The sequence below is a fragment of the Coregonus lavaretus genome (assembly GCF_964263955.1).
Source record: "Coregonus lavaretus genome assembly, chromosome: 38".
Taxonomy (NCBI): Eukaryota; Metazoa; Chordata; class Actinopteri; order Salmoniformes; family Salmonidae; genus Coregonus; species Coregonus lavaretus.
Window position 1 is genome coordinate 18,833,109 of NC_140025.1, and position 72,089 is coordinate 18,905,197.

General features: G+C 42.7%; 2 protein-coding genes across 2 annotated transcripts; one reads left to right on the plus strand and one right to left on the minus strand.

Moving 5' to 3' along the window:
- Nucleotides 1-14,955: 14,955 nt before the first annotated feature.
- Nucleotides 14,956-51,511, plus strand: LOC311112299 (integrin alpha-4-like). Its single transcript, XM_084155352.1, has 28 exons — nt 14,956-15,225; nt 15,371-15,486; nt 16,792-16,895; nt 16,969-17,098; nt 17,304-17,371; nt 17,487-17,613; nt 18,474-18,559; nt 19,104-19,166; nt 19,637-19,774; nt 20,016-20,124; nt 20,275-20,369; nt 20,907-20,997; nt 21,481-21,526; nt 21,743-21,897; nt 21,986-22,146; nt 23,233-23,385; nt 24,137-24,213; nt 26,257-26,407; nt 26,685-26,783; nt 27,852-27,928; nt 30,318-30,407; nt 30,520-30,601; nt 30,785-30,892; nt 46,520-46,852; nt 47,099-47,224; nt 47,316-47,411; nt 48,559-48,678; nt 49,042-51,511. The coding sequence occupies exons 1-28, from the start codon at nt 15,050-15,052 to the stop codon at nt 49,108-49,110; spliced, it is 3,246 nt and encodes a 1,081-aa protein (XP_084011478.1). The 5' UTR covers nt 14,956-15,049; the 3' UTR covers nt 49,111-51,511.
- A 13,912-nt stretch (nt 51,512-65,423) lies between these two features.
- On the minus strand, nt 65,424-66,422 carry LOC311112196 (neurogenic differentiation factor 1-like; the record flags this gene model as incomplete). The annotated part of the gene is made up of 1 exon (XM_084155221.1): nt 65,424-66,422. One exon carries the CDS (start codon nt 66,420-66,422, stop codon nt 65,424-65,426), a length of 999 nt encoding a protein of 332 aa, XP_084011347.1.
- Between the last annotated feature and the right edge of the window lie 5,667 nt (nt 66,423-72,089).

Here is a 72,089-nt window from a genome sequence, read left to right on the forward strand (position 1 = left end):
CATTCATTTTCCATTGAAAATGTTAATCTGCTGCTGATGGAGCTCATAAACTGGGCCTCCGAGCTGGTCCCACTAATTAATTTGTCCTTTTTGCAGATTAAAAGTGTTAAAGCTGGTAATGTATCAATATTTATCTTAGAAAATTAGCTATGACATAGCCAATGAATACAGTGAGGGAAAAAAGTATTTGATCCCCTGCTGATTTTGTACGTTTGCCCACGGACAAAGACATGATCAGTCTATAATTTTAATGGTAGGTTTATTTGAACAGTGAGAGACAGAATAACAACAAAAACGCATGTCAAAAACTCCAAGTCATTAAGGTTTCGAGGCTGACGTTTGGCATCTCGAACCTTCAGCTCCCTCCACAGATTTTCTATGGGATTAAGGTCTGGAGACTGGCTAGGCCACTCCAGGACCTTAATGTGCTTCTTCTTGAGCCACTCCTTTGTTGCCTTGGCCGTGTGTTTTGGGTCATTGTCATGCTGGAATACCCACCCACAACCCATTTTCAATGCCCTGGCTGAGGGAGGGAGGTTCTCACCCAAGATTTAACAATACATGGCCCCGTCCATCGGCCCTTTGATGCAGTGAAGTTGTCCTGTCCCCTTAGCAGAAAAACACCCCCAAAGCATAATGTTTCCACCTCCATGTTTGACGGTGGGGATGGTGTTCTTGGGGTCATAGGCAGCATTCTTCATCCTCCAAACACGGCGAGTTGAGTTGATGGCAAAGAGCTCGATTTTGGTCTCATCTGACCACAATACTTTCACCCAGTTCTCCTCTGAATCATTCAGATGTTCATTGGCAAACTTCAGACGGCCCTGTATATGTGCTTTCTTGAGCAGGTGGACCTTGCGGGCGCTGCAGGATTTCAGTCCTTCACGGCGTAGTGTGTTACCAATTGTTTTCTTGGTGACTATGGTCCCAGCTGCTTTGAGATCATTGACAAGATCCTAGTTCTGGGCTGATTCATCACCATTCTCATGATCATTGCCACTCCACGAGGTGAGATCTTGCATGGAGTCCCAGGCCGAGGGAGATTGACAGTTCTTTTGTGTTTCTTCCATTTGCGAATAATCGCACCAACTGTTGTCACCTTCTCACCAAGCTGCTTGGCGATGGTCTTGTAGCCCATTCCAGCCTTGTGTAGGTCTACAATCTTGTCCCTGACATCCTTGGAGAGCTCTTTGGTCTTAGCCATGGTGGAGAGTTTGGAATCTGATTGATGGATTGCTTCTGTGGACAGGTGTCTTTTATACAGGTAACAAACTAAGATTAGGAGCACTCCCTTTAAGAGTGTACTCCTAATCTCGTTACCTGTATAAAAGACACCTGGGAGCCAGAAATCTTTCTGATTGAGAGGGGGTCAAATACTTATTTCCCTCATTAAAATGCAAATCAATTTATAACATTTTTGACATGCGTTTTTCTGGATTTTTTTGTTCTTATTCTGTCTCCCACTGTTCAAATAAACTACCATTGAAATTATATACTGATCATGTCTTTGTCAGTGGGCAAACGTACAAAATCAGCAGGGGATCAAATACTTTTTTCCCTCACTGTTTATTGGTGAACCCCATTTTCTTGGTGACATGTAATGCAGTAATTACTTAAAACGATGCAAAACGTTTAGATTTGCAATTATAGTAGTAAGTAAATAATTGTGCCTTGTTTTCCTGGATGTTTTAAGCTGATGTTATACTGTATGTTTTGCTGTATTATATACCGGAAGTGGTTTCTACCCTTTTGTGGTGTTCAAAATAGCCACTAATACTGTGTCATGAAGAAAGTATGAAATACTTTGATAACAACACAACTGTAAAAACGTTGACAGGGAAATACAATCATCATCCTATTAGAATATGATATTGAATCATGGGATCTTACTTGGTCAAATATTGAATTTGGACTAACTCAGGTGGAGTTGCATACAGCCATGAAGGCCTGAAGGCCTGATTCACACAGTCCCCTCTGAACAGTTGATGTTGAGATGTGTCTGTTACTTGAACTCTGTGAAGCATTTAATTGGGCTGCAATTTCTGCGGCTGGTAACTCTAATGAACTTATCCTCTGCAGCAGAGGTAACTCTGGGTCTTCCATTCCTGTGGCGGTCCTCATGAGAGCTAGTTTCATCTTAGCGCTTGATAGGTTTTGCGACTGCACTTGAAGAAACTTTGCCTCCTGAGCCCATTGGGGAGTTGCAGCGATGAGACAAGATAGAAATTGGGGAGAAAAAATTGGTAAAATAATGAATAAATAAATCATAAGAAACAAGGTTTTGAAGAAACTTGAAATTTTCCGTATTGACTGATCTTCATGTCTTAAAGTAATGATGGACTGTCGTTTCTCTTTGCTTATTTGAGCTGTTCTTGCCATAATATGGACTTGATATTTTACCAAATAGGGCTGTCTTCTGTAAACCCCCCACCCCTACCTTGTCACAACACAACTGATTGGCTCAAACGCATTAAGAAGGAAAGAAATTCCACAAATTAACTTTTAACAAGGCACACCTGTTAATTGAAATGCATTCCAGGTGACTACCTCATGAAGCTGGTTGAGAGAATGCCAAGAGTGTGCAAAGCTGTCATCAAGGCAAAGGGTGGCTGCTTTGAAGAATCTAAAATATATATTTTTAATACACTTTTTTGGTTACTACATGATTCCATATGTGTTATTTCATAGTTTTGATGTCTTCACTATTATTCTACCATGTAGAAAATAGTAAAAATAAAGAAAAACCCTTGAATGAGTAGGTGTGTCCAAACTTTTGACTGGTACTGGATATATTCTACACATACTGTATTTAACCTCTTTTTTGGGGTAGGCACAAAACTACCTTCATACTTCCATTCAATTTTTGGAGAAAACCATCGTGTTCTTGAGAATCTCCCCTTTCCACAGTGGGGTCTTATTAGTTTGTAGCCCAAACGGTTCGGACGCTACCAAACAGAAGTTGGCACGTCGACGGTACCACCTTCAGTAAAACGGAGAACAACATCGTGTTTGTGAGAGTCTCCCCTTTCCATAGAGCAGGCATAATAGTTTGTAGATTGAACCGTGCGGATGCTGCACACGTTTTCGTGAGAAGACCGATTTTCAGGATGTCTCATAGTCTGACAAACACCGCTCTAGCTCTGCCACCTTTCACCGCAGACACTGGCGGATGCAGTGGATTGAAACGCATCCAATGCAAAATATCCCAGATATCTCTACCATTAACTGGGAAATTTTCATGGGCATTTTTTTGTTATGTAACTTAGATTAGGTGTGTTAATCGACTAACTCTAGGGGGATAAAACACAGTCCACTGTACAAAATAAGAAATTCTCAAGTGAGGGACATCTCAAGGAGATTAACATTCATAAGCTTGTTCAGTACATGAGGGCAAATTTAGTCAAAGTTTTTTTTATACCTAGGAGAGGCGTTGATAGGTTTTTGTTCCAGCCCTTCTCTAACACCGAATTCAACTAATTGTGGTTTAAATTGAAGACTTGAACACAGTGCAATCCCCTGGAACTGAAATCACATCTACAGTGGGGAAAAAAAGTATTTAGTCAGCCACCAATTGTGCAAGTTCTCCCACTTAAAAAGATGAGAGAGGCCTGTCATTTTCATCATAGGTACACGTCAACTATGACAGACAAATTGAGAAAAAAAATTCCAGAAAATCACATTGTAGGATTGGTAATGAATTTATTTGCAAATTATGGTGGAAAATAAGTATTTGGTCACCTACAAACAATTAAGATTTCTGGCTCTCACAGACCTGTAACTTCTTCTTTAAGAGGCTCCTCTGTCCTCCACTCGTTACCTGTATTAATGGCACCTGTTTGAACTTGTTATCAGTATAAAAGACACCTGTCCACAACCTCAAACAGTCACACTCCAAACTCCACTATGGCCAAGACCAAAGAGCTGTCAAAGGACACCAGAAACAAAATTGTAGACCTGCACCAGGCTGGGAAGACTGAATCTGCAATAGGTAAGCAGCTTGGTTTGAAGAAATCAACAGTGGGAGCAATTATTAGGAAATGGAAGACATACAAGACCACTGATAATCTCCCTCGATCTGGGGCTCCACGCAAGATCTCACCCCGTGGGGTCAAAATGATCACAAGTGAACGGTGAGCAAAAATCCCAGAACCACACGGGGGGACCTAGTGAATGACCTGCAGAGAGCTGGGACCAAAGTAACAAAGCCTACCATCAGTAACACACTACGCCGCCAGGGACTCAAATCCTGCAGTGCAGACGTGTCCCCCTGCTTAAGCCAGTACATGTCCAGGCCTGTCTGAAGTTTGCTATAGTGCATTTGGATGATCCAGAAGAGGATTGGGAGAATGTCATATGGTCAGATGAAACCAAAATATAACTTTTTGGTAAAAACTCAACTCGTCGTGTTTGGAGGACAAAGAATGCTGAGTTGCATCCAAAGAACACCATACTAACTGTGAAGCATGGGGGTGGAAACATCATGCTTTGGGGCTATTTTTCTGCAAAGGGACCAGGACGACTGATCCGTGTAAAGGAAAGAATGAATGGGGCCATGTATCGTGAGATTTTGAGTGAAAACCTCCTTCCATCAGCAAGGGCATTGAAGATGAAACGTGGCTGGGTCTTTCAGCATGACAATGATCCCAAACACACCGCCCGGGCAACGAAGGAGTGGCTTCGTAAGAAGCATTTCAAGGTCCTGGAGTGGCCTAGCCAGTCTCCAGATCTCAACCCCATAGAAAATCTTTGGAGGGAGTTGAAAGTCTGTGTTGCCCAGCGCCAGCCCCAAAACATCACTGCTCTAGAGGAGATCTGCATGGAGGTATGGGCCAAGATACCAGCAACAGTGTGTGAAAACCTTGTGAAGACTTACAGAAAACGTTTGACCTGTGTCATTGCCAACAAAGGGTATATAACAAAGTATTGAGAAACTTTTGTTATTGACCAAATACTTATTTTCCACTATAATTTGCAAATAAATTCATTAAAAATCCTACAATGTGATTTTCTGGATTCTTTTTTCTCATTTTGTCTGTCATAGTTGACGTGTACCTATGATGAAAATTACAGGCCTCTCTCATCTTTGTAAGTGGGAGAACTTGCACAATTGGTGGCTGACTAAATACTTTTTTTCCCCACTGTATATTTTAGAATGAGCTTCATAAGTTACAATGTCCTGGCAAATCTTCATGATAAACAATAACATAGGTTAATCTATTTCTGTATAACATTGTGATGTTGCACACACTCCTGAGTAATATCCTGGGATATGAGGATTATCCTGGTGGCTGGGAGGTTCTTTACATCTGCAAGGTGTCAGGGTGGGATGTCCTTCAACCGGGAACAAGCAGAGAAATTAACCTCACAACTCAAATTGCATTGCTGGTTCAAGTTGCTGAAGCCACAACTACCTTTATTAATGTGCAATTATGTTGTTAATAACAGTTTTGCATACTTTTAGACTTGGTCAAGTTGTGTACAATAATCAAATCAATAGTGTGGTTAGTATTATTGTTGCATTTTTTTATTAACCCATCCACCATACATACAATATATACATACATTAGATTTTACTCTGGTATACATTATATTATATGTAGTGTTTTCTATAATACCATTACTGATCATGAGCTCTTTAATCCCACCCCTCAGCTACTCTCAGCTCATCCCACCTATCACCCTTGACCACCCTGTGCCACATTTTTCAACTGTTCTGTGATGTTTTACATGAATTTTGTACCTTTCTAATCGCATAGTATCCAGAGATTGTGAGCTAAAGATGAAAACCTTTCCTACAAGAATTATTATATTGTTGATTGATTGACTATGGCTTTCCAAATCACCCAACACTGCTATTTGTAGGGTTAATTTTATATGAATGTTGTGATTTTTTTTGCCATTCCTGAACCTGTGACCAGAAACAAGCTACATATGGGCAATACCAGAAAAATGATCTAATGATTCTGTCTCTTCGCAGGCAAAATCTGCAGAGCTGAGATTGATGTATGCCCCATGTATATAGCATTCTGTTGGTGGCAGAATTAAGTGTTGTTTTTTTGTATCAGTTCATATACCATGTGCCGTGGAATTAGTACATCTACGATTGGTTAGTTTAGTTGTTCATCTCTAAACAGGCGATAAGCAGGATGAGATCGCCTCCTAGCTAGCTATCGCATCTGATGTGTTATCTAGCTGGCTAGCTAGCTTAGCAACAGGCTGATAAACACCAGTTAGTTACTCAACATTTGAATTCACAATTCATATGAAAGTCATTTGTCATTTTAACATAATTTGGTGAATAAATTAACTTTATGCTTACATTTCGTGAAGTTATTCGTTATTCTTCTGGAAAATGTTATCCCAAGCGGGGACTTCTGTCTGCCATTAATTCAGAAATTGTTAGTTTTCACTGCGCTGCAAGGTGTGATAGCCTCCCCGGTGAAGGATACATGGGATTGTAACATGCCAATTTTGACAACCTGCCTAGAAATTCTGCCTCAAAAGGCAGTATCCTTATTATCGTCAGCTGATGTGTCGTTAAACCACCAATACGAGCTAAATTCACCCGCACAGCTGATCTCAATTGTAACCATTATTGGTCACCTCATTACTGCTCCCTAAAAGATGCTTGCAACCAAAGTATTTCAAGATATGATAGTCATTTTTTAACAGACGAAAGGCGATTTATCTAATTGACAAGTATTCCGTACAATATAAATAAAGTATTTCCTTGTTTACCACGGCAAACCTACTATGGCAATTTACCCGACACTTTGTATGAATGGAAACTAATGTTGGTGTAGCCCAGTGCTTCTCAATTATTTTCTGTTACGCCTCCCTAGGAAGAAGTAAACATTTCGCGCCCCCCAACTCTCCGCCGCGACTGTAAATAGTATAATTTGTCTATAAAATTGTTATAAGTACACCTCTGCATAACATTGTATCCTTATTAACATTAAAGAAAACAAAAAAAGAAAAAAGAAAGTAATATAGATCAACTTACAACAAAGATTAACTTTATTAACATTGTTTTTAGTCTGTAACAGAAAATACTTAAAGTTCATCAATTTGCCTGAAATAAAATAAAAAATTCAAACCTTATTTAAACTGTAAACATTTTTTGACCATTTGATACTGTAAAATAAAGTATAATAAATAAATAATAATACATTCAAATTGATCAGCCACATTAACTCAGGAGCACAATATATGAAACACTTTGACCTATAAAACAAAAATGAATAAAACAATTTGTGCAGATTTTTTTATAAAAATGAGGAAGTCAGGATTAATGGCTACAATGAGCACGTTTTGCAGTGCACAGCTTTTCGAAGCGGGGTTTGAAGCATGATACTGCAACTCTCCGCTCCTGCTCAATGTTTAGCTGGGACTTGTACTTGGTCTTCAGTGCAGCAACAGCAGAGAAGCCAGTCTCACAAAGATAAGATGTTGCAAAAGGAAGAAGAATGCCCTTGGCCCTCTGCCCTAAGAGTGGATACTGCCTCTCTACACCCAGAATTCACTCAGTGTCTTTGATGTGAACCTCAGTCTCAATGTGGAGTCAGACGTCATATCAATGAACTGGTCCTCCTCTGCAGAGCTGAAACCAGTTGGAGCTGGTGCATTGAAAGGATCTCTGACCCAGTCATATTGGGAACTGTTTTCAGGGAAGTACTTTTTAAAGAATCCCATCAGTGATGAAATATGCTCCTTAATATATGGAATCACTGAGGTGGCATCATAGTCAGTAGTGTCAACAAATTCATGCAGGTTCTTGAATGAATCAGTATTTCCTTCATCAAGTCGCCTGTCCCACATTGCAAGTGTTCGAGTGAAAGAGCTGATCTTGTCTGCGACCTGAGGTGTTTATCTTTCCCTTGAAGCTGTAGATTTAGTTCATTTAGCTTTCCAAATATGTCACTCAGGGAGGCCAGTTTTGCCAGGAAGTTCTCATCACTAAATTTTTCTGCGAGGTCATACTTGTGCTCCTGCTCCGAAAACATTCTTATCTGCTCTCTGAGCTCAAAAACTTGGGACAAGACTTTTCCTTGTGACAGCCACCTTGCTTCACTGTGAAACAGCACAGCTTGATGTTCAGCTCCCATCTCCTCACAGATAGCAGAGAAGACTCTTGTTTTTAGTGGTCTGGTGATTGGGGTGTAATGTCTTTAAGTGACGCCTTAATTTATTTGGCTTCATGCTGTCCGCTGCCAACATTTTTAGACACAGTAAACATACCGGTCTTTCCTCGTCTCCCACCGTAGTTGCAGTGAAGCCAAGCGCTACATACGCTTCGTCATATTTCCTTGTCTTAGCTTTCGGGAGACTTACGTTTGTCTCATCTCTGTCTCTCTCCGCCTTTCATCCCTGTTAAATATTTTTCCATGGTGTCTCTTAAGGGTTTGTTATCTGCACTTCATATCTCCTGCTCTGTGCTGTGTGCTCTTGTTCGGTGCAAAAAAATCCTACTCCCTGCGGCAAAAAAAGCGCCCCCCTGGCATCGCTCTGAGCCCCCCCAGGGGGGCGCGCCCCACTATTTGAGAAGGACTGGTGTAGCCTAATGACTGTTATTTTATTTGTTTCCGATTTATTTGTTTCTTATTTATTTGTTTCCTATTTATTTCCTAAGATCGGAATAAAATAATAAACCTGGACTGTCCATATTTGAAATGTGTAACTACATCAAGTCAATTCGGGTTTTGAGTTATTCGTGCCAGAATCGAACCCACACCAACAAGATAGGCATATGTGCGGGCTGAAGGCAGCAGCACTAACCGCTAGACCACCCCAGGCCACGAATATATATATATATATATTTTTTACCTATCTTGTGTTATTAAGCTATTTAAAATGACAGTTGTTGATGTGTACGGCTGCATTTCAGGCCTAGCGTTTGAGCAAGCGAGAGAGAATATCATTTTGATAGCAAGCCCTGATCCCAATGACTCGACTGCCCCCTCATGGCGAGAAAGAGAACTGCTCATTTTCAGCCATTCACAAGGCTCATTTGAATTACCTGATGCATAAGGAAAATTCTCCACGACAAAAGTGTGATCAAGTTAAGATCTGACATACAGTGGGGAGAACAAGTATTTGATACACTGCCGATTTTGCAGGTTTTCCTACTTACAAAGCATGTAGAGGTCTGTAATTTTTTATCATAGGTACACATGAACTGTGAGAGATGGAATCTAAAACAAAAATCCAGAAAATCACATTGTATGATTTTTAAGTAATTCATTTGCATTTTATCGCATGACATAAGTATTTGATACATCAGAAAAGCAGAACTTAATATTTGGTACAGAAACCTTTGTTTGCAATTACAGAGATCATACGTTTCCTGTAGGTCTTGACCAGGTTTGCACACACTGCAGCAGGGATTTTGGCCCACTCCTCCATACAGACCTTCTCCAGATCCTTCAGATTTCGGGGCTGTCGCTGGGCAATACGGACTTTCAGCTCCCTCCAAAGAGTTTCTATTGGGTTCAGGTCTGGAGACTGGCTAGGCCACTCCAGGACCTTGAGATGCTTCTTACGGAGCCACTCTTTAGTTGCCCTGGCTGTGTGTTTCGGGTCGTTGTCATGCTGGAAGACCCAGCCACGACCCATCATCAATGCTCTTACTGAGGGAAGGAGGTTGTTGGCCAAGATCTCGCGATACATGGCCCCATCCATCCTCCCCTCAATACGGTGCAGTCGTCCTGTCCCCTTTGCAGAAAAGCATCCCCAAAGAATGATGTTTACACCTCCATGCTTCACGGTTGGGATGGTGTTCTTGGGGTTGTACTCATCCTTCTTCTTCCTCCAAACACGGCGAGTGGAGTTTAGACCAAAAAGCTCTATTTTTGTCTCATCAGACCACATGACCTTCTCCCATTCCTCCTCTGGATCATCCAGATGGTCATTGGCAAACTTCAGATGGGCCTGGACATGCGCTGGCTTGAGCAGGGGGACCTTGCGTGCGCTGCAGGATTTTAATCCATGACGGCGTAGTGTGTTACTAATGGTTTTCTTTGAGACTGTGGTCCCAGCTCTCTTCAGGTCATTGACCAGGTCCTGCCGTGTAGTTCTGGGCTGATCCCTCACCTTCCTCATGATCATTGGTGCCCCACGAGGTGAGATCTTGCATGGAGCCCCAGACGGAGGGTGATTGACCGTCATCTTGAACTTCTTCCATTTTCTAATAATTGCACCAACAGTTGTTGCCTTCTCACCAAGCTGCTTGCCTATTGTCCTGTAGCCCATCCCACCCTTGTGCAGGTCTACAATTTTATCCCTGATGTCCTTACACAGCTCTCTGGTCTTGCCATTGTGGAGAGGCTGGAGTATGTTTGAGTGTGTGGACAGGTCTTTTATACAGGTAACGAGTTCAAACAGGTGCAGTTAATACAGGTAATGAGTGGAGAACAGGAGGGCTTCTTAAAGAAAAACTAACAGGTCTGTGAGAGCCGGAATTCTTACTGGTTGGTAGATGATCAAATACTTATGTCATGCAATAAAATGCAAATGAATTATTTAAAAGTCATACAATGTGATTTTCTGGATTTTTGTTTTAGATTCCGTCTCTCACAGTTGAAGTGTACCTATGATACAAATTACAGACCTCTACATGCTTTGTAAGTAGGAAAACCTGCAAAATCGGCAGTGTATCAAATACTTGTTCTCCCCACTGTATGTATTGTGGACAATACAGTGGCTTGCGAAAGTATTCACCCCCTTTGGCATTTTACCTATTTTGTTGCCTTACAACCTGGAATTAAAATGGATTTTGGGGGGGGTTGTTCATTTTATTTACACAACACTTTGAAGATGCAAAATATTTTTTTGTGTGAAACAAACAAGAAATAAGACAAAAAAACAGAACTTGAGTGTGCATAACTATTCACCCCCCCCCCAAAGTCAATACTTTGTAGAGCCACCTTTTGCAGCAATTACATCTAAACGTTTCTTGGGGTATGTCTCTATAAGCTTGGCACATCTAGCCACTGGTATTTTTGCCCATTCTTCAAGGCAAAACTGCTCCAGCTCCTTCAAGTTGGATGGATTCCGCTGGTATACAGCAATCTTTAAGTCATACCACAGATTCTCAATTGGATTGAGGTCTGGGCTTTGACTAGGCCATTACAAGACATTTAAATGTTTCCCCTTAAACCACTCGAGTGTTGCTTTAGCAGTATGCTTAGGGTCATTGTCCTGCTGGAAGGTGAACCTCCGTCCCAGTCGCAAATCTCTGGAAGACTGAAACAGGTTTCCCTCAAGAATTTTCCTGCATTTAGCGCCATCCATCATTCCTTCAATTCTGACCAGTTTCCCAGTCCCTGACGATGAAAAACATCCCCATAGCATGATGCTGCCACCACCATGCTTCACTGTGGGGACGGTGTTCTCCGGGTGATGAGAGGTGTTGGGTTTGCGCCAGAAATAGCGTTTTCCTTGATGGCCAAAAAAATCTATTTTACTCTCATCTGAACAGAGTACCTTCTTCCATATGTTTGGGGAGTCTCCCACGTGGCTTCTGGTGAACACCAAATGTGTTTGCTTATTTTTTTCTTTAAGCAATGGCTTTTTTCTGGCCACTCTTCCGTAAAGCCCAGCTCTGTGTAGTGTACGGCTTAAAGTGGTCCTATGGACAGATACTCCAATCTCCGCTGTGGAGCTTTGCAGCACCTTCAAGGTTATCGTTGGTCTCTTTGTTGCCTATCTGATGAATGCCCTCCTTGCCTGGTCCGTGAGTTTTGGTGGGCGGCCCTCTCTTGGCAGGTTTGTTGTGGTGCCATATTCTTTCAATTGTTTAATAATGGATTTAATGGTGCTCCATGGGATGTTCAAATTTCTGATATTTGTTTAAAACCCAACCCTGATCTGTACTTCTCCACAACTTTGTCCCTGACCTGTTTGGAGAGCTCCTTGGTCTTCATGGTGCCGCTTGCTTGGTGGTGCCCCTTGCTTGGTGGTGTTGCAGTGTCTGGGGCCTTTCAGAACAGGTGTGTATATATATACTGAGATCATGTTGAGTTGAGTTTGAGTTTATTTTTACAGGGACAGTGCACATTAATCAACGTTTCAGTAAAAGTGCCGGTTTTAGCCAGCCGGCTAATTTTCAACCGCAGTCCCTGGGCAGGTTATTAAAAACAATTACAATATAGACAATAACAACATAGAACAAGACATAGCATACAGACATAGCAACATAGGACAAGCAAGACGTAGCATACAGACAGAGCAACATAGAACAAAAAGCAGCAAGACAAAATTCATAAAAGCAACAAAGTGTTTCCACACCTCACAAGTTACAGACAACAGACATGGAAAGCGGCAACACACAGCTAGGGACCATGTTCACAAATCTGATTGACCTTTAGCCATGTCTTCAAGCATTTTGTGAAAGTGTGATATGTGGTGCAGTTGTGTGTGTCTGATGGCAGTGTATTCCAGACATGGGAAGCTCTCACAGAAAAAGCAGATTTACTAAAGGTGCTTTTCCTTAGGGGAACTACACAGTCACCTCTCATGGCAGACCTTGTGGATCTGCTGCCATATGTTTGGGTTTTCTGTTTAACAAAAATACTGAGTGGAGGGGGAGCCAAGCCATTTAGGATCTTGAATACAAGACATGCATCGGTGTATTGCACAAGATTTTCCCAACTCAGGAGCTCATGCTTTCTAAGGATGTGACAGTGATGATGGCTATTGGGCTTCCTATCAAGCACTTTGAGAGCCTGTTTGTAGACAGACTGAATAGGTCTTACTGTTGTACAGCAAGCTTGAGCCCAACTAGTCAAGCAGTATGTTAAGTGGGGGAGTATCATAGATTTGAAGTACAGTTTTGCTACCTCTGTAGTCAAACAATTTCGTATAAATCGGAAATTAGCTAGGTTGAATTTGGTTATTTGAATTACCTTTTTCACATGCTTTTTAAAAGAGAGGTTGGAATCAAGTATGATGCCAAGGTACTTAAAATCAGATACCCCCTGGAGCTTCTCCCCTGACACATAGACTTCTGGCTCAGTAGCATCTGTTGCCCTCTTTGTGAAGAACATGCAAACAGTTTTTTTCACATTGAGATGCAAACACGAGTCACTGAGCCACTTTGTAACCTGGACCATTACAGTAGTGAGTTCTTGTGCAGCTTGTTGTTTGCTCTTTGCATGCACATTTATCACTGTATCATCTGCATACATTTGAACTTCAGACCCAGTACAGACAGAAGGCAGATCATTAATGTACAGGCTGAACAGGAGGGGCCCCAGTATTGACCCTTGGGGCACACCCACATCATAGCTAAGAGTGGGCAACAGCTCATTGCTCACTCTGACACACTGAGTTCTGCCTTCAAGGTATGATTTCATCCATCTCAAGGCATCGGGGGAAAAGTTGAACTTGGACAATTTTGTGATGAGAATCTCATGGTTAACAGTATCAAAAGCCTTCCTTAGGTCCAGAAACACAGCCCCAACAACGCCCCCTTTGTCCATCTTGGACTTCACATTTTCCAGAAAAAAGCAGTTGGCCATTTCTGTGGAGTGTTTCGCTCTGAAGCCAAACTGCATGGAATGTAATGTGAAGGGGCTGTTGTTGAGGTGGGCAATCAGTTGTTCTGCTACACACTTTTCAACAACCTTTGACACCACAGGTAGTATACTAATGGGCCTGTAGTTACTCACGTCAGCAGGGTCGCCTGATTTATTATGGCCGACTTCCATACCCTTGGAAACACCCCGAGACCAATAGATGTGTTGGTGACCTTAGTAATGGGGCCAATGAGTTACTCTTTGTAGTTTTTAAGAAAGGTAGAGTCACTTTCTGTGACACTTAGATTGCACACAGGTGGACTTTATTTAACTAATTATGTGACTTCTGAGGGTAATTGGTTGCACCAGATCTTATTTAGGGTCTTCATAGCAAAGGAGGTGAATACATATGCACGCACCACTTTTCCGTTATTTGTTTTTTTCACTCCACCAATTTTGACTATTTTGTGTATGTCCGTTACATGAAATCCAAATAAAAATCATTTAAATTACAGGTTGTAATGCAACAAAATTGGAAAAACGCCAATGGGGATGAATACTTTTGCAAGGCACTGTATCTTTGTTTTTGCCTTTGACCTTTTATAAATAAGGATTTATGTGAGAATAGGCCTGTCCAGACTCCTGATCCTGATGTCATCAAAATTAAATGAATAGCAATTAAATAGGATGCTGGTGTGACAAGTACTGAGTATACGAAGAGGCAGGACGCAGACGCAGGAATTAACAAGGTCAAGGTTTACTTAACAATGAGCAAGATAAATAACAAAGATAGAGTAAACGACACGAAGCTAAACAATCACACACAACATCATCCAAAACAGTCCTCGGCTAAATAGGGGTGGTGATGAGATGAGGAAGTGATTAGGGTGCGGTGGGTTTCGTTGGGTTTCCATTCCGGTGTAGCCGAGGTGGTGCGCTCAGACCGGTGGCTCAGTAGACCGGCGAATCAGAGCAACTGGAGGAGAAATGACAGCTGGTTTCTCAAACATTCAATTGTTTTAGTCACTTTCATAAAATTAATTTTATTAGAGGGAGGTAGAAAGGGAGAAATGACAGAGACATTACAATTCCCAGATTTTAAATGTACCTTCTCATTTCCAAACAAACTCATAAACTCAAACAAAACATACTCATTTCAGTGATAGTATAATTTTGCCTTGTTTCAGGCTAAGCCACAACATGAATTAACATTTTTTACAATTGTTTTGTTTGAAATAAAAAGCAGTGCGTTAATGGAGACTTATAAATCATAGAAGGGCATAGACAGGCTATCATTTTAATGCTCCAGTGCGTCAAGTTAGGGAAATGAGGGTTGCCTCTGTGTTGTAGTGACTCCACCTTACTTTCTGTCAAACACTCTGCCTACTACATTTTGTCAGGACATCCTCCTCATACTGCACTATTACCATGTATCCGAAGATGGAGCAGCAAGCGAGAAAAGCCCCCATGGATGTTTGAGCAAGCTAACATTCAGTTCATCTTTGATCTTTGGAACTCCGCTACACTTATTAAAAATGACTACACACGGGCTAGGTTTATACAGCATAGGGCTATACATGTTGTTTTGCTTTCTCTTACGTCATGCCGATTTGTACAATTTAGACATACCGCACGCTATTCCACTCAGGGGTCCGAATGGATCATTTTTTGGATATTCTGTGTTGCTCCACAAGCATCAGCAACAGACATGGTGCGTGTTAACATTTTAATGCGATTAAAATGTAAATGATTGAGTGTGCAACAGAATGGAATGTTTATTTTAGTTTGGTGAACTTGTTTTTAATCTTCCCATTATGTTCTCCACATTTATGACTGTCAAATTCTGTCTGTTATAGGGTAATAGTTGGTGCACCAGTTGCAAATTCAAAGTTCAACCAGGCTGTCAGGAATCCTGGAGTAATCTACAAGTGCAAAATTACAGACAAGAAGGACTGTGAACAGATTCAACTCGGTTAGTATATTAATCAATGATTAACTGTCGCCATACTTAATCCCATGTTATTGTAGATTTACCGCACCAACAATCTTTAGATACTTTAAGTATAGCTTTTTCATCATTCATCTCACATTTTTGGGACAGCCTGATTGGGATTCAAACCCGGGGACCTTCTTCTGTCAGTCAACCTCTTTATGCGGTCGTTATTGTAGGTGTTGTATTAAGATCTCCACAATATCAATAGTGCTTCAGTGTCCCCCCAGTGTCCTTTTACACCAGGGGTGGGAAACTCATTTAGCCCTGCAGCCTGATTGGGATTCAAACCCGGGGACCTTCTTCTGTCAGTCAACCTCTTTATGCGGTCGTTATTGTAGGTGTTGTATTAAGATCTCCACAATATCAATAGTGCTTCAGTGTCCCCCCAGTGTCCTTTTACACCAGGGGTGTGAAACTCATTTAGCCCTGCATTTCCTCTGTCAAAATTTGCAAAAAATAGTCCTCTATCCATTGTTTTTTTATATTTTCAATGCTCCCTGATTGTCTTGCTTTCGTTTCGGTGATTGTTAGCAAGCTGGACAGAGTGAAGAAACTATATAAATGTAGGTCCATTTAAATTTCTACCCTATTTTTTTATTTGGTTTTAGTCAAATTTGATTTCAATGTAGATTGAGGAAAATAGATTCAGCAAAAATATTGTAGCGACCGTGACCCCACACCTAGCGACCTCATCAAGATGTTCAGACCTCTTGGCGTAAGGTTAAGGTGGTGGCTTGACAGTTGCTGGACCCAGGTTTGAGTCCCAGTCAGGGCTAAGATTGGTGTCAGAAGTGGGATGGCGCCCGTGATGCCATTGGAGAGTTATGTACACGTGAGCATGAGGACATGCTCTCTGGAAGGAAGGGGGTAATGTAGTGACCTTAACCCAACACCTAGTGACCTTGTCAATAGGTTTGGACCTCTTAGCGTAAAGGTTAAGGTGATGATCACAGTTAAGTCTTAGATATAGCCCAACATATTGTAATAAACTACATTTGTAAACTAAATAGCATTTGTTTGTGTTTGTTTTGCTTTTTTCATGCTTTGAGATTCTTTCTGTAATGAAAAGGCTAAGCAAATTAAATGCATTATTATTTATTAGTAACACCCAGACTGCACTAGAAGCAGTCTTCAGATACTTAAATACCCAGGGTTTCCCCTCTAACTACCTCATCTACAGTTGCCAGGAGCTAGTTTGGTGCTGGGTTGATTTCCTGATAAACTCATGCTTGTCCTGGGTTGATGACAAATGTGTTGCTGTTGTTGTTTAATTTCTCCATGTAGGTGTGATGAGTGACATGCCCTGTGGCAGACACTGCTCTGCTGAGGTTGATAACCAGTGGCTTGGTGTGAGCCTCTCCAGGCGGCAGCGGGATGGACTTGTGTTGGTATGTGTAGTGTGGAATGAAATTTAAACCAACATTATTTGTTTATTTGAATGTATTTCATTTCACATTTCAGGCCTGTGGACATCGTTGGAAAAATGTCTTCTTCACCAAAAAAGACCATTCAAATAAGTTGCCACATGGTGTATGCTACAAATTGGAGGCGGACTTGATTCAATCAAGTCCTTTAATTCCATGCTACAGAGGTATGGAAATATTGCATCACTCAACATGACTGTCCAGGAATATTGTCTTGCTGTATGAATGAATGAATGAATGGATGAATGAATTAAAGAACATGTAGGTTTGGTTGATGAGCTGATATACCATCTCTAGTGTTTTTTATCCCCCACTATGAATAGTTTGTATCAACCATTGTTGTCCTTCCACATTTGTTTTGTTTTTTAATAGATCACCAAAAACAGTTTGGCAATGACTACGCATCATGTCAAGCAGGGATTTCAAATGTCCTTATCGGGGTATGCTTGAAATATTTCTGCTCTCAGAGAATTCTAACTTATTGCAAATTCTCATTGTAATATTGCACATTAAATTGAGATTAGTTATATTGGTGTGTACTGTTATGCTTAACAGGACCTCATAGTAATGGGAGCCCCTGGAACCTTGTATTGGACTGGGTCTGTTTTTGCCCACAACATATCCAGCCAGGTCACTGCTGCCTACTTGGATGATAACGTCGTCCTCTATGGAAGTTATTTGGGTAAGTTAATTAGGGAAGTGAACTGACATTACCTTTACACTAGTTATATTCATATCTTGTCTTTCTATCATCTCAAAGTGACTGACATTCAATACATGTACAGTAGGGTGACCATACTGTCCTTTCCCTCTCTCTCTCTCTCTCTCAGTTGTTGTTGAGAAAAAATCATTTGAATGATCAGACACTGAACTATAACAAATCACCCTCATAAATTGAAGAACTCAGAAATCACACATGGCCCTGTTTGAAAACTCTTATAAGGCATTTTACACTTCTCTATTCCTTGAATTAATCACTGATCTGACAACATGTGGTGTATCACATATAGTATGTTCAGGGTGTTAAAAGGTTGATTCAAAACGAGACTAAAACAGGTTCTCCTAAAAGAGGCTTCTGGAGGTCAGTGTGCATGGGAGAGATCATGATACCCAGGTCTTGAACATTCCACAGCTTCCTTCTTGAAAACCAAAACTTAAAAAAGAAACCAGCACAGTGAAACCATGTACATTGAACTTTCACCTGTAGTATGCACATGTCAAATAATATCAATACCATTTCAAATAGAAGGGAAGGCATATTATGCGATGCAAGTTCCAAATACTATGACTCCAGTTTGTATTGTATGCATCTATCTCTCTCTCTCTCTCTCTCTCTCTCTCTCTCTCTCTCTCTCTCTCTCTCTCTCTCTCTCTCTCTCTCTCTCTCTCTCTCTCTCTCTCTCTCTCTCCTAGTCCTAACCCTAAACTCCCCTGCACTTTTCTATCACACAATTATCACACTTATCTCCTGACAGGTTAGATGAATCCATTGTGTATGTATGTAAGCAGTGAAACTGATGCAGTGTCTCTCTCTTGATTTAGGTTACTCAGTCAGCGCTGGCCACTTCCTGCACCCAGACTCCACTGAGGTAGTGGGAGGAGCCCCCCAGTATGGGCAGACTGGTAGAGTAAGAGTTAACACTGCATCCCTTTCCAACCCACTGTCATCTACAGGAAAACAGAGATACACTCAGGTCCTGTTCAAATATTGTTTAAATGCATTCTTCCTTCCTCCCTTCCTTGAAGTAATCACTGACCAGAGATTACTGTATCGGTGTGAGCAAATGTTCTATTTTATTCCTTCTTTAAATTTGTCATGTCAGATCAGTGATTAATTCAAGAAATAGAGAAGTGTAAAATGCCTTATAAGAGTTTTCAAACAGGGCCATGTGTGATTTCTGAGTTCTTCAATTTATGAGGGTGTTTTGTTATAGTTCAGTGTCTGATCATTCAAATGATTTTTTCTCAATAACTTTTCCGCAGGACATCCTCACAAATCATAAATGGGCCTTTTGGCCAAACATTATTGAACCCTGATCTTGAGGGCCACATAACCATTGCTATAAGAATGGACAAAAAACCAATCCCTTTCTTACACATGAGTTTATGCCTCAGCATCAGACAGTGCAGTCTCCAAATGCAAGTGTCCGACCCACTCTGTATCTTCCCCAGGCCTACATCTTTAGCATGGAGTCCAGCACACTGAGCATCATCTCTGAGGTCAAAGGTCAAAAGGTGAGGAAGGGTCATTACCATGTTATGTCTACATAGGGAGATTAGGTTTTGTCATGTTATGGCTACGCTGGATAATGTTTTGTCTATATTTTGGTGATGTTATGTCTTCGTTGAAATGGTACTTCTCAAAGCGTATGATAATTTTCTGAAAGGGAATATGTGCCGTCAATAACAACGCTGACATTATCCAATGGATGCTCTCTGATGTGCAGATCGTATTGAACTACCATTGGGTTACCTTATCCAATCATAAGGCTTTAAATACTTCATATCTCCCATCATTTAAAGGTCTTTGGGTTTGTTACACAAGGGTGCGGTTTCCCAGACACAGATTAGGTCTAGTGCTGGACTAAAAAGCACTGTCAATGGAGTCTTCATTGAGAATGCTTTTTAGTCCAATACAGGCTTCATCTCTTTCTGGGAAACCGACCCAAGTTGTGTTTTTTTTCTCTTTTGCATCCTGTTCACAGCTGGGTTCCTATTTTGGGGCCACTGTGTGTGCGGTGGACCTGAACGCTGATGGCCTGTCTGACCTGCTGGTGGGAGCTCCAATGTTCAGCACCGTGAGGGAGGAGGGCCGTGTGCACATCTACATGAACCAGGGACAGGTGAGCAAATAGTCGTCCCCCAGACAAGTTACTGTATGGTGGAGGGCTGGTCGATCTAGAGGCCTAATTTACATATTTGTACTTTGTTACAGCAGTAGGGTTTCAAAATTCTGGTAACTTTCCCAGGTTTTCCAGATATCCTGGTTGGAGGATTGTGGATTTCCTCCAATTTCCAATTGGTCTCTAGACACAATGCTGTTGAACTTCTATTTAATAAAAGCTATTTTTTCCCCTTCCTCAGGCTAACATGAAGGAGATGGAATTTACATTAGCAGGGAGAGATTCATATGCATCCCGGTTTGGGGAAAGTATCACAAGTCTTGGAGATATCGACGATGATGGCTATCCAGGTAAATGTATATTTGCCATTTGGGTCCAAAATTGATTAACAGCTGCAGAGTGAAACACAAAAGTCCCTTTCTTAAGCTAGTTTGGCCAGTGACAGAATCTCAAAATGTGAGAATAGATTGAAATGAATAGACTGCCTAACTGCTTTGCAGATGTTGCAGTTGGGGCACCACAAGAGGATGACCTACATGGTGCTATTTATATCTACAATGGGAGGAAGACGGGACTTGAACAATACTTTTCTCAAGTATGTCCCCAGCCAGTGTTTGTGTTTGTGCATGGGAATGAGTGTGTGTGCGTTTGTGCATGTGTCTGTCCCCACACTCTTAGAAAAAACTGTGCTATCTGGAACCTAAAACGGTTCTTCGGCTGTCCTCACAGGAGAACCCTTTGAAGAAACCTTTAGGTTCCAGGTAGAACCCTTTTGGGTTCAATGTAAAACCCTTTTCACAGAGGGTTCTACATGGAACCCAAAATACTTCTACCTAAAACCAAAAAGGGTTCTCCTATGGAGACAGCCGAAGAACCCTTTTGGAACCCTTTTTTCTAAGAGTGAGTTTAACTGCTGGAAATATTAGTTCTGACTGAATTCCCTAAAACAGTTTTTTACTCAGCTTGTGTGTTACAGTACTACTGTAAAGCTTGTTGGTTTGTTCAATCACACATCCAGTATGAGTACATCACTATCGGTGACGAGACAATGTATAATGGAAGAAACAATGATAATGGTGCTTCGATCTTTCCAACTCACAAGAAATGTTATTAATTCTCTCCATTTAAACAGAGGATTGCTGGGTCTGCTTTGGGTAGTGCCTTCAAGATGTTTGGCCAGTCTGTTTCTGGGGGCATTGATGTTGATGAAAACGGTTACCCAGGTAAGACACTCCCATCCCCCAACAACCCTTTCCTTCCTTCCTTCCTTCCTTCCTTCCTTCCTTCCTTCCTTCCTTCCTTCCTTCCTTCCTTCCTTCCTTCCTTCCTTCCTTCCTTCCTTCCTTCCTTCCTTCCTTCCTTCCTTCCTTCCTTCCTTCCTTCCTTCCTTCCTTCCTTCCTTCCTTCCTTCCTTCCTTCCTTCCTTCCTCTATCTATCTCTCTTTCTCTCTCTTTCTCTCTCTTTCTCTCTCTTTCTCTCTCTTTCTCTCTCTTTCTCTCTCTATCTCTCTCTACCTATCATTCAATCTATTTCTCAGTTAACCTATTCATTCATATTGATATAGCCTACATTTTCCTTCTGTCAAACAAACCACATTACTTTTTAATTCATATTTAATATTCATATACTGTTAAAGATTACAGTGTAACCTTGTAAGACAAACTGGTAGTAAGGTAACATTTCCTCTCCCAATATCTGTCCACAGATGTGGCCGTGGGAGCCTTTCTGTCCGACTCTGCCGTTGTTCTGAGGTACAGTAAGAGCGCACCTGCATTCACGACAGAAGACACAGCTTAACAATCTGGACTTGAGAGTCTGAAGAATATAATATTTTTTTGAGATTCCCCTTCATTTTGTGTGTGTGTATGTGTGTGTGTATGTTTTGTGGGTGTATGTATTGTCTGTGTGTGCGTGTGTGTGTGCGTGTGTGTGTTTGTGTTACGCGTGTTTCCGTCTCTGGGTGGTAGGACGCGGGCGGTTGTTGTGGTGGAGGCGACGGTACTTCTTCCTCGTAGTGTGAACCGCACCTATGCCCTGTGTACAGAGAACAGCCAGCCTGCCGTTTGCCTCAACACCACTGTGTGCTTCCAGTTGCACGCACGAAATGTCTCTGGGCTCATCGGTGAGACACCACACCCCACTCCACCCTAACACACCACACCACACCACATCACACATATGATTATCCCATAACTGTGTCCCACATGCAGAAATGCTATACAACCTGACGGCTGACGTCAAGCACAAAGAGGGGCTCCAGTCCAGATTCTTCTTCACCACCAACGGCACAGCGTTATCAAATGCCACAGCAGGCAGGATCAAGACCAGGCATGGCCATATGACCTGTGTTACCCACCTGGCCTTTCTGAGGGTGAGTGGACTGGGGGCTGGAGGTGACAAGGGCAGGGAATGGGGGGACAGAGTTTGATGGAGAGGTGTAGTAGTGTGATCTCTGCCCCAGAGAGGTTCTGCTTCAGTAGATGTGTTTGTGTCAAATCAATCAAATATTTCTGATATTGCTATTAATATCAAGAATGTGGATTTTTTTTAAAAGTAGGCCTACATCTGCTAGTCAGAATGTGTGTGCATGTGTGTGTGTGGTGTGTCCGTAGAAGTGGAGGTGATGTTGACAACATGTGGTGTATCACATATAGTATGTTCAGGGTGTTAAAAGGTTGATTCAAAACGAGACTAAAACAGGTTCTCCTAAAAGAGGCTTCTGGAGGTCAGTGTGCATGGGAGAGATCATGATACCCAGGTCTTGAACATACCACAGCTTCCTTCTTGAAAACCAAAACTTGAAAAAGGAACCAGCACAGTGAAACCATGTACATTGAACTTTCACCTGTAGTATGCACATGTCAAATAATATCAATACCATTTCAAATAGAAGGGAAGGCATATTATTCGATGCAAGTTCCAAATACTATGACTCCAGTTTTGTATTGTATGCATCCGTGCATGTCACATTATTACAATGTTAAATTGACTCCCGAGTGGCGCAGTGGTCTAAGGCACTGCATCGCAGTGCTAGCTGTGCCACTAGAGGTCTTGGTTCGAGTCCAGGCTCTGTCGCAGCCGGCCGCGACCGGGAGACCCATGGGCGGCGCACAATTGGTCCAAGGTAGGGGAGGGTTTGGCCGGCAGGGATGTGGGTTCGTTTCCCACGGGGGGCCAGTATAAAAAAAAAAACATGTATGCATTCACTAACTGTAAGTCGCTCTGGATAAGAGCGTCTGCTAAATGACAAAAAAAAAAAAAAAAAAAATTTTTCAAGTTCGTGTTTTTTAGGTATCTGTGCTGTTTTACATGACAAAAATGTTGCTCATAGTATGCCAAAGAGAAGAAACAGCTTACCCATTACTTAATTGCAATCCACCTGAAAACAGTGGTGAATATAGCTACAGTACAGTAGCTTTGACTAAGTCTTGTTCCTTCCCCTTCCTCCCCTTTCCAGAGAGATGTTCGGGACATCTTCACCCCCATCCACTTTGAGCTACGGTATGAGCTGGGGGAGCACAATGTGGTGAGGGGCAACTCCAGGAGCTTTCCCCCTCTCAGGCCTGTGCTCAAGAGGGGAGGGGAGTACAGCAACTTACTGACCAACAAGGTAGGTTAAGGTGGAGTTCAAAGACTAGGGGCCCTGTTCAAATACTTTGAAATAAACCATTCCTTTATTCTATGTTTCCTTAAGATAATCAAAGATCATACGTGATTGGACAGGGGAAAGCAGGATTGTCACCCAATTAACCCATTGTCAAAGATTGTGGTGCATTGAGTGGTTTTCTCCATTGGTTTGAATGGGAGATTGGTCTTCCTGGGAAAATGTTGTCCTGGTTACAACAGTAGCTAAGGAGAGCAGGACTTGACAATGGGTCAATTCAGATATGGACTGTACTTGAAGGATGGGATTTATTTTCAAAATATTCAAACAGGGCCAACCAGTGGTGTGCTATATTATTGTACTGTGTAGTATGTAGTTAATGCATGATTCATCGTTTAGTATCCTGGTTGTTCCAAGTTGGGCATGATATGGCACTGGTATGTGTATAGTATATGTGTCATTTTGTGCGAGGGTGGGTGGGTTTTCAGCCTTCTCTACTGGAAATTTCACACAAGATTAACAAATTCCATTGGCAATTCTAACATGTTCCATGGTATGTGAAATTAGTTTCAAATACATTTTAAATGTATATAGGAACAAAAAATGCACTCCTCACAAAAATGGTGTGATTATTTTATTTTCACCACATTTCTAACATGTACATTTCCGGCACTATTTAGTAGTGATTCTTGCATTGTGCTTTGCACCTGAAGAGGAAGTAGTAAATTAACTCACTAAAGGTAACAGCGTCCCACAGACTGTATTCACCAGGTACTGTGCCTGGGCCAACTGTTCCACCAATCTGCAAGTGTCTGCACAGCTGCTGCTACCGAGGTGAGCTCCTCCTCCCTCAGATCATCTATCTTAATCTTTACTCTTGAATTTACTTGTTTCATTTCACTCTGTGAATTTAATCTGGCGAGCACGGTTAGGAATCATTTCATGCTGTGAATACAGGGAAAATAGGGGCTATCTATTGATAATGAGTGCATGAAAATGGTAGTAGGTTATATATTATATTATGTACAGTGAGGGGAAAAAAGTATTTGATCCCCTGCTGATTTTGTACGTTTACCCACTGACAAAGAAATTATCAGTCTATAATTTTAATGGTAGGTTTATTTGAACAGTGAGAGACAGAATAACAACAAAAAAATCCAGAAAAACGCATGTCAAAATTTTATAAATTGATTTGCATTTTAATGAGGGAAATAAGTATTTGACCCCTCTCAATCAGAAAGATTTCTGGCTCCCAGGTGTCTTTTATACAGGTAACGAGCTGAGATTAGGAGCACACTCTTAAAGGGAGTGCTCCTAATCTCAGCTTGTTACCTGTATAAAAGACACTTGTACACAGAAGCAATCAATCAATCAGATTCCAAACTCTCCACCATGGCCAAGACCAAAGAGCTCTCCAAGGATGTCAGGGACAAGATTGTAGACCTACACAAGGCTGGAATGGGCTACAAGACCATCGCCAAGCAGCTTGGTGAGAAGGTGACAACAGTTGGTGCGATTATTCGCAAATGGAAGAAACACAAAAGAACTGTCAATCTCCCTCAGCCTGGGGCTTCATGCAAGATCTCACCTCGTGGAGTTGCAATGATCATGAGAACGGTGAGGAATCAGCCCAGAACTACACGGGTGGATCTTGTCAATGATCTCAAGGCAGCTGGGACCATAGTCACCAAGAAAACAATTGGTAACACACTACGCCGTGAAGGACTGAAATCCTGCAGTGCCCGCAAGGTCCCCCTGCTCAAGAAAGCACATATACAGGCCCGTCTGAAGTATGCCAATGAACATCTGAATGATTCAGAGGAGAACTGGGTGAAAGTGTGGTCAGATGAGACCAAAATCGAGGTCTTTGGCATCAACTCAACTCGCCGTGTTTGGAGGAGGAGGAATGCTGCCTATGACCCCAAGAACAGCATCCCCACCATCAAACATGGAGGTGGAAACATTATGCTTTGGGAGTGTTTTTCTGCTAAGGGGACAGGACAACTTCACAGCATCAAAGGGACGATGGACGGGGCCATGTACCATCAAATCTTGGGTGAGAACCTCCTTCCCTCAGCCAGGGCATTGAAAATGGGTCGTGGATGGGTATTCCAGCATGACAATGACCCAAAATACACGGCCAAGGCAACAAAGGAGTGGCTCAAGAAGAAGCACATTAAGGTCCTGGAGTGGCCTAGCCAGTCTCCAGACCATAATCCCATAGAAAATATGTGGAGGGAGCTGAAGGTTTGAGTTGCCAAACGTCAGCCTCGAAACCTTAATGACTTGGAGAAGATCTGCAAAGAGGAGTGGGACAAAATCCCTCCTGAGATTGTGCAAACCTGGTGGCCAACTACAAGAAACATCTGACCTCTGTGATTGCCAACAAGGGTTTTGCCACCAAGTACTAAGTCATGTTTTGCAGAGGAGTCAAATACTTATTTCCCTCATTAAAATGCATATCAATTTATAACATTTTTGACATGCGTTTTTCTGGATTTTTGTTGTTGTTTTCTGTCTCTCACTGTTCAAATAAACCTACCACTAAAATTATAGACTGATCATGTCTTTGTCAGTGGGAAAACGTACAAAATCAGCAGGGGATCAAATACTTTTTTCCCTCACTGTATATGTGGGTGCGTGCATGTGTATCTCTTTCCTTCCCTCCTCTCTCATCTCTGCCCTGCATCTTTCGGTCAGAGCCATGAGGTTTGTCACCCTCTACATGTCTTGATTGCTCTTTACTGTATGTGCTAGTAACTGTTACTCAGTCAGACAAAACCACAGCTGGACTCTGAGGTCTAATTGTAAGAACTTTGATTATCTTTCTCTCTTTATCTCACTTTATAACTCTCTCTCTCTCTCACTCCTTCTCAGGACACACAGAGACATGCCATACGTTGCTCTGGGGGAGGGGAAGACCATTCTACTGAACGTTACACTGTCCAATGCTGGCGACGCTGCCTTCCTCCCCATGCTTCACCTGAGATACCCCAGCAATCTCTACTTCATCAAAGTGTTGGACGCTGTAGGAGCACTGCTAGCTGCTAACACAACCTTACACCTACCACCGATGTCTTATCTACTGTCAAACTGAAATGTTGTTTATTAGTCCACTATTGATACAAACCCTAAAATTGTGTATGTCAGCAGTCAAGTTTTTAAGATCCCTTTCAGTACAGAGCAAAACTGTGATCATGATGCGTTTTGAACTATCCCTTTGATACAGAGGGCTCTTGGCTCATGCACATGGGGCATATTGCAAACTGAATGGGTCTAACTGAATGTGGCACATGTCATTGCAGGAGGAGAAATATGTGAGCTGTAAAATCGCAGAGGAAGAGAAGACAAGTGTCGGGCTGGATTGCAGCGTGGGAAATTTGTTTCTCAACGCCTTGGCCAAAGTATGTACTTAAAGGGCAACTCCACCGCTTTTCAACTTCATTTTCATTATCTGTGTCAACATATGTGAAAACGGCACACTTCTATGTTTTGTAGAAACAACTGTAAAGTTAAAAAGGTTCTACCCGATGACATCATCAAAAGTAAAACATTCTAAAAACTGTGATTTTCAAACATGACATTCGCGGTGATGTGGGGAGCAAGAAAATATCCTCTGTTGTGCTAAAAACTCATTGCAGGTTTTGGAAGTTAGTGTTTTTTACTTTTAATCCTACCCTGCGATGTCACACAGCATTTTTTTTAGGACATTTACATTTATATTTCAGTCATTTAGCAGACGCTCTTATCAAGAGCGACTTACAGTTAGTGAATGAATACATTTTCATACTGGCCCCCGTGGGAAACGAACCCACAACCCTGGCGTTGCAAGCGCCATGCTCTACCAACTGAGCTACAGGGGACCTTTCGTCTTATCTTTTTAACCACAAATCATAGAAGCGTGCTGTTTTCACATATGTAGAGACTGGTTTGGTGCTAGAGATAATGAATATGAGGTTGAAAAGTGGCGGAATTGCCCTTTAAAAGGTCCCACCAAAACAGGTTGAAATGTCATGCAGCCTTTTCAAACAGCTCATACACTAAAAGGACATTATCATCATTTTCACAATTTCACATTGTTATTCCAACCTCATAGTGTGGAAATATATATAAAACACAGAAAAATCACGTTTTTGACAGCACTGGGCTTGCACAGAAAGTACAAAAAGAGTTAAGCCCTCTTCTGCAAGGTTTTTCAGTCCATTTACTTTTAATTCCCTTGTGTGTGTTTTGTTATCAAAATACACTTCCTGGGTCACCAAAAGTGGTTCTGGGTCGTGTTCATTAGAGAATACTATAGCAAAACATCTTGCAATGGAAAAGGACTAGTATCTCCTCATTTCACTCTGTTTTCTTCTGTTCTATGCCTACTAAACACTACCCTGATGTATTTTTGTGAAACAATGTCATGATCTGACAGAACATATTTAGAATTTCTCATGATATTATGTCTCTATCTCTTGCCCTCAAAGGTTAATATCAGCTTTCTGCTGGATGTCAGTCCTGACAGTGAACCTGGTGACCTGAACATTATAATCAATGCAACCCGGTAAACATTTACTGTCTCTTATATTTTTTAACACTGTCCTGTTTTCACTTGCTTTCCCTCTTGATAACGAAAAAATCTACGAAGGTAGCTGTTTGGAATCTTAAACTGTTTTTTTTGTGTTATGTGGTGGATCTGGGCATTTGTACTGAGTGTACAAAACATTAAGAACACCTTCCCAATATTGAGTTGCAATCCCCCCTCCCCCCTTTGCCCTCAGAACAGCCTAAATTCGTCGGGGCATGGACTCTACAAGGTGTCGAAAGCATTCCACGGGGATGCTGGCCCACAGTTGTCTTTTCACCTTTGGTTGGATTGGCTGGGTGTCCTTTGGGTGGTGGACCATTCTTGATACACATGGGAAACTGTTGAGCGTGAAAAACCCAGCAGCATTGCAGTTCTTGACAAAAACCGGTGCGCCTAGCACCTACTACCATACCCCATTCAAAGGCACGTAAATATTTTGCCTTGCCCATTCACCCTCTGAATGACACACATACACAATCAATGTCTCAATTGTCTCAAGGCTTAAAAATCCTTCTCAACATGTCTCCTCCTCTTCATCTACACTGATTGAAGTCGATTTAACAGGTGATATCAATAAGGGATCGTAGCTTTCACCTGGATTCACCTGCTCAGTCTATGTCAAAGAAAGAGCAGGTGTTCTTAATGTTTTGTTCACCCATTGTATGTATGTAATATATATAAATATATATAATATATATATATATATATATATATATATATATATATATATATATATATATATATATATATATATATACAGTACCAGTCAAAAGTTTGGACACAGCTACATATTCAAGGCTTTTTCTTTATTTTTACTATTTTCTACATTGTGGCATAATAGTGAAGACATCAAAACTATGAAATAACACATATGGAATCATGTAGTAACCCAAAAAGTGTTTGATTTTATATTCTTCAAATAGCCACCCTTTGCCTTGATGACAGCTTTGCACACTCTTGGCATTATCTCAACTAGCTTTACCTGGAATGCTGTTACAACAGTCTTGAAGGAGTTTCCACATACGCTGAGCACTTGTTATCTGCTTTTCCTTCACTCTGCCGTCCAACTCATCCCAAACCATCTCAATTGGGTTGATGTCTGAGAATTGTAGAGGCCAGGTCATCTGATGCAGCACTCCATCACTCTCCTTCTTGGTAAAATAGCCCTTACACAGCCTGGAGGTGTGTTGGGTCATTGTCCTGTTAAAAAACAAATGATAGTCCCACTAAGCCCAAAACAAATGGGATGGCGTATCGCTGTAGAATGCTGTGGTACCCATGCTGGTTAAGTGTGCCTTGAATTCGAAATAAATCACGGACAGTGTCACCAGCAAAGCATCCCCACACCATAACACCTCCTCCTCCATGCTTTACGGTGGGAAATAGACATGCGGAGATCATCCGTTCACCCACATCGCGTCTCACAAAGACACGGCGGTTGGAACCAAAAATCTCAAATTTGGACTCCAGACCAAAGGACACATTTCCACCGGTCTAATGTCCATTGCTCGTGTTTCTTGGCCCAAGCAGGTCTCTTCTTCTTATTGGTGTCCTTTAGTAGTGGTTTCTTTGCAGCAATTTGACCATGAAGGCCTGATTCACACAGTCTCCTCTGAACAGTTGATGTTGAGATGTGTGTGTGACTTGAACTCTGTGAAGCATTTATTTGGGCTGCAATTTCTGAGGCTGGTTACTCTAATGAACTTATCCTCTGCAGCAGAAGTAATTCTGGGTCTTCCATTCCTGTTGCGGTCCTCATGAGAGCCAGTTTCATCATAGCGCTTGATGGTTTTTGCGACTGCACTTTCAAAGTTCTTGAAATGTTCCGTATTGACTGACCTTTATGTCTTAAAGTAATGATGGACTGTCGTTTCTCTTTGCTTATTTGAGCTGTTCTTGCCATAATATGGACTTGGTCTTTTACCAAATAGGGCTGTCTTCTGTATACCCCCCCTACATTGTCACAACACAACTGATTGGCTCAAACGCATTAAGAAGGAAAGAAATTCCACAAAACAACTTTTAACAAGGCACACCTGTTAATTTGCATTCCAGGTGACTACCTCATGAAGCTGGTTGAGAGAATGCCAAGAGTGTGAAAAGCTGTCATCAAGGCAAAGGGTGGCTATTTGAATAATCTTTTGATACGTGCAAAGCTGTCATCAAGGCAAAGGGTGGCTATTTGAAGAATCGTTTAATGTCTTCACTATTATTCTAAAATGTAAAAAATTGTAAAAATAAAGAAAAACCCTTGAATGAGTAGGTGTGTCCAAACTTTTGACTGGTAGTGTGTGTGTATATATATATTGAATAAATCAGTCCCTCCTAAAACATTACACCTGAACATATCTCTTTCTCTACACAGGGAGAATTTTGAAAATGAAAATCTTCTCCATGACAATATTGTTAATCTTACTCTGCTATTGAGATATGGAGTGAATCTAAGCATCCACGGGTAAGACATGGTATTACTGTATTGTGTGCAATATTCTAGCATACTACTTTATAAACACTTATAAAATGTTGATTTATCAATGTATTTGTAATTCTGTATTCTGTGGCTGTAGTTTTGTATCCCGAACAGAGTTTGTGTTTGGGGACTTTGAGGATCCACGCTGCTCCGCTGAGAGGTTCAATTACACTTTCAAGGTATTGTTGTTATATGATTTTCTATAATAACAGCACGGCCAGGCGAGATAATTGCATTCTTTAACAGGATTATTAGAAAAATGTAATTGTCATGAATTCTGGCTAGGTCTCTAATGTAAAGTTACGGCGCTTTATGGTATTATTGTTCATATCTAGACATGTATCTTTTAATATCATACTCAGGTTGTCAATGTTGGTCCAAGCATATCTCACGGCACAAGAGTGGAAATTGATATCCCCAAAGCTTTAGCACCGTATCCATACAGACTGCTCAACATTTTGGACATAAAGGTATGTGCTTGCGTTGCTCAATTAATGTTATGCAACACTGAATCAGAACATAATTGTACAGATAAAGACAGTCATATGGCAGAACTGGCGCCAGGATAAAGTGACTAAGGGGGTAGTTGAAATCGCAGAGGGGGCAACATTTTTGGGGGTTCTTGCATTGGAATTATATTGAATTCTGCTTATATAATCACGTTATACCATAATAAACATAAAGTTAAAATGCAGAGACTCCGAGATCATTGAGTGCTTTTGAAATCTGTAGCCTATCTCTGCTTCTCTGGATCAGCACAATGGTCAGACACTACAGCAATGCTGTCTAGACGAGCGATTACCCTATTACAAACAGCCTATGTGAATGTAGCCATACACACAGCTGTCTTACCAAAATAATGCAAACTACAGTACCAGTCAAAAGTTTGGACACACCTACTCATTCAAGGGTTTTTCTTAATTTTTTCCTATTTTCTACATTGTAGAATAATAGTGAAGACATCACAACTAAGAAATAACACATACGGAATCATGTAGTAACCAAAATAGTGTTCAACAAATCAAAATATGTTTTCTATTTAAGATTCTTCAAATAGCCACCCTTTGCCTTGATGACAGCTTTGCACACTCTTGGCATTCTCTCAACCAGCTTCACCTGGAATGCTTTTCCAACAGTTTCGAAGGAGTTCCCATATATACTGAGCACTTGTTGGCTGCTTTTCCTTCACTCTGCGGTCCGACTCATCCCAAACCATCTCAATTGGGTTGAGGGCTGGGGATTGTGGAGGCCAGGTCATATATATTAGGATATGTTGTTTGTTAACATGTCAGCACATTTATTATTCGATTGGGCGCTTTTTAGGTTAGGCTATTTCGGAAAAAACCTGCATGATGTGAAAAGTTTCCATCTCATTACATTGTCATACATTTTATATCCAGCATATAGGCTACTTTCTATCATATATACAGTATCTGCTACATGATTTATGTTCAATGTTTTTTTGACGGAATGCTGGTGGAGTGCTGATGTCAGGGGGCCACTTTGGGTTTAGAAGTGGGGAGGAACATTACCTGGCAGGGGTCTAGGGGTCCTCCCCCAGAATTTGTTTGGTCATCTAAAGCTAATTTCCTGCATTTTTACACAATACAATATACCGTCTCTATTTAGAACAAAAAGAAAGCAAAAATGCCCACAGTCATCAAGCTAGGTAAGAGATCATTAATAAATATTTAAGTGATTAATAAGACTGAACTAGATCAAAGGTAATTCAATAATTAATATTGTGTTGCACCTTTAACCAATAGCCTAACAAATTAACAACTCTAGAAAAAATTAAAACTTTGATTGTCTTTATTAAGACATCCTTTACATCAAATTTCAGCCAGACCGACCAGCCAGCCCAAGCCGCCTGCACGCCCAACCCCCACCAATCTAGTCAATAACTCAACTCTCTCCCATCACGTTCCTTCCCAGTTCCCACTTTCTTTTTCATCGCATAGGCCTAATAGTACTGTAGAGCTCTTTTTACTTGCACACAATATAGCTGGGTCACCCCGTTCTGTCCCTAGGGGTCCACAACCACGCAGCGCCCCAACCCAACACACCCCACTCAGGTTTAGGATCTTAGTTAAACATTAATTATTGGTCAAGGCCAAGGACAGGGTGACAACGCACAGGACTGAGCAGCCCAGCAGCTAGGGATTGCCTAAATACAGTTGAAGTCGGAAGTATACATACACTTAGGTTGGAGTCATTAAAACTTGTTTTTCAACCACTCCACAAATTTCTTGTTAACAAAATATAGTTTTGGTAAGTCGGTTAGGACATGTACTTTGTACATGACACAAGTATTTTTTCCGACAATTGTTTACAGACAGATTATTTCACTTATCATTCACTGTATCACAATTCCAGTGGGTGTGAAGTTTACATACACTAAGTTGACTGTGCCTTTAAACAGCTTGGGAAATTTCATAAAATGATGTCATGGCTTTAGAAGCTTCTGATAGGCTAATTGACATCATTTGAGTCATTTGGAGGTGTACCTGTGGACAGTGGCGGCTCCTGAAAAAATTCTCAGGGGGGGCAATTTTTCTGATGATTTAGGTGACCTACACACATTTTAAAAAAGATATGTCCAGCAACAACATGAAGACAGGGGCAGCATATAAGTCAATACTGATATACACATTACTTGCTTCAAAAAGGCCTCATGGTTGAATTGGAAATATGTGCACCTGAGCATAATTCACAACAAGCAAGCAGGAGCTTTTGATAGAGGCTACTGAAAACATTGATGCAAGTTATTGGTAATAGGAAATTTTTATAGACTTCCATATTCTGCCCTCTTGTATAGATTTGTGAAAATGAACAGTGATAGACATTTTGCCTGAAAACAGAATTTGAAAATAATTTCTAGAAAAGGTAAACACAGCTATCTGTATGGCTTTGTAAAAATGAACAACCATATTCTGGCCAATTGTATAGATTTGTAAATATGAACAACCATATTCTGGCCAATTGTATAGATTTGTAAAAAAAAAGTTTTACTTTTTTTAAAATGAAAAATAACTATTTTAAACAACATCAACTGTGAACTGATTTGGGCGTGTGTGTGTTAAAGAGACAGACAGGGAGGGACAAAGAGAGAGAGAGGCTACATTACTTGTACTGAAACTGTTCTCTTCTCTCTTTCAATGCAGCAAAGCGGTCAATGACTTTCTCATTGAAATCAGCCATGCTGAGGACTAGTTTACTAGTTACTTTTTTGATGCGAGAAGTAGCTTGCTGCATGATAAAATTCAACTGATGCACATAGCAATGCACGTAATGGGCATTCTTGAAATGCTCACGTACCTTTTGCTGCACACCAGCCTTCTCTCGCCTCATCACACTGGCTCCATCGTAAGCTTGCGCAATGAGTTTGACTTTCTCGTTGTCGGCAAAAAGACCGTTCAGTCTCTCCAAAAGCACACTGGCGATTGAGACTGAGGTTGATTCCGAGATGGGAAGGAACTCAAAAAAGCGCTCCTGCACTTTGTGGTTGTACCTCAGCACCAGCTGTGTCTGTGTAGAAACGTCTGTGGTCTCGTCAGCTTGGATAGCTACGAAGTTCGCCGACTTCACCTCCTCCACAATATGTTCCCTCATGACCGCTAGCATACACTCCAGTAGCTCGTTTTGAATGGTCTTTGATGTGAACTTCTTTCAAAGAGACAATCGAGTTGCACTGAACGCTAGCCATCTTGATAGTAGTACGTGAATTGATTGACGCTGCTACCCGCTCTTTTCTTAGTTACGTTCATGGTTATGTTACGTATGACGAAAGCGCGTAAGTGCAAGCCCTCAGAAACCCATAGAGATTGTATTGAAAGCTCTGATATTTGAAAAAAAAAGATTTTACATGAGAGGCTATGAGAGACTTCTGGGCGATTTTCAACCTGACTGAAATCGCCCCAAAACGGGCGGGGCCATTTGAAGCACGACTTTAGCCTGATTGGACATTTAGTGGCAGATCAGACGTCTAGATTAGAACACTGATAACTACTGTTGCCGTGATATAATTGATTAGAAAAAAAATCCCTTGCTTTTCCCGTTTGGCAGTGCGTCGCCCATATCGCCCTAATGAACACACCGCCCCTGCCTGTGGATGTATTTCAAGGCATACCTTCAAACTCAGTGCCTCTTTGCTTGACATTATGTGAAAATCAAAAGAAATCAGCCAAGACCTCAGAAAAAAAATTGTGGACCTCCACAAGTCTGGTTTATCCTTGGGAGCAATTTCCAAACACCTGAAGGTACCACGTTTATCTGTACAAACAATAGTACGCAAGTATAAACACCATGGGACCATGCAGCCGTCATACCGCTCAGGAAGGAAATGCTTTCTGTCTCCTAGAGATGAACGTGCTTGGGTGCGAAAAGTGCAAATCAATCCCAGAACAAGGACCTTATGAAGATGCTAGAGGAAACCAGTACAAAAGTATCTATATCCACAGTAAAACGAGTCCTATATCGACATAACCTGAAAGGCCGCTAAGCAAGGAAGAAGCCACTACTCCAAAACCCCAATAAAAAAGCCAGACTACGGTTTGCAACTGCACATGGGGACAAAGATCGTACTTTTTGGAGAAATGTCCTCTGGTCTGATGAAACAAAAATAGAACTGATTGGCCATAATGACCATCGTTATGTTTGGAGGAAAAAGGGGGACGCTTGCAAGCCCAAGAACACCATACCAACTGTGAAGCACGTGGGTGGCAGCATCATGCTGTGGGGGTGTTTTACTGCAGGAGGGACTGGTGCACTTCACAAAATAGATTGCATCATGAGGAAGAAAAATTATGTGGATATATTGAAGCAACATCTCAAGACATCAGTCAGGAAGTTAAAGCTTGGTCGCAAATGGGTCTTCCAAATGGACAATGACCCCAAGCATACTTCCAAAGTTGTGGCAAAATGGCTTGAGGACAACAAAGTCAAGGTATTGGAGTGGCCATCACAAAGTCCTGAACTCAATCCTATAGAAGATTTGTGGGCAGAACTGAAAAACCGTGTGCGAGCGAGGAGGCCTACAAACCTGACTCAGTTACACCAGCTCTTTCAGCAGGAATGGGCCAAAATTCACCCAACTTATTGTGGGAAGCTTATGGAAGGCTTTTTACTAGGATTAAATGTAAGGAATTGTGAAAAACTGAGTTTAAATGTATTTGGCTAAGGTGTATGTAAACTTCCGACTTCAACTGTAGGTATCTACCCTGACGTGGGTGTAATGAATACTCAGGGAGAAAAAGTTGTAGATTCACGCGCAGAGCACGGCAGGTGTTTATTACGCCTTCACAGAAGGCAGAGATCATGGTCATAGGCAGGCAATGGTCATATACAGGTAGGCAAACAGGCAGGTGATACAAAACTAGGACTGAAGGATAAAACTGGTTCTCACAAACGAGCTAGGAAAAGGGTTAGTAGAGTCAAAACAAACAATACCTCACAAGGCACAAACAGAAAGAAATGAACTAAATAAGGAGCTGATGAGACCAGGTGAGTAACTAACACAGGTGAAATCAATGAACAAAAACGAAAGACAGGGCTACGTACAAGAACACAAGGTGAACTAAGAAAACAAGATTCTAGAGGAAACAGATACAAAAGTATCTACAGTGATGGAAAAAAGTATTTGATCCCCTGCTGATTTTGTAGTTTGCCCACTGACAAAGACATGATCAGTCTATAATTTTAATGGTAGGTTTATTTGAACAGTGAGAGACAGAATAACAACAACAAAAATCCAGAAAAACGCATGTCAAAAATGTTATAAATTGATTTGCATTTTAATGAGGGAAATAAGTATTTGACCCTTCTGCAAAACATGACTTAGTACTTGGTGGCAAAACCCTTGTTGGCAATCAGAGGTCAGACTTTTCTTGTAGTTGGCCACCAGGTTTGCACACATCTCAGGAAGGATTTTGTTCCACTCCTCTTTGCAGATCTTCTCCAAGTCATTAAGGTTTCGAGGCTGACGTTTGGCAACTCGAACCTTCAACTCCCTCCACAGATTTTCTATGGGATTAAGGTCTGGAGACTGGCTAGGCCACTCCAGGACCTTAATGTGCTTCTTCTTGAGCCACTCCTTTGTTGCCTTGGCCGTGTGTTTTGGGTCATTGTCATGCTGGAATACCCATCCACTACCCATTTTCAAAGCCCTGGCTGAGTGAAGGAGGTTCTCACCCAAGATTTGACGGTACATGGCGCCGTCCATCGTCCCTTTGGTGCGGTGAAGTTGTCCTGTCCCCTTAGCAAACAAACCCCCCCAAAGCATAATGTTTCCACCTCCATGTTTGACGGTGTTCTTGGGGTCATAGGCAGCATTCCTCCTCCTCCAAACACGGCAAGTTGAGTTGATGCCAAAGAGCTCGATTTTGGTCTCATCTGACCACAATACTTTCACCCAGTTCCCCTCTGAATCATTCAGATGTTCATTGGCAAACTTCAGACGGCCCTGTATATGTGCTTTCTTGAGCAGGGGGACTTTGCGGGCGCTGCAAGATTTCAGTCCTTCACGGCGTAGTGTGTTACCAATTGTTTTCTTGGTGACTATAGTCCCAGCTGCCTTGAGATCATTGACAAGATCCACCTGTGTAGTTCTGGGCTGATTCCTCACCGTTCTCATGATCATTGCAACTCCACGAGGTGAGATCTTGCATGGAGCCCCAGGCCGAGGGAGATTGACAGTTATTTTGTGTTTCTTCCATTTGCGAAAAATCACACCAACTGTTGTCACTTTTTCACCAAGCTGCTTGGCGATGGTCTTGTAGCCCATTCCAGCCTTGTGTAGGTCTACAATCTTGTCCCTGACATCCTTGGAGAGCTCTTTGGTATTGGCCATGGTAGAGAGTTTGGAATCTGATTGATTGATTGCTTCTGTGGACAGATGTCTTTTATACAGGTAACAAACTGAGATTAGGAGCATTCCCTTTAAGAGTGTGCTCCTAATCTCAGCTTGTTACCTGTATAAAAGACACCTGGGAGCCAGAAATCTTTCTGATTGAGAGGGGGTCAAATACTTATTTCCCTCATTAAAATGCAAATCAATTTATAACATTTTTGACATGCGTTTTTCTGGATTTTGTTGTTATTCTGTCTCTCACTGTTCAAATAAACCTACCATAAAAATTATAGACTGATCATTTCTTTGTCAGTGGGCAAATGTACAAAATCAGCAGGGGATCAAATACTTTTTTCCCTCACTGTATATCCACAGTAAAATGATTCCTATATCGACATAACCTGAAAGGCCGCTAAGCAAGGAAGAAGTGACTGCTGAGGTTACATGGAAAGTGCTCTTTTCAGTCTTCACATAAAGGTTATGGTCAAGGAGCCGTTGAAGAACCCTTTGTACATGCTGTATATGTTCCTTCAGGGAGTGGGAGTAAATCAGGATGTCATCAATGTAGACAATGAGAAAGCGGTTGATCATATCCTGGAAAACCTTGTTCATAAAGGTTTGGAAGACGGCGGGGGCGTTAGTAAGGCCGTAGGGCATGACCAGGTATTCGTAGTGCCCTCGTGCGGTGATAAAGGCCGTCTTCCATTCATTGCTTTCACGTATACGGACAAGGTTATAAGCACTCCGCAGGTCGAGTTTTGTATAGATGTTGGCGTGGCCCACTTGTTCAAGGGTCGCTGGGATCAGAGGAAGAGGGAAACGGTTCTTGACCGTAACGTCATTCAGGGAACTGTAATCAATACATGGACGAAGACCACCGTCCTTTTTTCCAACGAAGAAGAAGCTGGACGCAGCCGGGGAAGAAGAAGGACGAATGAAACCGTTTGAGTGCTTCATCAATGTAGTTCTCCATTGCCTCATTTTATGGGATAGATAGGGGGTAAATATGGCCCTTCTGTGGGGACATTCCAGGGAGTAAGTCAATAGCACAGTCCCCCGGGCAATGTGGTGGCAGAGTGGAGGCCTTGATTTTGCTGAAGACATTGCTGTACTGGGCGTATTCAGATAGTATGATGGGTGGCACTGCAGAGACAGAGTCCTCAATGGTGGTGGCTCTGCAGGGTAGGCTGAGACAACTGGTGAAGCAGGTAGAAGACCAGGACAGTAGTTCACCTAGTCGCCACGAGATGGGAGGGTCGTGACGACAACGCCAGGGGTGTCCGAGGATGAGTGGCTGTTTGTGGGATAGAGTTCCATGAGTTGAATGGTTTCGGTGTGGAAGACTCCAATCTGGAGGGTAACACTCTGTGTCAGGTGCGTAATGAAGCCTGTGCCCAATGGCTGCCCGTCCAGGGTGTTAATCCTTAAGGGAGGGGTGACAGGTGTAAGATCAATGTCAAGCTCTTGTACTAGCTGGTGATCGATAAAACTACCTGCTGCTCCATAATCTATCAAGCCCTCTACGTACTTCGTAACCCCCTTCACGGTTATCAATACTGGGATGGAGAATTGCTTCTGGGAGATATTTAGAAATACGGACCCTTCTCATCTCTCCGTGGGGGACGAACAGGGCAATGGCTGAGTAGATTATCTTTCCCTCCACAGTATAGGCAGAGCCCTTCTTGGATCCGCCTTTGACGTTCGATACACAGGAGAGGAGCATGACCCAACTGCATGGGCTCTGGAAGACTCGGACAGGATGACGGAATCATGGAAAGAAAAGGTTTCGGGTTCCTGGGTGGCAGAGTTTATCGGCGGTCGGCGAAGAGGTGGTCGATGGAGATGGACATACGAATGTATTGATTTAAATCCTGAAGGTCACATCTACAGGCCAGCTCCGCCTGAAGTTCCCTGTTGAGCCCTCTTCGGTAGACGGTAAGTAAAGCAGCCTCACTCCATCCACTCCCTGCAGCCATGATGGGCATACACGGCAGCTGAATTGCGTCCTTGTTTAAGGTCTATGAGGAGGTCCCCTATAGGACGACCGGAAGGAGAGTGATCCAATACCTCTTTGAAGAGGGTGTGGAAATGGCACAACAAAATCCACCCTGCTCTTGTCGGTGGCGAAGTTAGTGGGGTTGTGCTCAATGTATTTTCTGCATTGCATCAGAAATCCCTGACATTTCCCAGGTGAACCGTCATATTTTCCAGGCATGGATATGAATGAAGGAGGGCTATGGGTTATGATACCTGGCATCGGAGGAGTAGGGATTGGCTTGCAGAGAAGATGGCCGATTACCTTCATATGCTCCTCTTGCCGGGTTTAGGCGCCACTGTAGCTCCACTGAAGGTGGAGGTATTCTGTAATGAACACTCAGGGAGAAAACGGTGTAGATTAACGCGCAGAGCACGGCAGGTGTTTATTATGCCTTCGCAGAAGGCAGGGATCGTGGTCATAGGCAGGCAATGGTCATATACAGGTAGGCAAACAGGCAGGTGATACAAAACTAGGACTGAAGGATACAACTGGTTCTCACAAACGAGCAAGGAAAGGGGTTAGTAGAGTCAAAACGAACAATACTTCACAAGGCACAAACACAAAGAAATGAACTAAATAAGGAGCTGATGAGACCAGGTGAGTAACTAACACAGGTGAAATCAATGAACAAAAATGAAATACAGGGCTACGTTCAAGAACACAAAGAAACAGGGCTACGTACAAGAACACAAGGTGAACTAAGAAAACAAATACAGAACCTTACAGTGGGCATGTTTTCAATACAGACTCCTTTAGTCATACTGTATTCCATATAAGGCATCCAGACCTTATGAAAGTTGCCCAGTATACCCTTAATCTTGTAATAAATCAAAGCCAGTGATACATAACTTGACATTGTGGGAGGATAACCAACCTTCCTATTAATGACAATGCATTTCTTAGCTGATATAAATGCTTGGTTACATAGTTTCTTCAGATAACAGTCTCCAGTATCAACATTTCCAAGCAAAGAAGAACAGGGAGAAGGGAGAATCTGTAGACATACTGAGATAAAAGAACATACTCTTTGCCAGAATTCAGCAAGCCTACGCAAATATGTCCCTTTTTGTGTTTTACACCTCCAGCAGAGGAATAACATTTCTGAGTATATAGTATGTTCTATGGATGGTCTTAAACTGCAGTAATTTATGTCTGATATATACATGGCATTCAAACATATCTGTATCCATTCATCATCAATAGCTTCTACCAGGTCTTCCTCACATTTTAGTTTTACAGCCTCTATCTACCCTTGATAGAGTTTGTAAATCAACATTGGAGATTTGTCAGATTGCCTTAAAATAGCATCCGACTTGTCCAGTGTTTGCTGCACAGAGAGAATGAAGTGTTGTATCTGCAAAAATTCACCTCAGCTCCGTCACTTACTGGTCTTCCCTGGCTGCTTGACCCCTTTCACCATCTGATCCTCCTATGATGAGTCATGACTAAGAATTACCTTGGTGTACATTTATACATAATTTTATCCAAGAATATAATCAATTGAAATGACAATTATTCCTAGATCCCAGACTAGCTTTAAGCTTAAGTTGCTGTCCTGTAGCTACTGTAGGTCTACCCATCAATTCAAGATGGAACTTTGTATCATTCACTGATATTGACAGAGCAGCGAACAGTTTTGACAGGGCTGAGCGGGAACTATGCTTCCGCAGAGGAAGGGGAGCCAGCAGGCCAGAGGTGGATGAACGCAATGCCCTCGTTTGGGTGTAGGGACTGATCAGAGCCTGAAGGTACGGAGGTGCCATTCCCCTCACAGCTCCATAGGCAAGCACCATGGTCTTGTAACAGATGCGAGCTTCAACTGGAAACCAGTGGAGTGTGCGGAGGAGCGGGGTGACGTGAGAGAACTTGGGAAGGTTGAACACCAGACGGGCTGCGGCATTCTGGATGAGTTGTAGGGGTTTAATGGCACAGGCAGGGAGCCCAGCCAACAGCGAGTTGCAGTAATCCAGACGGGAGATGACAAGTGCCTGGATTAGGACCTGTGCCGCTTCCTGTGTAAGGCAGGGTCGTACTCTCCGAATGTTGTAGAGCATGAACCTACAGGATCGGGTCACCGCCTTGATGTTAGCGGAGAACGACAGGGTGTTGTCCAGGGTCACGCCAAGGCTCTTCGCACTCTGGGAGGAGGACACAACGGAGTTGTCAACCGTGATGGCGAGATCATGGAATGGGCAGTCCTTCCCCGGGAGGAAGAGCAGCTCCGTCTTGCCAAGGTTCAGCTTGAGGTGGTGATCCGTCATCCATACTGATATGTCTGCCAGATATGCAGAGATGCGATTCGCCACCTGGTTATCAGAAGGGGGAAAGGAGAAGATTAGTTGTGTATCGTCAGCGTAGCAATGATAGGAGAGGCCATGTGAGGATATGACAGAGCCAAGTGACTTGGTGTATAGCGAGAATAGGAGAGGGCCTAGAACTGAGCCCTGGGGCACACCAGTGGTGAGAGCACGTGGTGCGGAGACAGCTTCTCACCACGCGGTAGGAGCGACCGGTCAGGTAGGACGCAATCCAAGAGTGAGCCGCACCGGAGATGAGGATCTGATGGTTCACAGTATCAAAGGCAGCAGACAGGTCTAGAAGGACAAGAGCAGAGGACATGATGAGCATAGTGTTATGTATTGACTGTGCACTACATTTACATTTTAGTCATTTAGCAGACGCTCTTATCCAGAGCGACTTACAGTTAGTGAATACATATATTTTTTTTTTATACTGGCCCCCCGTGGGAATCGAACCCACAACCCTGGCGTTGCAAACACCATGCTCTATCAACTGAGCTACAACCCTGCCGGCCATTCCCTCCCCTACCCTGGACCAATTGTGCGCCGCCCATGAGTCTCCCAGTCGCGGCCGGCTGTGACAGAGCCTGGATTCGAACCAGGATCTCTAGTGGCACAGTTAGCACTGCGATGCAGTGCCTTAGACCACTGCGCCACTCAGGAGTACTAGAGGTCTGCATTCCCATGGGATGCCTGCGGGACCTGCGGGTCCAAATAGAGATCATTGAGGCACTGTCTGTGGGCGGGAGCGGGCGGTCAGACAGATGACTTTGGGATGGAAATATACTGAACAAAAAGATAAACGCACATGCAACAATTTCAACTATTTTACTGAGTTACAGTTCATATAAGGATATCAGTCAATTGACATAAATTCATTAGGCCCTGATCTATGGATTTCAAACGACTGGGCAGGGGTGCAGGCATGGGTGGGCCTTGGAGGGCACTGGGGAGTCAGGCCCAGCCAATCAGAATTAGTTTTCCCCCACAAAAAGGCTTTATTCCAGACAGAAATACTCCTCAGTGTAATGTTTAATCAGCTTCTTGATATGCCACAACTGTCCGGTGGATGGATTATCTTGGAAAAGGATAAATGCTCACTAACAGGGATGTAAACACATTTGTGCACAACATTTGAGAGAAATAAGCTTTTTGTGCATATGAAACATTTATTTTTTATTTCAGCCCATGAAACATGGGACCAAAACTTTACATGTTGTGTTCATATTTTAGTTCAGTGTATTTTTGTTGTCCCACATATTATTTGGAAACAGTCCTCTTTCTGCTTTGTATGCGTTATCCTACCTATTGTATTAAAAGCAAATCTTTTTCGCATTATTCACACACAGCATTAGCCGCTTCAACTTCAGTAGCCTACCTCTCCTAGTTGGGCATGAGCGTTCAAGTGTGCCTAGTATGTGTGGTCTCATTGAAATAGAGTAGGCTGCCTACAGTACATGGGTGGAGAATCACGTGGCAGTTAACTTTCAATACAAATTCTGTATCATCATTGAAAAGGAAAAAGGCACAATGCGCACATCATTTAGGCTACAATGGTGAGCGGCCTTTTCATTTTCAATAAGTATTTATTACCCATTTATTTGTCTCTGCCTGCAAATCGTCCTGCTAAAAGGTAGGCTATATCCTATAGGCCTATGCAAAACGTAGCAAGTGTTGCTGTCATCATTCTTGTTGCTTCAAGTTAAGTAGCCAGGTAGGCTATAGCCTATGCGTGAGCGGAGAAACACGGGGCAGTTATCGTTCCAAGGAAATGTACTTCCTAAATAGGCCTATGATTAGGCTATAGTTTACTACATTGCCTAGAAAGTCCTAAATATTGATCACCCATATTTCTCTGAAAATCTTCCCACTCCTAAAAGGTAGGCTATAAAAATAGATCAAGAAAATGTGAAAGTCTCTCAAACTCTGCTCTCTTCAAACTACATCTACCATATTGGCTGATCTAGCACAGTAATAAAGATATAAGGGCCATGTGAGAATCTCAGGTAATGTTATTTTTGTGCGTTTCATATTGCCTATAGGGCGCAAAATTGCTGGGACCATGACTGGCAAGTGAGCTGTGTCACATAAGCCTAAAATAACATTACGGAACTGCGGTTGGGTTTGGAACCAGTTCTTGCGGAAGCGGGTGGGAGTCGGACAGGAAGCCAGCTGGTGCAGAAAGGGTGTGGTATGAAAAGCTGCCGGTGCAGGAAGGAGCAGGATGAAGAAATTGGTCTTGCGCAGACCTCAACTGTGCACCAAGACAGTGAAGCCTGTAACATTAGAGCTGTTTATTACTGTGTCAGTGTGAAAAGTAGGGTATTAGCTAGGGAAACTGACAGATCAATAACATTACATTGCCATACTGACAAAAACAAACTCACATTGCACTGTAAAAAGTTAAACAGCTGTTGTCTTGCCAGCTACATCAGTCAACTAAAGAGTAGCCAGTTTCTGCTCTGCTTGCTTTTACAACTCGGTGAAAGAGCGCAACACATACACACTGAACTAGGCTCAACTCTCCCGTGCTTGTCCAGCCAGCCTTCCAGAAGCCTTTCCTTCACATGAGCCTGTCAGCCCGCTCTGTGGCGTCCATGTGGTCCTAAATCCAGCCATCTGAACACTCCAAACAGCTGTTTGTCGCGACCACATGGTCCTAAAGCACACCGCTGCCTTTTTTAAAAATCACATTGTAATGATATATCTAGGGGGGGACAAAAAATGCAATTTCAGAATATTGGGGGGGGGGGGAGATAAACATCCCGTCCGACTCTCCAACAGCACCCTGGAGAGGCGTACTGGGAATGGACAAGATAAATATTTGGAGTCCCTGCTTATCACAGTGGGCACTGCTTATCACAGGGCGGCATCAGCGCTCGCCTAAAAAGCCTGTATGCCACTAGTTGAGATAAATAGGATTTGGACAGAAATATGTGAGGTTTTATTCATTGTTGGAGGTGCATCTTGGCCAGTTTAGCTCAGAAAATGTTGCCCTAGTCAATCTGCCACCATAGGCAGCAGCCTAATTCTGCCTTAATGAGCGGACGGCCCTGTATGGGGAATTCATAATAATGAAAAACTATCTACCAAATCGATGAATATTAAAATGTTGATTACTTCTCCTTGCCATTATCATTCACCTGATGATAAGAAAAGACATGAGGTTTATTTTTTGCTAACATATCATGGGGGTCGCTGTGTTGCCAATTTGCCTAGGCGGGGGTCCCTGGGCAAAAAAAGGTTAAAGACTCCTGGTTTATCCTAATGAACATGATCCATGTCTCTGTTACAGTGAGGGAAAAAAGTATTTGATCCCCTGCTGATTTTGTACGTTTTCCCACTGACAAAGAAATGATCAGTCTATAATTTTAATGGTAGGTTTTTTTGAACAGTTACAGATAGAATAACAACAACAAAATCTAGAAAAACGCATGTCAAAAATGTTATAAATTGATTTGCATTTTAATGAGGGAAATAAGTATTTGACCCCTCTGCAAAACATGACTTAGTACTTGGTGGCAAAACCCTTGTTGGCAATCACAGAGGTCAGACGTTTCTTGTAGTTGGCCACCAGGTTTGCACACATCTCAGGAGGGATTTTGTTCCACTCCTCTTTGCAGATCTTCTCCAAGTCATTAAGGTTTCGAGGCTGACGTTTGGTAACTCGAACCTACAGCTCCCTCCACAGATTTTCTATGGGATTAAGGTCTGGAGACTGGCTAGGCCACTCCAGGACCTTAATGTGCTTCTTCTTGAGCCACTCCATTGTTGCCTTGGCTGTGTGTTTTGGGTCATTGTCATGCTGGAATACCCATCCACGACCCATTTTCAATGCCCTGGCTAAGGGAAGGAGGTTCTCACCCAAGATTTGACGGTACATGGCCCCGTCCATCGTCCCTTTGATGCTGTGAAGTTGTCCAGTCCCCTTAGCAGAAAAACACCCCCAAAGCATAATGTTTCCACCTCCATTCCTCCTCCTCCAAACACGGCGAGTTGAGTTGATGCCAAAGAGCTACATTTTGGTCTCATCTGACCACAGCACTTACACCCAGTTCTCCTCTGAATCATTCAGATATTCATTGGCAAACTTCAGACGGCCCTGTATATGTGCTTTCTTGAGCAGGGGGACCTTGCGGGCGCTGCAGGATTTCAGTCCTTCACAGCATAGTGTGTTACCAATTGTTTTCTTGGTGACTATGGTCCCAGCTGCCTTGAGATCATTGACAAGATCCTCCCGTGTAGTTCTGGGCTGATTCCTCACCGTTCTCATGATCGTTGCAACTCCACGAGGTGAGATCTTGCATGGAACCTCAGGCCGAGGGAGATTGACAGTTCTTTTGTGTTTCTTCCATTTGCGAATAATCGCACCAACTGTTGTCACCTTTTCACCAAGCTGCTTGGCGATGGTCTACACAAGCCCATTCCAGCCTTGTGTAGGTCTACAATCTTGTCCCTGACATCCTTGGAGAGCTCTTTGGTCTTGGCCATGGTGGAGAGTTTGGAATCTGATTGATTGATTGCTTCTGTGGACAGGTGTCTTTTATACAGGTAACAAGCTGAGATTAGGAGCACTCCCTTTAAGAGTGTGCTCCTAATCTCAGCTCGTTACCTGTATAAAAGACCTGGGAGCCAGAAATCTTTCTGATTGAGAGTGGGTCAAATACTTATTTCCCTCATTAAGATGCAAATCAATTTATAACATTTTTGACATGTATCTTTCTGGATTTTTTTGTTATTATTCTGTCTCTCACTGTTCAAATAAACCTACCATTAAAATTATAGACTGATCATTTCTTTTGTCAGTGGGCAAACGTACAAAATCAACAGGGGATCAAATACTTTTTTCCCTCACTGTATGTATAGAACTGACTTATCCTGGTGTTCACATTACTTTGTCTCTCACACACAGTCATCTTCTGGGTGGTGTTACGTTCGAAACTCCACTGATGGGACCAGCAGTACACATGGCAACATGTATGGAAGCCAGAGAGCCAGTACCATTGACAGTGTTTGGTTGAATGTGACAACTACCACTGACAGCTATTGGACGAATAGATCCAGCACCACTCACCATTATTCGGCTAATACTTCCAGTACCACTGACAACAATTGGACTAGCACACCCTATCGGGCCAATGTGAGCAACTGGACTAGTGTTATTGAGGATGAGTGTGATCTGCCCTACTCCAATCCCTTGAATGAACTTTTCTTCTTCTTCACGAAAAGAAGTAGAAGACATATGGTAAGTAAGTTTGTTACAATGTTTTGCTTGGAAGCCACTTTGTGACCAGAACACAGTACACCATTGGACAAATCCTAACTTGTAGATACTGTATTTTTGAGTTTCAGAAAAGTATGTTGAAATCATGCATTCATGTCAATGGGAGAAATGTGGATTTAACTGTGTACATATTTCAAATCAGTACTGGGCGTTGATGAGTAAAACTATGAACAATTGTATGATGGAGGACGTTGTCTTTTTGTCCAGTACTGTATGAAAGAGGATGCTCTGTGTCTGTACGCGGTGTGTGAGCTTGGAGACATGGACATTGGGAAAGATGCCACAATTGAAATGGAGGTCGAAATGAATTCGGGAGTTTTAAACATCTCACCGGTGAGGACTGTGCAGTGTATACTAATTGTATAGGTTTTTACGTAAATTAATAAGTATTTAGGTGACATTTACCCCCATCTTTCTCCCTAAGGGAAGACATGGTGTCATGCTGTTAGAGACCACTGCTGTCATATCGCCCAAGAAGGACCCATTTATTTGGTTCTTACAAGAAGACCCCATTACAGTGGTAAGTCAAACACTTCATATTTTCATGAGAATCCCCAAATCTACTGAGTAAATGGCAACTGTGGGTCCCTTGTGGGTATCAAACCCAGGTCTCTCAGAGCATAGGCAAACTTGCTAACCACTGCTCCTATAGGGTAAACCCACTTGTGGGAGATTGTAAGCTTCTCTAGGCTAGGGTTGCTACAAACCTGTACACAGCCTGTTATCTTCAATGTATTTGGGTCATTCTACCAATTTGGTGCCTTTTGAAATGTGTAACTTGACTTCACCTAATTTTAACATCCTATCATAAAGAGCACATGTTCAACTTAATAAAAAAACATGTTTTCCCATCTCAAGATGTTAAATAACAAAATGACTATAGTAAGTGCCTATTAAGTGCCAAATAAAGTAACAGGGTTGACCGTAACAAACAGGGTTGATGTTTTCATCTTAAATCAGCCATGAATCCCCTTGTGACAGGGGAAATGGATGCTTGTGTTCCACATTTAATATATTTTTACATTTCTAGCCTGTCTATCTATGGGTAACAGGGTGTACGTGTTATGCTCAGTTTTCCACCACAAAACAACAGAAAATGGCCCAAAACAATAGAAAAAGCTCAGCTCACTATGATTTCCTTTGAAAAAAAATATTATAAAAGGAATAGTTTCACCATGTTAAAACGAGAGTTCAGTTCACGTAACAGGGTTGACCTAGAAATTTGGGACAGGTTGTTTGTTTGTTTTTTACCTTAAAATGAATCACTAATCACATTAAATTAATAATAATCTTCAGAAATGACTTTGTTAAAGCAACAAAATAATTTACAATGATGGTGACAATTTGGAGAAATGTTGGGGTTAAGTTCGTTACAATCTGCCTGGAAGTCACAGAGGGTGCTCGGAGGGACATTTCAGAATGCTTAATTTTGCCACTTTAGCAAGTCTTTCCTCATAAAAAAATCTGATTTATTGAATTCTCCATGTGGTCTATATTAAAGGGCACTTATTGAATATAAGTATTTTTTTTTCAATATCAATTTAAATTCAACATTGGTGCATAATTCCTACTTAAAATATCAAAAGGCACTCATTTTGTGGAACAATAGGAATAACATCCACAGCATTGTTGTTTATCACTTACATAATTGGATCTATGTTCTCCAGGTTGTCCTGGAGGCCCATCAAAGCCACAAACTGAAGCCAGTCATTGAGCTGTCCATCATCATGGCCAGTCTCTTACTAGGCCTCCTCATCCTTACCTTGCTGGTCATCTGCATGTGGAAGGTACATTTCCTAGTTCATAATAACTAGTTGATTTCCTTGTTCTTATTGGTTAATTTCCTGGTTCTTACTGGTTAATTGATTGCGTCTTACTGGTTCATTCCTGGTTCTTACTGGTACATTTCCTGGTTCTTACTGGTTCATTTTCTGGTTCTTATTGGTTCTTTATGTAATTGTTATGCATCATGTGAATGTGTATTATGCCAGACTAAGCTACTGCTGCATTTCATCTACAGTCTTTAAGACCATACATCATCACTATAATTATATTTTAACAAAGTAACAATTAACAATTGTTAATTGTTAACAATTAGAACTGTGCGTATCTGTTTTCATGGTGTACTAAATCAAGGACTTTGTTCACAGAGTGGATTCTTTAAGAGTAAGTATGAGCAAAAGATGGAGAATATCCGAAGTCACAGCTGGGACTACTGAGGACGGACAGTGATTCAAAACAAATATATGATACAATATCATAGTTAAAGGGGAAATTCAGTACAACATAATGTTAGATGGTTACTCAACCTGAAAGTAGTCTAATCATCTAACATGAATTATATTTGCTGACACCCTGCAGTCAAATTTTGTCACCAGTAGACTAACTAGCTAGCTAGCTAGCTATGTAAACCACACCCTTCTGCGAACGCACCTTCTGCGATGATGGCTTCAAGGCGATACTTATTTGAATTAGGTAAGAGAATAAGATATTACCATTGGTGTATTAAAATGACCGGCTTCATATGGTGTCACACAAAGCCTTAGTAATCCCGCCTCCTGAATTCAGAGGAGGAAGCCAGTAACTTTATAGTCAAACGTTATCGATATACCAGCAACAGTCATTTTTCATTCTTTTGTCATCCTACTATGATCTGGTTTCATCCAAATATCATCCAATCTGATTAAATCAAATTGTATTTGTCACATGCAAATAGTCTGCTGTAGCCATTTGATTAGATGTTCAGGAGTCTTATGACTTGGGGGTAGAAGCTGTTTAGAAGCCTCTTGGACCTAGACTTGGCGCTCCGGTACCGCTTGCCGTGCGGTAGCAGAGAGAACAGTCAATGACTAGGGTGGTTCGAGTCTTTAACAATTTTTAGGGCCTTCCTCTGACACCGCCTGGTATAGAGGTCCTGGATGGCAGGAAGCTTGGCCCCAGTGATGTACTAGGCTGTACGTATTACCCTCTGTAGTGCCTTGCGGTCGGAGGCCGAGCAGTTACCATACCAGGCAGTGATGCAACCAGTCAGGATGCTCTCGATGGTGCAGCTGTAGAACCTTTTGAGGATCTGAGGACCCATGCCAAATCTTTTCAGTCTCCTTAGGGGGAATAGGTTGTGTCGTGCAGTCTTCACGACTGTCTTGGTGTGCTTGGACCATGTTAGTTTGTTGGTAATGTGGACACCAAGGAATTTGAAGCTCTCAACCTGCTCCACTACAGCCCCGTCGATGAGAATGGGGGCGTGCTCGGTCCTCTTCTTTTTCCTGTAGTCCACAATCATCTCCTTTGTCTTGATCACGTTGAGGGAGAGGTTGTCGTCCTGGCACCAAACGGCCAGGTCTCTGACCTCCTCCCTATAGACTGTCTCATCGTGGTTGGTGATCAGGCCTACCACTAATGATGGGGTTGGAGTCGTGCCTGGCCATGCAGTCATTAGTGAACAGGGAGTACAGGAGGGGACTGAGCATGCACCCCTGAGGGGCCCCCGTATTGAGGATCAGCGTGGCGGATGTGTTGTTACCTACCCTTACCACCTGGGGGCTGCCCATCAGGAAGTCCAGGATCCAGATGTAGAGGGAGGTGTTTAGTCCCAGGGTCCTTAGCTTAGTGATGAGCTTTGAGGGCACTATGGTGTTGAACGCTGAACTGTAGTCAATGAATAGCATTCTCACATAGGTGTTCCTTTTGTCCAGGTGTGAAAAGGCAGTGTGGAGCGCAATAGAGATTGCATCATCTGTGGATCTGTTGGGACGGTATGCAAATTAGAGTGGGTCTAGGGTTTTTGGGATAATGGTGTTGATGTGAGCCGTGACCAGCCTTTCAAAGCACTTCATGGCTACAGACGTGAGTGCTACGGGTCAGTTGTCATTTAGGCTGGTTACCTTAGTGTTCTTGGGCACAGGGACTATGGTGATCTGCTTGAAACAAATAAATTACAAACAATGCAAAAAAACTAACAAAATAGCTTGGTTGGTTAAGAGCCCATAAAATGGCAGCCATCCCCTCCGCCGCAATTATGAATGCTTACTTACAAGCCCTTAACCAACAATGCTATACAAGAAATAGAGTAAAGAAAATATTTGCTAAATAAACTAAAGTTTACAAAAATAATAATATCAAAAAGTAACACAATAAATTACATAACAATAACGAGACTATATACAGGGGGTACCGGTACTGGGTCAATGTGCGGGTGTACAGGTTGACTGTTCGTGCCCTTTAAGTTGTATAATATTGAACTTCCCCTTTAATCAGTGACTGTCTCATGAGAAAAACTGGCAAATAGACACACTTTAAATGTGAACTATTTTTTGTATGTGAACTTATATGAATTCAGTGGAAAATGACAAAATAAATGCACTTTATATCTGACAGGAGATATCTTGATACTGAGATTAACCTACATGAACAAAAGCAAACAGCACTTCATATAGTAACTAGAAAAAATGCTCAGCTTTTGAAATGCAACTATGCCTTTCTATGCAACTCACATTTTGGAAATGTCTCAGAAAATGTTATAGTCTAAATTCTAATAGTTTACATTGTGATGCCATCTAAATTGCAGCATTGTTTTTGTAACAGATTTTTTGTGCCATATGCTGTAAATGATTAAAGTTACTCCTGTGTAGGGAGACAAAGTGTTGTTGTCATTTTGTATGCGGAGTCTGACTGCCTGGTTCTAATCAAATGTCACCCATTCTTGTTTTCACAATGATTATTTTAGATACCTACAATAAGGTATGTGTAGCATGTACAGTTCTTTCTGAAAGTATTCAGACCCCTTGACTTTTTCCACATTTTGTTATATTACAGCCTTATTCTAAAATGGATTAAATTCAAAATAATTCCTCAGCAATCTACACAAAATACCCCATAACAACAAAGTGAAAACAGGTTTTTATAAATGTTTGCACATTTGTTAAAAATAAAAAAATTAATACCTTATTTACATAAGTATTCAGACCCTTTGCTATGAGACTCGAACTTTAGCTCAGGTTCATCCTGTTTCCATTGATCATCCTTGAGATGGAGTCCACCTGTGGTGAATTCAATTGATTGGACATGTTTTGGAAAGGCACACACGTGTCTATATAAGGTCCCACAGTTGTGAGTGCATGTCAGAGCAAAAACAAAGCCATGAGGTCGAAGGAATTGTCAGAAGGATTACTTTATCCTATCCCAGGTATTCCTTAAAGAGGTGAGGTTTCAAATGTCTCCGGAAGGTGGTGAGTGACTCCGCTGTCCTGGCGTCGTGAGGGAGCTTGTTCCACCATTGGGGTGCCAGAGCAGCGAACAGTTTTGACTGGGCTGAGCGGGAACAATGCTTCCGCAGAGGTAGGGGAGCCAGCAGGCCAGAGGTGGATGAACGCAGTGCCCTCGTTTGGGTGTAGGGACTGATCAGAGCCTGAAGGTATGGAGGTGCCGTTCCCCTCACAGCTCCGTAGGCAAGCACCATGGTCTTGTAGCAGATGCGAGCTTCAACTGGAAGCCAGTGGAGTGTGCGGAGGAGCGGGGTGACGTGAGAGAACTTGGGAAGGTTGAACACCAGACGGGCTGCGGCATTCTGGATGAGTTGTAGGGGTTTAATGGCACAGGCAGGGAGCCCAGCCAACAGCGAGTTGCAGTAATCCAGACGGGAGATGACAAGTGCCTGGATTAGGACCTGTGCCGCTTCCTGTGTAAGGCTGGGTCGTACTCTCCGAATGTTGTAGAGCATGAACCTACAGGATCGGGTCACCACCTTGATGTTAGCGGAGAACGACAGGGTGTTGTCCAGGGTCACGCCAAGGCTCTTCGCACTCTGGGAGGAGGACACAACGGAGTTATCAACCGTGATGGCGAGATCATGGAACAGGCAGTCCTTCCCCGGGAGGAAGAGCAGCTCCGTCTTGCCAAGGTTCAGCTTGAGGTGGTGATCCGTCATCCATACTGATATGTCTGCCAGACATGCAGAGATGCGATTCGCCACCTGGTTATCAGAAGGGGGAAAGGAGAAGATTAGTTGTGTGTCGTCAGCGTAGCAATGATAGGAGAGGCCATGTGAGGATATGACAGAGCCAAGTGACTTGGTGTATAGCGAGAATAGGAGAGGGCCTAGAACTGAGCCCTGGGGGACACCAGTGGTGAGAGCACGTGGTGCGGAGACAGCTTCTCGCCACGCCACTTGGTAGGAGCGACCGGTCAGGTAGGACGCAATCCAAGAGTGAGCCGCGCCGGAGATGCCCAGCTCGGAGAGGGTGGAGAGGAGGATCTGATGGTTCACAGTATCAAAGGCAGCAGACAGGTCTAGAAGGACAAGAGCAGAGGAGAGAGAGTTATCTTTAGCAATGCGGAGAGCCTCCGTGACACAGAGAAGAGCAGTCTCAGTTGAATGACCAGTCTTGAAACCTGACTGGTTTGGATCAAGAAGGTCATTCTGAGAGAGATAGCAAGAGAGTTGGCTAAAGATGGCACGCTCAATAGTTTTGGAGAGAAAAGAAAGAAGGGATACTGGTCTGTAGTTGTTGACATCAGAGGGATCGAGTGTTGGTTTTTTGAGAAGGGGTGTAACTCTCGCTCTCTTGAAGACGGAAGGGACATAGCCAGCGGTCAAGGATGAGTTGATCAGCGAGGTGAGGTAAGGGAGAAGGTCACCGGAGATGGTCTGGAGAAGAGAGGAGTGGATAGGGTCAAGCGGGCAGGTTGTTGGGCGGCCTGCTGTCACAAGTCGCAAGATTTTATCTGGAGAGAGAGGGGAGAAAGAAGTCAAAGCATATGGTAGGGCAGTGTGAGCAGGACCAGCAGTGTCATTTGACTTAACAAACGAGGATCGGATGTCGTCAACCTTCTTTTCAAAATGGTTGACGAAGTCATCCACAGAGAGGGAGGAGGGGGGGGGGGAGGATTCAGCAGGGAGGAGAATGTGGCAAAGAGCTTCCTAGGATTAGAGGCAGATGCTTGCAATTTAGAGTGGTAGAAAGTGGCCTTAGCAGCAGAAACAGATGAAGAAAATGTAGAGAGGAGGGAGTGAAAAGATGCCAGGTCCGCAGGGAGTCTAGTTTTCTTCCATTTCCGCTCAGCTGCCCGGAGCTCTGTTCTGTGAGCTCGCAATGAGTCATCAAGCCACGGAGCTGGAGGGGAGGACCGAGCCGGCCGGGAGGATAGGGGACATAGAGAGTCAAAGGATGCAGAAAGGGAGGAGAGGAGGGTTGAGGAGGCAGAATCAGGAGATTGGAGGGAGAAGGATTGAGCAGAGGGAAGAGATGATAGGATGGAGGAGGAGAGAGTAGCGGGAGAGAGAGAGTGAAGGTTGCGACGGCGCATTATCATCTGTGTAGGGGCAGAGTGAGTAGTGTTGGAGGAGAGGGAGAGAGAAAAGGATACAAAGTAGTGGTCGGAGACTTGGATGGGAGTTGCAGTGAGATTAGTAGAACAACATCATCTAGTAAAGATGAGGTCAAGCGTATTGCCTGCCTTGTGAGTAGGGGGTGACGGTGAGAGGGTGAGGTCAAAAGAGGAGAGGAGTGGAAAGAAGGAGGCAGAGAGAAATTAGTCAAATGTAGTCGTAGGGAGGTTGAAATCCCCCAGAACTGTGAGGGGTGAGCCATCCTCAGGAAAGGAACTTATCAAGGCGTCAAGCTCATTGATGAATTCTCCAAGGGAACCTGGAGGGCGATAAATGACAAGGATATTAAGCTTAAATGGGCTAGTGACTGTGACAGCATGGAATTCAAATGAGGAGATAGACAGGAAAAATTTAGAATGTCCACTTGGGAGGGATGAGGAATCGTGTGCCACCACCCCGCTGACCAGATGCTCTCGGGGTATGCGAGAACACATGGTCAGACGAGGAGAGAGCAGCAGGAGTAGCAGTGTTTTCAGTGGTAATCCATGTTTCCGTCAGCGCCAAGAAGTCGACGGACTGGAGGGTAGCATAGGCTGAGATGAACTCTGCCTTGTTGGCAGCAGAACGGCAGTTCCAGAGGCTGCCTGAGACCTGGAACTCCACGTGGGTCGTGCGTGCAGGGACCACCAGGTTAGAGAGGCAGCAGCCACGCGGTGTGAGGCGTTTGTGTAGCCTGTGCGGAGAGGAGAGAACAGGGATAGGCAGAGGCATAGTTGACAGGCTGCATCAGATGGCTACAGTAATGCAGAGGAGATCGGAATGAAATGAACTAAACATCTGGGAAAGGAGAGAGCGGGGCCTCCCTCACCACAACTCCCAAATATAACTCTCCCAACTTCCACCTCAGAAACTATAATTGTTGTAAACTACAGCGGTTCAATGTTTTCTAGGAATAGACTAACTTAGTTTATTCAGCTAGCTAACTAGGTGCAGTATTATTTTGTGAAAATCGTCCGGGCATCTCGTCATAAGACGCCACAGCCAGCTAGCATGCCGGTCTCCAACAACACGGTTTAGCGCCAATACTCGGCCACAACAAACCACCAGTGTATCAACACGCAAGCAGATCGTTCGTGTCCGTGTCTAACGTTGTGGGTTAGTTCCGACAGCTTGAGCGAGTCCGTCGTCAACTTATTCAGCCAGTTAGTTAGCTAGAATAGTTAGCAAACTAGCTAGCCATTGCTTTCAGACAAAGAAGAACCCCTCCTCTCACGGCACGAACACACAGAGAGAGCCAAACTTACCCGACGACCTCCTCCTTCGCCTCCTCCTTCATGACATGACACCTAAATGACTCTCAGACCATGAGAAACAAGATTCTCTGGTCTGGTGAAACCAAGATTTAACTGTTTGGCCTGAATGCCAAGCGTCACGTCTGGAGGAAACCTGGCACCATCCCTACGGTGAAGCATGGTGGTGGCAGCATCATGCTGTGGGGATGTTTTTCAGCGGGATGGACTGGGAGACTAGTCAGGATTGAGGCAAAGATGAATGGAGCAAAGTACAGAGAGATCATTAATGAAAACCTGCTGCATAGCTCTCAGGACCTCCGACTGGGGCGAAGGTTCACCTTCCAACAGGACAACGACCCTAAGCACACAGGCAAGACAACGCAGGAGTGGCTTCGGGACAAGTCTCTGTATGTCCTTGAGTGGCCCAGCCAGAGGCTGGACTTGAACCTGATCGAACATCTCTGGAGAGAATTGAAAATAGATGTGCAGCAGCGCTCCCCATCCACCTGACAGAGCGTGAGCGGATCTGCAGAGAAGAATGGGAGAAACTACCCAAATACAGGTGTGCTAAGCTTGTAGCGTCATACCCAAGAAGAATTGAGGCTGTAATCGCTGCCAACGGTGTTTCAACAAAGTACTGAGTAAAGGGTCTGAATACTTATGTAAATATGATATTTACAGGGTTTTTTCTTCCATAAATTAGCAAAATTTTCAAAAAAAATTGTTTTTGCTTTGTCATTATGGGGTATTTTGTGTAGATTGATGAGGAAAAAACTATTGAATCAATTTTAGAATAAGTCTGTAACTTAACACAATTTTGAAAAAGTCAAGGGGTCTGAATACTTTCCGAAGGCACTGACTGTATTCACACACTGTGTGTTTGGCTAACTAGCTATTGTTCTGATAAGGTGATGTTAATCAATCTTTGACTAAAAAGGAAGACTAAAAGTTTGAAAAACCTCTTTAAAATATTAATTTGGTGAAGAAAACGTATCGCAAATTGCCAGCCTAAGTCTTACACAGACCTTTTATCGCTATAAAAAAAAATCTATCTTATGGGAAAATTGATGGGGGGAAATGGCAGCAAATCACTTTTTTGCTTTGTGTGCTACAAAATGACACCGGCACACCTCAGCACTCTATTGCACTGAAATGTTGGATGTTTTCTTTTCTCAAACGGTCTGTTAATAACTTTTCTAAAGACAGTTGAAATCAGTTATTTTGGAACTGCATGACCTCTCTATGTCAATTCCACTAAATGGTACTTGTCTTTACGATGTTACCCATTACTTGAAGTTGAACCGATTTCAATTAAGTCAAGTACTTATTCTGGAAACCATTGGTTTGAATTCCTTTGCAACACTTCAAGGAGCCACATGGTGGCACTGGTTAACGCCATACACGCCTCAATTGTATAGAGCGGTTAACAATTTTCTGGCCCGCTTTTACCCTGCATTGATATCAGAAGTCTAATAGCACTATGGGGTGATGACAGTCTGCTAAATTAACTAAATATAAATGTATATGTGAAAATAAAATTATTCTAATGAGCTCTGCCCCAAAGCAAGGCCAATAATAATACCCAGTGTGCTTTGCAATTTATTTTGGTATGTTCATAGACATTTTCATTTTGGTAATTTAGCAGACACTCTTATCCAGTGCATTCAACTAAGGTAGAATAAACAACAACATATCACAGTCATAGCAAGTAAACATTTTTGTAACCATTACTGAGAATATTGTTGCGGTTCAGGCCAGCTACTTGCAAATTTGTTTTTGTATTTTAAAATACAAAATGCATGTAGTTTAATTAAATACATTACAAAATATAAGTACTTCGTGGTTCATTTCAGTGCCAATATATCCTCCAAACACTGGCTTCGAGGCCATTATCAATTTTATACAATGGGTTACCAACATATTCAAATAATGATTGACATATTTTCATTAAAAACGTTATTTTGATAAAATTATTCATACTATTTCATCCTGCCACAAGACATAGCCCCGACACAAATCTAGGGTTGCTACCCAAGCCGGCTGGTCATTCGTTCTATCAGTTCAGTTGCCAGAGACGCGACCCAATCATTCAGTCTTTTTGTTCTGTATATATGGACGCTACCCAGTCGTTCGTTCTAAATGTTCCATTGCCATACTGGCTGGCAACGTTCATATCTCTTGCTTGCTACTTATCCAACTACGGCTAACTTACAGTCACGTCAAACAGTGCAGCCAGAATAACAACAGTAGCTGCATTTGCATTTGTTTAAGCTGTCTCAAACTGTCAAAACTAACCCAAAACTTTACACAACGTTAGACACGGACACGAATGATCTGTTTGGCGTGATAACACACTGGTGGTTTGTTGTAACCGAGTATTGGTGCTAAACCGTGTTATTGGAGGCTGGCAGGCTAGTTGGCTATGGCGTCATAGGATTCGGTGCCCTGGACAGTTTTCACGGAAGAATACTGTACCAAGTTAGCTAACTGAATAAACTAAGTTAGAGTCTATTCCTAGAAAACATTGAACCGCTGTAGTTTACAACAATTATAATTTCTAAAGTGGAAGTTGGGAGAGCTATATTTGAGTGTTTCAGTGAAACGTTAGTGAGGGAGGCCCCGCTCTCTCGCTTTCCCAGATGTTTAGTTCATTTAATTCCGATCTCCTTTGCATTATTGTAGCCATTTTCTGTAGCCTGTCAACTATGCGTCTGTCTATCCCTGTTCTCTCCTCTCTGCACAGGCTATACAAACGCCTCACACCGCGTGGCTGCTGCCACTCTAACCTGGTGGTCCCTGCGCGCACGACCCACGTGGAGTTCCAGGTCTCCGGCAGCATCTGGAACTGCCGTTCTGCGGCCAACAAGGCAGAGTTCATCTCAGCCTATGCTACCCTCCAGTCCCTTGACTTCTAGGCGCTGACGGAAACATGGATTACCACTGAAAACACTGCTACTCCTACTGCTCTCTCCTCGTCTGACCATGTGTTCTTGCATACCCTGAGAGCATCTGGTCAGCGCGGCGGTGGCACAGGAATCCTCATCTCTCCCAAGTGGACATTCTCTCTTTTTCCCCTGACCCATCTGTATATCTCCTCATTTGAATTCCATGCTGTCACAGTCACTAGCCCATTCAAGCTTAACATCCTTGTCATTTATCGCCCTCCAGGTTCCCCTGGAGAGTTCATCAATGAGCTTGACGCCTTGATAAGTTCCTTTCCTGAGGATGGCTCACCCCTCACAGTTCTGGGTGACTTTAACCTCCCTACGTCTGCCTTTGACTAATTTCTCTCTGCCTCCTTCTTTCCACTCCTTTCCTCTTTTGACCTCACCCTCTCACCGTCCCCCCCTACTCACAAGGCAGACAATACGCTTGACCTCATCTTTACTATATGCTGTTCTTCTACTAATCTCACTGCAACTCCCCTCCAAGTCTCCGACCACTACTTTGTATCCTTTTCTCTCTCGCTCTCCTCCAACACTACTCACTCTGCTCCTACTCAGATGGTAATGTGCCGTCGCAACCTTCGCTCTCTCTCTCCCGCTACTCTCTCCTCTTCCATCCTATCATCTCTTCCCTCTGCTAAATCCTTCTCCCTCCAATCTCCTGATTCTGCCTCCTCAACCCTCCTCTCCTCCCTTTCTGCATCTTTTGACTCTCTATGTCCCGTATCCTCCCGGCCGGCTCCGTCCTCCCCTCCTGCACCGTGGCTTGACGACTCATTGCGAGCTCACAGAAGAGGGCTCCGGGCAGCAGAGCGGAAATGGAGGACAACTAGACTCCCTGCAGACCTGTCATCTTTTCACTCCCTCCTCTCTACATTCTCTTCCTCTGTTTCCGCTGCTAAAGCCACTTTCTACCACTCTAAATTTCAATCCTCTGCCTCTAACCCTAGGAAGTGCTTTGCCACCTTCTCCTCCCTGCTGAATCCTCCTCCTCCTCCCCCTCCCTCCTCCCTCTCTGTGGATGACTTCGTCAACCATTTTGAAAAGAAGGTTGACGACATCCGATCCTCATTTATTAAGTCAAATGACACCACTGGTCCTGCTCACATTGCCCTACCCTATGCTTTGACTTCTTTCTCCCCTCTCTCTCCAGATGAAATTTTGCGACTTGTGACGGCCGGCCGCCCAACAACCTGCCCGCTTGACCCTATACCCTCCTCTCTTCTCCAGACCATTTCCGGAGACCTTCTCCCTTACCTCACCTCGCTCATCAACTCATCCTTGACCGCTGGCCATGTCCCTTCCTTCTTCAAGAGAGCGAGAGTTGCACCCCTCCTCAAAAGACCTACACTCGATCCCTCCGATGTCAACAACTACAAACCAATATGCCTTCTTTCTTTTCTCTCCAAAACTCTTGAGCGTGCCGTCTCTAGCAACTCTCCTGATATCTCTCTCAGAATGACCTTCTTGATCCAAACCAGTCAGGTTTCAAGACTGGTCATTCAACTGAGACTGCTCTTCTCTGTGTCACGGAGGCTCTCCGCACTGCTAAAGCTAACTCTCTCTCCTCCTTATCCTTCTAGACCTATCCGCTGCCTTTGATACTGTAAACCTTCAGATCCTCCTCTCCACCCTCTCCGAGTTGGGCATCTCCGGCGCTGCTCACTCTTGGATTGCGTCCTACCTGACAGGTCACTCCTACCAGGTGGCATGGTGAGAATCTGTCTCCGCACCACGTGCTCTCACCACTGGTGTCCCCCAGGGCTCAGTTCTAGGCCCTCTCCGATTCTCTCTATATACCAAGTCACTTGGCTCTGTCATATCCTCACATGGTCTCTCCTATCATTGCTACGCAGATGACACACAATTAATTTTCTCCTTTCCCCCTTCTGATAACCAGGTGGCGAATCGCATCTCTGCATGTCTGGCAGACATATCAGTGTGGATGTCGGATTACCACCTCAAGCTGAACCTCGGCAAGATGGAGCTGCTCTTGCTCCCGGGGAAGGACTGCCCGCTCCATGATCTCGCCATCACGGTTGACAACTTCATTGTGTCCTCCTCCTGCAAAGAACCTTGGCGTGACCATGGACAACACCCTGCCGTTCTCCGCTAACATCAAAGCGGTGACCCGATCCTGCAGGTTCATGCTCTACAACATTCGCAGAGTACGACCCTACCTTACACAAAAAGCGGCACAGGTCCTAATCCAGGCACTTGTCATACCCCATCTGGATTACTGAAACTTGCTGTTGGCTGGGCTCCCTGCCTGTGCCATTAAACCCCTACAACTCATCCAGAACGCTGCAGCCCGTCTGGTGTTCAACCTTCCCAAGTTCTCTCATGTCACCCCGCTTCTCCGCACACTCCACTGGCTTCCAGTTGAGGCTCGCATCTACTACAAGACCATGGTGCTTGCCTACGGAGCTGTGAGGGGAACGGCACCTCCTTACCTTCAGGCTCTGATCAGACCCTACACCCAAACGAGGGCACTACGTTCATCCAGCTCTGGCCTGCTAGCTCCCCTACCTCTACAGAAGAACAGTTCCCGCTCAGCCCAGTCAAAGCTATTCGCTGCTCTGGCACCCAAATGGTGGAACTAGCTCCCCCACGACGCCAGGACAGCGGAGTCACTGACCACCTTCCGGAGACACTTGAAACCCTACCTCTTTAAGGAATACCTGGAATAGTGTAAAGTAATCCTTCTTCCCCCACCCCCCATAAAAAAAAGGTGGTTGTTCCACTGGCTATCATAAGTTGAATGCACCAATTTGTAAGTCGCTCTGGATAAGAGCGTCTGCTAAATGATGTAAATGTAAATGTTTTCTAGTGACATATATTTGGATACATCCATAATAATGAGCTAATGAGGCGCGATTTCACCTGGCATAGAAAATGTGTTCTCTCGTCAGGACACTGTTGTTCAGAGGAGCTAGCCAACAACACAGCTAACACAATCACTTCAAACTGAAACTGGAAAGACTGCAAACTAGCTGAAAACATTTTGTTTTACCTTTTTTCAATGGGCATTTCTTTGTATATCCATAAAAATGATGCCAGCTGATTCATGATTTCGACGGGCTGAGAAACGCTGCCTGCCTGTCTGTCTCGTACCGACTCCTGACACGTTCATTACTATGGGACAGCTGGAGATCAAATTTGAATATTGAAACAATGTTGCAAATGTCGGAGAGACAGATAGCAAGGTTCGTACAAATCTCAAAGAAATGTGAGATAATGTCTAGATGGTTTTTATAGTGGAGATCAAGTATATGAATTGCCTGGCTGGGCTGATGAGACAGTGGATTGCGCAGTCAGATGGAACAGAGTAAATAGGCATTTTAAGTCATAGATTTAGCCGGTGGTAACTTGTGGAATAGACACCGGCTGGCATGCGGTTTTAACCAATCAGCATTCAGGATTAGAACCACCCGTTGTATAATTTGATACATTGATCTGTATTTGTGTTTTGTAATTGTATTTTGTAATTTTTGCCCATCCCTGACTGTTGAATGAATAGCTGTGATAAGGGAATAAAGCTTGTTTTGCTAACCTATAATCAGAATATTAAAGTTGTATTACATTTGTTTTTACATTTCTTAAATATTGTTTTAAAATGTTCTCACATTTATAATGGAGGTACATTCTTCCTTTCCTACCTGGACTGACCTCCACTTAATCAGATTAAATATCAGACAATATCAGCTCTTAAGACAACTGAAATGTACCCAAAATGTATCCACAGTGTGTCATCTACAGTATCTGAGGTCAGTGAAGTGAAGTCAGTGAACGCAGTTTGTCTGCATAGATTGGCTTGGTCCATGCCAACACTTTTTGTTTACTTTGTATGTACATAGATTGTTGGTCAGTTAACAAACAAGGGTGGTCTCACTGCTCTGAATGCTCAAGGAAGACAACATGCTTGGCTCGGAAAATAGGCTAATATATATTACTCTGACAATCTTATCTGAAATCACGGGCTAAAATTGGATTGGAAAGTAAATCCCTAGAAGGTAACTGGGATTCTCGGCACACTGCTAACATTTGGTGCCTTACAAACACAACACTGTTATGCCATTACGTGCCTCAACCTTGACCATCTGATCCAGTGACTTATTCTAAGCCCCAGGATTACCCTCCTCAATCTGGGTTAAATGAGCACCCGTGAACCTACCCCACCCGAGCATGGGCTGATTCTCAGAAGGGGTTAACCCAATCTCTGGAGCTGACCCTAAAGTAGATCACTGAGAGACACACTAACTGGCAACACACACACACACACACACAGATGGGCAGTATTTATTTTACATGTATTTGAAAGGAGAGCTCGGAGAGATGACCAATCAAGTTCAAGTTAAGTTTTGTGTCGTATCCACTTTTAAATCCACTGTCAAAACATGCTCTAAACAAATCAAATCAAATGTTATTTGTCACATACACGTGTTTAGCAGACGTTATTGCGGGTGTAGTGAAATGCTTGTGCTTCTAGCTCCGACAGTGCAGTAATATCTAACAAGTAATATCTAACAATTTCACAACATATACCATATACACACAAATCAACCAGCCGGTTGAGTGTTAATTTTGTTGTCATACATTTTACAGTTAATAGACATTATTTAATCAGGTAATAAGTCATGGAGAGGAACATTTACTCAGAAACTTCTGAAACCAAAATGTTTTATTGGCTAGACATATTTGTTGGGAACACATTGACATAATATTTTGGACATACTGAAATTTTTGTTGGGGTCATGATAGAGTTGGTAGCACTGGAGTCATGCAGCCCCCTCCACTCTGGCATTGTGTGTTTGGTCCCTCTGTCTTTCCACATCACCATAGTATTCAATATAAGAGAACATATATGATAATAGTTAAACATTCAAGTATGATGCTTTATGCATATTATTCAAAAGATAACTATCTCAGTGGATAATAGTTACAGCATTCTGTCTAATGGGGGTGGGGGTTACTGCAATATAGGCAGAATCTCTTTCACATGATGGTTTTGACCTCTTTACACACAATTACTTTAGTAAATAGTTTGATGTTGTTTTCCAGTCAAGAGAGTCTTCTCCTCATTTAATCCCATGACACCTAAATCTGTTGGCCCTTAATACTTAGCTAGCCTTGTGAAGCTTGGCTTTGTATCATGAAGGTACAACAAACACACAAATAGGTTGTCACTGTTTGTATTTGCATTGTACTGTATATACTGTATGTGGTGTGAATTATATTTTTTATGAGCCCCCTGATCATTTCAAATCAAAAGCACAGTAAAGGCTACTACCTTATAAATTGTGTATTGTGGAAATAATGTGGACAACAAGGATGTCACCTCATTAACCATGAAGACTACATAATGTCATTTCTAATGCAGAGGTGGATAAAGGACTCAGTGATCTCATAAAATGGCCATAGATGAGGAATACGGTTTCATAACATCTGCGCAACAATAACAGGGATTATATCATTAAGTCTTATGACAGGGCTTAGTAAGCTTTTTCATAGCCAGCAAAAGCATTATAGACTACGTCAGCACTCAGAAAGACACTCTTCTTTATCAATCTCTTTGTCCTCGGTTCAGGTCTAAAAGTGTTTCACACATTCATAATATAAGGCTGCAGAGTTTATAGTATACTCATGCTGTGTACTATATATTACTATACTGTATATTAGTGTGTAATGTTTGTATTTGTATTTGTATTTATTAAGGATCCCCATTAGCTGCTGCCAAGGCAGCAGTTATTCTTCCTGGGGTCCAGCAACATTAAGGCAGTTATATACAATTTAAAATATTACATGACATTACATTTCATAACACTTTTCACAACATATTAAGTGTGTGCCCTCAGGCCACTACTCTACTACCACATATCTACAATACAAAATATTCGGCAGCAGTTTGTGCTGATTGTTTTAGGTTGAGTAGTACTTTAATAGTAATCCATGTCCATATTTGGGTTCAAATAGTATTTGCTTTATTTAAAATACTTTGTGTTTTAAATTAACCTGCCTGGAGTGCCAGATGGGCGGGGTTTGCAATTTTGGCACTATTGCATTGGTTTCATTACGCCTGGCAAGCTCAAACAAGCACAGCTAAATTATCTGAAAGAAAACAAATACTATTTGAATCCATGGTCTGATGTCTACTGACTGTCTGAAGTTTGAATGGTGGAGGAAGGTCACATCTTGCGTCTTGTTGTGTTCAGTATCCTGTTGTGTTTTGACCACCAGAGTAATTGATAGGCAAACATCAGAGGCTAATGACAAATGGAATAATAACTGTGTTATTGACTAATAATCATATGTATGAGAGTCCAACAACTACAGAGCAGCTAGAGTATTGATCCATTGAAAGGAGAAAGACATGATGATGACTATTGCTATCTCTTTATCCTTCCAACAGTGCAGTCAGCTGGACTTAGTCCATTTTGGCACATGTTGTACCAGTGCAAAGCTGGATGTCCATTATCGTTAGTTAGCCTACATCTTCTTCCAGGTTCTAATTTAAGCACTGGACAGCACATACAGTGTTCTTGTTAGCAGGCTAATGCTTGGGTAAAAGAGTGAGTAGACTAAATAATGGTATACATTGATAGCACAATCACTACAAAGAGGGATAAGTAATTGGTTGAGAAATACACAAACAAAGTCATGCATATAGAAACGTTTTTATTTCCATTATTGTTTGTTGTAACAATTATTTGATGAATCCAAACTATTGCTCTTGGTATATGATTGGGTTGGGCAACACACATTAATTTGATCTTTCTATCAAGAAGTTCGCAGAGAAGAATGAAACAGTATAATTGTATGTCAAACCAAAAATAATTTCGACCCCTAAAGTTAGTAACGAATAAATAAATACATAAATAATTTACAAGTGCATTCACTGTCCATGTGTAATCAAAAACAAAATGTTCGACACTTCAAGGGTTTCATGTTTTCTGGAATATGGCATTGAGCTAAGCGTTCAGCATCCTCTCGTGATGAGTCTCATACGACATAACGTTGTCCATGGGAATATCAAAGCGCTGTGATGAGCTTGCATAAAATGGATGAAGACATTGCACTCCCGCCAGACCTTGAGTTGCATAGTGTATCGAAAGGGCATAGTTCTTGTCGAACTCCGCCGTTGACTCGTGCTTGTAGGAAAAGTTCCCATTCACGCTCAATGGTGGACTTAGGGGTCCCTCGAAATGGGGGCTGGTGCTGGGACAGTCTGTGAATGTAGTTTCAAAGAACGGTTCAAGCGCATTGTCGACAGTGTGGGGCTTGGCGCGGTGGATATGGGAGCTGTCCATGGTACCATACGGTGGGCTAGGGTAAGGGTAGGAGGGGTGCAAAGAGAAGGATGCAGTCGATGTTTGGTGCACCTGAGACGGGATGTCCTGGGCCTGCTCCGGTAAAAACGTCCGGGGGTTGAGCTGCAGACATCCTACCACTAGATTGGTGGTGGGCTGGGACAGTCCTTGGCATAGAGCCTGCACGAACAACATCACATCTGGACTTTCATCCGATTGCAAGATCTCAGAGAGAGCCCATATGTAATTTTTTGCCAACCTCAATGTTTCTATTTTGGAGAGTTTCTGAGTATTCGAGTAGCAAGGTACAACTTTACGCAAACTCTCGAGCGCGTCATTGAGCCCGTGCATACGGTTTCTCTCTCGCGCGTTGGCATTCATGCGCCGCACCTTAAACCTCTGTTGTCGGGCTTTTGTCATTTTATTCCTCTTGGTCCCACACCTCTTAGGACTCTCATCAAGGCTCTCTTCTTCCCCGGACCCTCCTCCTTCCCCCTGCTCCACATCGTTGTTACTCTCTTCCATTCTGTTAAATCCATCGTCGTCGTCATTGACGCCGCCCTTACTCATGGTCTTGTGCGCACCGTTTACTGTTTCCATGTTCTGAGTGGCGCGACATTCCTCGGTCCATTTGGAAACGTCCTGCTGTGACACTGGCATGGCGCTGTCTTCTGTGTGAGATTGTCTGTCAGGGCAGAGAAGGAGAAAGTTCCTTACACAGTTAAAAACTGCTGATACAAAGACACCTGCGGCAACTGTGTGTGGCTCTATGAAATCATAACGCCCATGTATGATTATGTAACTGCATGATCTGAGCTTAGACAGATTAAACTATTAATACCTGCCAAATAGCAATGCAGGCAATGAATATTGTTATGAGGCATAGTAGGCTGAATGAGGCACTCATACTTTCATCATTACCATCCTTGTGCATCATCCCTGCGCATAATAAAGTGCCTTTGCAATTGTTTTCATAAATAGGCCTATATATGACAACAAGTTGACCTAAACACCCGCATGTTGAATAGCCCTATAACCACTTCTCAGTACTATGTACTACTAAGTGAAAAATATAGGCTATAAAACTCCACAGTTTACACAAAAAAATAACAACAGAGTAATGTTTAAACCCAACATTAATAGCAGTCTACAGGCATGAAATAGCTATGACTAGAGACACTCTTAAAACTGAAACTGTAAATAATTACCTTTTAATACAGAGTTTGTTGTTATAAGAGTTCCATATCCTTTGAAAAGTCCTGATTCAATCAGTCTTCAAACCTTGGATGCTGCAGTTTTATAGTATTGATGCTGAGGCTGACTGATGGTGTAGTGCACCTATGGATGCACTTTATAAAATCCCTGCGTGGACAACGGTGGGATCAATGCCCGCCCCTTTCTCCGACACGTGCCATATGGCTGGCCAAGACTCGGGCAAACGGCCTCAAGCCTCACGTGACGTTTCCAATTTAGATTCGCTAGACCTCTGGGTGCCATCCCCTATCGTGGCTGAAAAGAAACCGACCATCTGTCGCCAGTCAGAGACTCCAAGGACCTGTTTGCACCCGCAGGATAAATGAAGTCTTCCAATTAGCAGGTGTGCGCCATGAAAGGAGCGTCCTCACGCGCACCCTAACCTATTTCACCCAGCAGCATAGGCCTATATTTTGTTTCTGTTGAGGCATAGACATGGCTAAATAGCCTGAATTATGGCAGAGAGAGATTAGGTTGGTTATAGGCCTACAGTTATATTTAGTGTGACAGTGTGAATTTATTATGGTCAAATGTTTGTTGGATTTGATTGTAGTATTAGCCTAATAGCCTAGGCAGTTGATATATGCCTATTATTATTAGTAATGTAGGGTAGTAGAAGACCTATAACTTACCATCAACACTTGTAGCCTTTTCTAGGCCTATAGGAAAAGGCTTGCAGCCCTAAAGAGTGCCCTTCACAATAAAGTTCCAGGCCTAAATGCACAATCATCGAGGTAGGCCAGTGGGTCAGACAACTCTAAACATGGATTTAATCTGGTTTTAAATATTCTGCTTTTAGAGTGTAATCTCTCTAACTCTGCGTGCTCTCTAACTCTGGTAGCTCCAGTCATTGGAATGCGGACAGCAAAAGGCCATGTTTGTGTGTGCTGGACACATTGTGGCCTTCTTGTCCTTGATGTCCCACAAATATCATTAATGATACATTGTCAATGAGATAAATAATCTATCTCAATCCGTAAGAATGTCTTACCTTCAGCATTAATCACTTGCAAAAACTGCTTTATCAGTTGGATTGACTAGATTGGAGTGTCTATTAAGTACATACAAAAATTACACATATCTCTGTGTACCGTAGTGACATGTGACAGTCTTGGCTTGTCCCCTCCCTTTGTTGTGGAGGTGAAAGAGGCCCGCTATGGCAGCACTAAGTCAGTCACACAATCAGTCAGTCACATTGTCAGACAGTCAGTCAGGCATTGAGGTCTGTGCTCCTGCAGCCTGGGCAAAACCCTTTAACTTTGCTCCAGCAAGGAAAAGGTCCTGGGCTTCGAGCTGCAGTGGCAGCATTGGGTCCACCATCCCTAGAATACAGGGCACCATCTCTGAACTAATGGACACCACCTCTGACAGCTCTGAGGAGGCAAACCATTTCACCCAGGGGCAAGGTATTATACAGAGTTATCATACACACACATTCGCTTTATCAATGTTCTATGCAAGAGAGAGACTGGGAGGAAAAAAGTGAGAGAAATGTAAGTGACGGACCTTTGATTACATTTTGAGTGTAGGTCTGTTTTTTGTAGGATTCAGATGCAAAGAGGTCACACATTGGCTGGGGCAGTGCAGGTGAGGTGGAATTACACAGTACCCATTATCAGCTCAACTAAGACATGTTACTGAAAAGTAGTTTATATTCAACTGGCAGAAAATGAATGGCGGCGGGCGGTGGTACGCTAACCCAATGCACATTTTTAAGCCTTTTCCTAAACCTAACTCTTACCCTGACCTCACTGAAACCGTACCTAAACTCAACCTTGACCTAACCCATGTTCATTCATTCATTTATTTTATTTATTTAGCCAGGAGAGTCCACTCAGTAACAATTGCCACATCAAGTCCTGGGTTCCATAGAATCAATAAAAACATATACAGTATACCCATTGGCATACATACAAAAGCACATCTAAAATCACAGCATACATAGAAGTACACACATCATATGCGGTAGCATACATACAAAACCACGCTCACATTACAGCTATGTGTGCTGCTCTTTTGAAGGCGGACATGCTAGCTATTTGTCGTGTGGCTAAGTCCAGCTTGTTCCAAAGCAATGGTCCAAAGAACTGCAGACTGCCTTGAAAGGCCATGTTTTTCGCTGATGGTTGTGCCAGTAGGTGCGTGTCCCATTGTTCATAGGCTTTGTCTGCTGCTCTGATGCGGCCCCGGAGGATGGGTGGAGACTCCCACCTGAACAGGTCTGACGTATTCAGGCAGTTTGTGCTGTGTCGCCTTGAAAACAGTCACTAGAGTGTTGAATGGATCGATTCCAGCTTTTTGCAGAAGAACCTCAGTCTTTATGTGTTCCCTCCGTGAATGCCCGGTCATGATACGAGCAGCCCTGTTAATGATACGCTGTAGCTGGTTAAGACCTGTCTTATTGCAATGATGTAGGGTGGGAAGCCATACTGTGGCACGGTAGTCCAGGTGAGTTGTTATCATGCTGTGTTAAATTGTCAGGATGATGTCCTTGGAGACAAAGTCCCTTGCCCTTTTTAGAGTGACAAACCCAGACAGTAGTTTCCCTGTGACCAGGCTGGCATGTTCAGTGCAGTGTAGGTGTGGGTCCAACTACATCCCCAGGTACTTTATGGTGTTTACTTGTTCATAAGTGTTTTGTCTGTCTGTCATTGTAATACTTCTGCCTGTGTATCTCAGCTTTTGTGGGTTGCCAAACAGCATTGCCTTGTTCTTCTGAGGGTGTAGGGAGAGCGTGTTGTCAGCAAACCAGGCAGCTGCCCCCTTGATGTCGTTTGAGACTGACTCCTCACACTCCCTGGTGGTTTTAGCTGAGTAGTACAGGACTCTGTCATCTGCATATACTGTATACGGTACCTTGCAAAAGTATTCATCCCCCTTGGCGTTTTTCATATTTTGTTGTATTACAACCTGTAATTTAAATGGATTTTTATTTGGATTTCATGTAATGGACATAGTCCAAATTGGTGAAGTGAAATGAAAAAAATCACTAAAAAATTAATAACGGAAAAGTGGTGCGTGCATATGTATTCACCCCCTTTGCTTTCAAGCCGCTAAATAAGATCTGGTGCAACCAATTACCTTCAGAAGTCACATAATTCGTTAAATAAAGTCCACCTGTGTGCAATCTAAGTGTCACATGATCTGTCACATGATCTCAGTATATATACACCTGTTCCGAAAGGCCCCAGAGTCTGCAACACCACTAAGCAAGGGGCACCACCAAGCAAGCGGCACCATGAACACCAAGGAGCTGTCCAAACAGGTCAGGGACAAAGTTGTGGAGAAATACAGATCAGGGTTGGGTTATAAAAAAATATCATAAACTTTGAACATCCCACGGAGCACCATTAAATCCATTATTAAAAAATTTAAAGAATATGGCACCACAACAAACCTGCCAAGAGAGCGCCGCCCACCAAAACTCATGGACCAGGCAAGGAGATTGGAGTATCTGTCCATAGGACCACTTTAAGCCGTACACTCCACAGAGCTGGGCTTTACGGAAGACTGGCCAGAAAAAAGCCATTGCTAAGCAAACACGTTTGGTGTTGTGGGAGACTCCCCAAATATATGGAAGAAGGTACTCTGGTCAGATGAGACTAAAATTGAGCTTTTTGGCCATCAAGGAAAACGCTATGTCTGGCGCAAACCCAACACCTCTCATCACCCCGAGAACACCATCCCCACAGTGAAGCATGGTGGTGGCAGCATCATGCTGTGGAGATGTTTTTCATCGGCAGGGAAACTGGTCAGAATTGAAGGAATGATGGATGGCGCTAAATGCAGGGAAATTCTTGTGGGAAACCTGTTTCAGTCTTCCAGAGATTTGAGACTGGGACGAAGGTTCACCTTCCAGCAGGACAATGACCCTAAGCATACTGCTAAAGCAACACTCGAGTGGTTTAAGGGGAAACATTTTAAATGTCTTGGAATGGCCTAGTCAAAGCCCAGACCTCAATCCAATTGAGAATCTGTGGTATGACTTAAAGATTGCTGTACACCAGCGGAACCCATCCAACTTGAAGGAGCTGGAGCAGTTTTGCCTTGAAGAATGGGCAAAAATCCCAGTGGCTAGATGTGCCAAGCTTATAGAGACATACCCCAAGAGACTTGCAGCTGTAATTGCTGCAAAAGGTGGCTCTACAAAGTATTGACTTTCGGGGGGTGAATAGTTATGCACGCTCAAGTTTTCTGTTTTTTTGTCTTATTTCTTGTTTGTTTCACAAAAAAAAATATTTTGCATCTTCAAAGTGGTAGGCATGTTGTGTAAATCAAATGATACAAACCCCCGAAAAATCAATTTTAATTCCAGGTAGTAAGGCAACAAAAGAGGTAAAATGCCAAGGGGGGTGAATACTTTCGCAAGCCACTGTAACCTGAATTAATTTGACCCCTATGGCACATTTTTCGGTCTGCTGGCTGAATAAACAGCTCAAAGACAAAGAATATACCCTTGACGTGTATTGATTTAGTTAAATTTAAGAATTTAACACTATGTAGCCTGAAATGTTTTTGGATATATATGTTTGTTCTTTGGAATGTAGCATTGACGTTAGTTCTGTACAGTCATGGTTTATGTATTCAATGGTAGGGTTTTCGTTTGTCTACATGTGCTGTCAGATGATACATGTCAAATAGAGCTATTTTATTTGCACACCTCCTTTTCTTAATAAAGGCCTATATTTGCATAGCAAATTATCATTTGTTTTCCGATTTACCCATCATAAGTAAATGTAGTCTACTTAATATAGGACCACGTAAAGGCAGATCATTAAGGAACAATGTTAAAAAGTGAAGAGAGAGAAACTTCAAGTTATATCTTCTCTTTTTGTAAGATTCCTTTGGATGCCCCCATTTATGATCAGAAAAACTCTATGTCCATTGTTTAGCTGGAATGGAATGTTCATATACTGTGTATTTGACTGTGGTATGTGGTTGTCTCACCTAGCTATCTTAAGATGAATGCACTAACTGTAAGTCACTCTGGATAAGAGCATCTGCTAAATGACTAAAATGTCAAATATCAATGTTTTACATACAGAAAACTTTGTTTAAATGGGGGGACAGTCA

Coding starts and splice junctions, on each gene's coding strand:
- LOC311112299 (XM_084155352.1), top strand. CDS start 15,050: ATGACTACACACGGGCTAGGTTTATACAGCATAGGGCTATACATGTTG. Junction 20,370..20,906: donor TTGAACAATACTTTTCTCAA/GTATGTCCCCAG, acceptor CCATTTAAACAG/AGGATTGCTGGGTCTGCTTT. Junction 30,602..30,784: donor GGTTCAATTACACTTTCAAG/GTATTGTTGTTA, acceptor TATCATACTCAG/GTTGTCAATGTTGGTCCAAG.